This window comes from Eleutherodactylus coqui, chromosome 1 (genome assembly GCF_035609145.1).
Source record: "Eleutherodactylus coqui strain aEleCoq1 chromosome 1, aEleCoq1.hap1, whole genome shotgun sequence".
Classification (NCBI taxonomy): Eukaryota; Metazoa; Chordata; class Amphibia; order Anura; family Eleutherodactylidae; genus Eleutherodactylus; species Eleutherodactylus coqui.
Genome location: NC_089837.1, coordinates 523,884,441 through 523,949,924, shown reverse-complemented (window position 1 = coordinate 523,949,924; position 65,484 = coordinate 523,884,441). Strand labels below are relative to the sequence as shown.

General features: G+C 45.9%; 1 protein-coding gene across 1 annotated transcript; it reads left to right on the top strand.

The window, feature by feature from the left end:
* The first annotated feature begins 5,471 nt into the window (after window positions 1-5,471).
* On the top strand, window positions 5,472-34,328 carry MOGAT2 (monoacylglycerol O-acyltransferase 2). Its single transcript, XM_066594145.1, has 6 exons — window positions 5,472-5,594; window positions 13,149-13,327; window positions 26,672-26,876; window positions 27,055-27,229; window positions 27,758-27,957; window positions 34,043-34,328. The coding sequence occupies exons 1-6, from the start codon at window positions 5,501-5,503 to the stop codon at window positions 34,195-34,197; spliced, it is 1,008 nt and encodes a 335-aa protein (XP_066450242.1). The 5' UTR covers window positions 5,472-5,500; the 3' UTR covers window positions 34,198-34,328.
* Window positions 34,329-65,484: the final 31,156 nt, after the last annotated feature.

The following is a 65,484-nucleotide window of genomic DNA, read 5'->3' as shown; positions in this document are numbered from 1 at the left end:
AGGGGCAGTATTATAGTAGTTATATTCTTGTACATAGGGGCAGTATTATAGTAGTTATATTCTTGTACATAGGGATCAGTATTATAGTAGTTATATTCTTGTACATAGGGGGCAGTATTATAGTAGTTATATTCTTGTACATAGGGGGCAGTATTATAGTAGTTATATTCTTGTACATAGGGGGCAGTATTATAGTAGTTCTGTTCTTGTACATAGGGGGCAGTATTATAGTAGTTATATTCTTGTACATAGGAGGCAGTGTTATAGTAGTTATATTCTTGCACATAGGGGGCAGTATTATAGTAGTTATATTCTTGTACATAGGGACCAGTATTATAGTAGTTATATTCTTGCACATAGGGGGCAGTATTATAGTAGTTATATTCTTGCACATAGGGGGCAGTATTATAGTAGTTATATTCTTGTACATAGGAGCAGTATTATAGTAGTTATATTCTTGTACATATGAGGTAGTATTATAGTAGTTATATTCTTGTACATAGGGGCAGCATTATAGTAGTTATATTCTTTTACATAGGGGCAGTATTATAGTAGTTATATTCTTGTACATAGGATCAGTATTATAGTAGGTATATTCTTGTATATATGGGGCAGTATTATAGTAGGTATATTCTTGTATATATGGGGCAGTATTATAGTAGTTATATTCTTGTACATAGGGGGCAGTATTATAGTAGTTATATTCTTGTACATAGGGAGCAGTATTATAGTAGTTATATTCTTGTACATAGGAGCAGTATTATAGTAGTTATATTCTTGCACATAGGGGGCAGTATTATAGTAGTTATATTCTTGTACATAGGAGCAGTATTATAGTAGTTATATTCTTGTACATAGGAGCAGTATTATAGTAGTTATATTCTTGTACATAGGGGCAGTATTATAGTAGTTATATTCTTGTACATAGGGGCAGTATTATAGTAGTTATATTCTTTTACATAGGGGGCAGTATTATAGTAGTTATATTCTTGTACGTAGGGAGCAGTATTATAGTAGTTATGTTCTTGCACATAGGGGGTAGTATTATAGTAGTTATATTCTTGTACATAGGGGCAGTATTATAGTAGGTATATTCTTGTACATAGGGGGCAGTATTACAGTAGTTATAGTCTTGTACATAGGGAGCAGTATTATAGTAGTTATATACTTGTACATAGGGGGCAGTATTATAGTAGTTATATTCTTGTACATAGGGGCAGTATTATAGTAGTTATATTCTTGTACATAGGGGGCAGTATTATAGTAGTTATATACTTGTACATAGGGGGCAGTATTATAGTAGTTATATTCTTGTACATAGGGGCAGTATTATAGTAGTTATATTCTTGTACATAGGAGGCAGTATTATAGTAGTTATATACTTGTACATAGGGGGCAGTATTATAGTAGTTATATACTTGTACATAGGGGGCAGTGTTATAGTAGTTATATTCTTGTACATAGGAGCAGTATTATAGTAGTTATATTCTTGTATATAGGGGGGCAGTATTATAGTAGTTATATTCTTGTACATAGGACAGTATTATTGTAGTTATATTCTTGTACATAGGGGGCAGTATTATAGTAGTTATATTCTTGTACATAGGGGACAGTATTATTGTAGTTATATTCTTGTACACAGGAGGCAGTATTATAGTAGCTATATTCTTGTACATAGGAGGCAGTATTATAGTAGTTATATTCTTGTACATAGGGGGCAGTATTATAGTAGTTATATTCTTGTACATAGGGGGCAGTATTATAGTAGTTATATTCCTGTACATAGGAGGCAGTATTATAGTAGTTATATTCTTGTACATAGGGGGCAGTATTCTAGTAGTTATATTCTTGTACATAGGGGGCAGTATTATAGTAGTTATATTCTTGTACATAGGGGGCAGTATTATAGTAGTTATATTCCTGTACATAGGAGGCAGTATTATAGTAGTTATATTCTTGTACATAGGGGGCTGTATTATAGTAGTTATATTCTTGTACATAGGGGGTAGTATTATAGTAGTTATATTCTTGTACGTAGGGAGCAGTATTATAGTAGCTATATTCTTGGACATAGGGGGCAGTATTATAGTAGTTATATTCTTGTACATAGGGGGCAGTATTATAGTAGTTATATTCTTGTACATAGGGGGCAGTATTATAGTAGTTATATTCTTGTACATAGGGGGCAGTATTATAGTAGTTATATTCTTGTACATAGGAGCAGTATTATAGTAGTTATATTCTTGTATATAGGGGGCAGTATTATAGTAGTTATATTCTTGTACATAGGGGGCAGTATTATAGTAGTTATATTCTTGTACATAGGGGGCAGTATTATAGTAGTTATATTCTTGTACATAGGGGGCAGTATTATAGTAGTTATATTCTTGTACATAGGGGGCAATATTATAGTAGTTATACTCTTGTACATAGGGGGCAGTATTATAGTAGTTATATTCTTGTACATAGGGGGCAGTATTATAGTAGTTATATTCTTGTACATAGGAGCAGTATTATAGTAGTTATATTCCTGTACATAGGGAGCAGTATTATAGTAGTTATATTATTGTACCTGATAGCTATTCACATTTGTGAATTAGAAATGTTGTTATTTTCCTTCAACCATTTCTCGTTGCAGCTTCTATAGGGCCCAATTTCTTAGCGTACGGTTGCACTGCTCAATGGAAAAAGCTACTGGGTAAGAAACTCCTGAGACATATGAAGGATATTCAGAATTTAGTTAGTACAATAATATGATGTGCAGGATTTATGCATATGTAAGCACAGGGTAATATAGCTAGCTGTGTCACTAATGCTATGCTGGTTCATAGTCATTCTTCGCATGGAGCTTCCCCCTCCTTATAGAGAGGGGTCTTGTGGTCAGGACTAGTAAATAATGAATGGCTCTTGTTATGCATGAATGGTCATTTCTGGGAAAGTGCTGATCTGGGGGAGCAGAGTCTTTGTTACAGGAGGCCTTTGCGGGGGTGGGCAGGGTTGTAGCTCAGCAGGTACTTGGCAAGAGAGCTGACACTCAGGGCGAACTGTTGGTTATTATTCCTGCCGCATACATGTGTCTGCAGTGCTATATAATAGATGCCCCAGCAGTGACTGTATACAGTCAGATCTATATACGGCCCAGCAGTGTTATATACTGAGCATGACATGGTACAACAAGGCTGAACATATCTGGGACTATAGCACCTAGACCTGGTGCATGCAGAATGAGGGCGCTTCTGTGCAATGTGGCACTGCTATGGCGGCATTAACCTGCATTTAGTCTTGTTATAAGGTAAGATGGGTTAATTAATAGAGATGAGCGAACATACTCGTTTCGAGTAATTACTCGATCGAGCATCGCTATTTTCGAGTACCTGGCTACTCGGGTGGAAAGATTCGGGGGGCGCCGGGGAGCGGGGAATGGCGTGCTGGAGTGGGGGGTAGCAGTGGGGAACAGGGGGGAGCTCTCTCTCTCTAACTCTCCCCCCACTCCCCTCTGCAACCCCCCGCTCACCCACGGCGCCCCCGAATCTTTTCACCCGAGTACGGAAGTACTCGAAAATCACGGTGCTCGAGTGAAAAAGGGGCGTGGCCGAGTACGTTCGCTCATTTCTATTAATTAATTTAACTGAGCATCCCTATATTTCATTGTTCTGGACAACTGACCAGTTTGCACCCCGTTAATGAAAAACTAGTTTACACTATTATATGTAATTCAAGTTCAGACTGAACCCGGCTGCATCAGGCGGTATTTGCAGCGCTTGATGCATAAAACCAGCGCTAGCTATTAGAGAAAAGGATTCTTCACATGACTGCCATCTAGTGGACAAGGTGGTGAATTGCAAAATAGTAAATTCAAAAACTAGCACAAGCACCTTGAAATTAGGTCATAACGGTGTGTTCCCACTTGGATTTGCAGCACATTCGCACAATTTGGTGAGGTTTTGACCCCTGAGGTTTCTGTTTGGGGGATTTGCTGCAGATTTTCCTTACTATTTCACGTGGATCAATGGCAGATTTCACGCCTTCAGCCATGTTCCCAGTTGAAAAATCTACATTAAATCCACAGACGGGCGCGGATTTGGTGTGAATCTGCAGCAGATTGCAGTTCAGTTCAGGGCTCCTGCACACGAGCGTGTACGTATATATACGGTTGCGAGAGCGTGACATGATTGCGTTGTGAATGGAGAACATGTATCCGAACATTCTACTGCACTGAAGCGACCGTTCACATAGGCGCGGGATACACCTGCGACATTATTGAATGGGCTGAGCAGCCTAATTAGTCCCCGGTTTTATCAATTAAGACCGCACGCTTCCGTGCACGATTTTGTGCGGATTGGGTGCGCTGCAGGATGTTATGTAATTTTTTCACCGGACAAAAATGCATATGCAAATGAGGCAACCGTTGAAATCGATGGGCTCTATTGTCGTAGCGCCGTCGCGTGTGAAGTTCCTCCTCGCGGGCTCACGTGCCTGCACGTCTGTTGGATCAACTTGCGACATAAGGGCGTTTTCACACTAAACAGAATATTTCGCAGGACGCTGTGTAATATTTTGCCATGCGGATGAATCTGCGCCAAAATCCACAAGCTTAATGTACAGATTTTGGCAGCGGAATATTCCATCCCGTGTGAGGGCGCCCGAACTGTCCGCGCCGCTGATCCCTCACAGAACTGCTGGAATAAATGCAACTTCATCGCTGCAGAATGAAAAGTTCTGCCACTTTTTAAATAAACTTCGTGATTCGATTCCTCACCATTTTCTAGATTTCTGCTTGCTGTCAGTGAATAGAAACATCCCTATTGATATCTAGAGGCTGAAAGCTCCAACCTAAGGGCGCCTACCCACTGGCGATTTTTTTTCCTTTGCGTTTTTTCTGAAGAGCAATTAGTATAGAATGTGTTCTTGTCCACTGGCGTTTTTTTTTTCCGGTCCGTTGCAATTTTTCACATAGGAACTGTCAGTTGCATATGTCTCCTTATTTTTCTCTTAATGCACCCATGAATGTAAATGGAAATTAACGGAAAAACGCACAAAAAAACCGCGAAAACCGCGCAAAAAACGCCGCGGAAAATGCGGCAAAAACGCAGCATTTTTCACGCATGAAAATCGGCAACGCCACTGGGTAGGCGCCCTTATACTTCTGAAGACTTGATACAGCTGTAGTAATCATGGGACTCCAGACTGATGCATGTTACCTGCACTGATACACTGTAACAAACTGTCAGGAGAGAGACTTGTGCCGGGCGTTAATGGGTTAATTCCACAGGTTGTATCAGTGGTGATAAGGCTACATGGATCTGTATAATCTCCGGCTGATAACAGAGCAGCTGACATCACACTCATCAGTCCCATGTGCAAACAGGCCGGCTTACTACATGGAACTTCGCCTGCTAGATCGGGGCCGACGTTCACATTGCAACACGTCGCCCCGCGCCAGCAGACTTTGATCCCCAATATCCTGCAGGAGATCCTTCTCCGGACGCTGCGCTCCAGCATGGCGATTGAATTCGCTTCACGGGATATTCCATTAACCCGCAGGCTGCAGACGGCGGCCGTGCTCCAGTGGGTGTACTCCTTCCTGGCTCTGGGTGAGAGCGGGGCACAGCTATAGGGGGGCAAAGGTGCCAGTCACACCTGCGGGGGGCCAAAGCCCATCTACTATATAAGGGCTCCCACCCACTAGCGTTTTTTTACTGCGAAATTCGCAGCGTTTTTTTTTTTCTGCAGGGGTCTTTGGGCTATGGGAGTTGTAAAGCTAAAATCGCGATTTTGCGCGATCGCGATTTTAGCTTTACAAGTCCCATAGACCCCCTGTAGAAAAAAAAAACGTGCGAATTTCGCAGTGAAAAAAAACGCTAGTGGGTGGGAGCCCTAACAGGGCTCTAGTATTATAAGGGACACATGGGAGGTGGGCCTGGGTGATACTGCCTGCTGAGCTGTGTATCTAATCCTATCCTGTGTGATACTGTCTGCTGAGCCGTGTATCTAATCCTATCCTGTGTGATACTGTCTGCTGAGCCGTGTATCTAATCCTATCCTGTGTGATACTGCCTGCTGAGCTGTGTATCTAATCCTATCCTGTGTGATACTGCCTGCTGAGCTGTGTATCTAATCCTATCCTGTGTGATACTGTCTGCTGAGCTGTGTATCTAATCCTATCCTGTGTGATACTGTCTGCTGAGCTGTGTATCTAATCCTATCCTGTGTGATACTGTCTGCTGAGCTGTGTATCTAATCCTATCCTGTGTGATACTGTCTGCTGAGCTGTGTATCTAATCCTATCCTGTGTGATACTGCCTGCTGAGCTGTGTATCTAATCCTATCCTGTGTGATGCTGTATGCTGAGCTGTGTATCTAATCCTATCCTGTGTGATACTGTCTGCTGAGCTGTGTATCTAATCCTATCCAGTGTGATACTGTCTGCTGAGCCGTGTATCTAATCCTATCCAGTGTGATACTGTCTGCTGAGCAGTGTATCTAATCCCATCCAGTGTGATACTGTCTTCTGAGCCGTGTATCTAACCCTATCCTGTGTGATACTGTCTGCTGAGCTGTGTATCTAATCCTATCCTGTGTGATACTGCCTGCTGAGCTGTGTATCTAACCCTATCCTGTGTGATACTGTCTGCTGAGCCGTGTATCTAATCCTATGATGTGTGATACTGTCTGCTGAGCCGTGTATCTAATCCTATCATGTGTGATACTGCCTGCTGAGCCGTGTATCTAATCCTATCCTGTGTGATACTGCCTGCTGAGCCGCTGTATCTAATCCCATCATGTGTGATACTGTCTTCTGAGCTGTGTATCTAAACCTGGCACGTATTTTTAGCCTTTTGGATAGTTGGGCATCTACCAATATGGTGCCCACAGAGGGTTCGGTTGGCGTTGTCACCCAGCTTTCTTACAATCCTGCAGGTTAGGGCTCATTCACACAGGTGTGACTATCCCGCAGCGTTGTACACATCACAGCCCACACGCTCTGCCGGCAGAGGCCGCGTACGGACTGCGATTGGCACTGCGCACCCCTGCGATTCTGATGCCACGGACACGCGCAGTGTCATTTTTAATTTTTTTCAAGTTCCTTGACTGATTAGAGCGCGGCTGCGTATCGAGCCGCTGCCAATACGAAATCCCTGCGTACGGACAGCGTTTTATACGTATCCCATACAAGGACTGCGTATGATACGATTGCGTACCAATACGTGCATGGAAGCCGCCACGCTGCCATCATTAAGCATCTTTCAGGGATCGGGGAAAGCTGGGTGTTGTATAAGACCCAGCGATCAGAGCGGACAAGATGGCGGCCTGGACCCAGATGCTGCTGTGGGGGATGGGCAGCGGGCGTCGCAGTGTCTCACCACCGTAGTCCGTGCTTCATTCACCATATTGGATTATGACTTAGTCAATCATACGGGGTCATCGCCTCAGCGACCCCCACGGCTCCGGCGCGGGGCGGACATTAATAATACATGTGATAATGCGTCTGAGGCTCTGTGGCTGCAGCTGAGCCCCCGGCTGGGGACCGCCGCCCGCAGGACTCTCTGGTGTGTTATTGTACGCAGATGTCAGCCGCTGCTCCCAGGTTTAGGGGGCTGTATAGGATTCCTGGCAGTCCGGTCCGCTCGTCTAACAAATCCCGAAAAGTCCCAATAAGTCAGAGAGACCCATCGTTTATAATAGATTGTAAGCTCTTGTGGACAGGGCCCTCAGCCCTACTGTTCTACAGGATGGGGCCACAGAAAAGTAGGCCGGCACTGAACTGTTATGGAAGCAGCCAGGAAGGAAATCTTGGTTGCCCCTAGCAACCAATCACAGCGCAGCTTTCATTTTACCTCAGCAGTGTAAGGAATGAAAGCTGCTCTGTGATTGGTTGCTAGGGGCAACAGACAGATTTTCTTGTACTTCTCTATGGCCGCCTGTGGCTATTGGTGCTGTGGGTAATGACTCCATGTACCCTCTGATTTGTAAGGCGTTGCAGATCATGTTGGCATTACAGACATAAAGAGCGTTATAATGTCTCCTCTGTCTGAGGGTAACGTCACACGGGCGAGTGCAATAACGCCATTTCCCCGCTGAGGTGAGGTGTTTTTATATAAAAACCGCCTGGCATCAATTCAGGGAAGTAGTTGGATTGCTAGGATAATACACTGCATTACTTATGTACTGCGTTCTACTAAGCCCATAGCAGCAGACTCTGCGGGAGGCGGGGCCTATTAGGCTGCGTTACATGGCAGGTATGGAGGTCTTTGTTGGACTTCTGGCTGCCATGGGAACCTATTGGTAGCTTGCACGGTGCTGGTGCCTGACAGGAGGAGCTGCCATTGCTATTGATTGTGGCATGAAAGGGGTTAAACTGCCAGGATGTGAAGTTACAACAGGACCTGACTGTATTAAGGGGTTAATACAGCGTTCGCATCTTCGCCTGTGCGCCAAATATGAAGTCTTGTGTAGATCTTATAATTCACACTAAAGTTACAGTAAATGTCGGGAGCCATTGATGCCACGCCCCTAACTCTAAGCCCCACCCACTTAAAATACGATGATATGGCCGCCGCTACATAATGCCAAAAAGTCACACATTTTGTGCCAGAAAACTGGTATAAAGACTTAAAGGTGTTTTGTGGTTCTAACGATTGTTTAGGGGGTGGGCAGGTGATAGAGCCTGCATACTGACCCGTCTTCAGACCCCCTTCTGTTGACTTATCAGGTGACCTCTGTGGCCAATCAGAGGCTATGGCGAACTCCTGGCATCATGGCGCTCAGGATGAAAGTGCTGATGCCAGGAGTCCGGATGGTGACTGGGGCCTCTATTTGGTCGCAGGGGTCAACTGCCTTCTGGTGGCCATTCGTTGATGGCGATAGTGCAGTGGCTCAGCTGGGTCCAGGGGCGCTGAAGGCGGGTGAGTAAGCGGTATCTTTATTTTATCACCTGCCCACCCTTTAGGGTATGTTTACACGTGGCAGAAATGCTGCAGAATGTCCAGAACAGAGTCAAAATCCACAACATTGGTGGCGTGGTCAGGTGATAGCGGGTGACCAGCAGTGCTGCGCGCAGTACGGGCCGCTGAGGGCCGGGTGAAGGAAGCGCTAACAGATGAAGACTTCGGGCTGAGCGCAGCTGCGGGCGCGCCAATGGTTGTTTTGGATGCAGAATCTGCCACGGAACTTCCACCGCGGACGTTCCGCAGCATTCCTGCCACGTGTAGACAAAAAAAGAACCTTCTTATACCCACACGACCCTTCGAGTAGATCTGAGCCCTGGAATCTTTTTCTGGAGTTTTTTGGACAATGTCTGCATGTTTTTTGGTTGGGTTTTTGAATTTGGCGTTTTTCCTGTAGAGAAGCGGAAGGAACTCCCCAAACCTGTCCACACAGAGTGGATGGACAAACGTAAAACCGCCACATACCCAAAACACGCAGCGAGAGTATGAAGAAAATACACTACAGAAGCACAGGCCTGTTTACGGATGCGGCGCACATCGCACCAAGTCTTTTTAGAACTCAACAATTTTAAATTGCGACAAATTTATAAAAGCGGCGCAGAACTTGTACATATGGCCCCATTAATGCGGCGCCAAAAGTATTAAAGATGGGCCAAAAATGCGCCAGTTTTCGCATAGCAGCGCTTCGTGTGCCACATATACGCCGACCCGCATTGTGAAACGTGTTCCACCAAAACGTAACTCTGCTTTTTGTACTAATATTAATAATACTGATTTTAGCACATAAAATGGGGCAGAAACCTAAAAAACCCAGCGCTCCGTGTAGTTAATTTTGCGCCACAAAATCTGCCACTTCCCCATAACGCTGCTTCGGGCCCCAAAATTGCACCAGTTTCAATTTGGAAATAAGTTTTGCTCCAAAAAAGTAATTCTGCGTCATCGACCAATATAGACATTAGTGAGCAGTCCGACTGATGAGAAGAACACAGCAGTGGGGGAAAAGCGAGGAAAACAGTAGCTGGACTTACGCCAAAAATGACCACAATTGCCTTCTCATTTACACCAACTTTCATTGGGTTTTATTAGCGGCAATGTCTAGTAGTCGCGCCTCGTAAATGTGTTGGAGACACAGAAGCGGCCGCGCTCACTTTTTTTTTGGGGGGGGGGGGAGCTTGTCATATCTTTCTTCTTTTTGATGCAAACTATCGGTAAATGTATCTAAGACGCTGTGCGCCTTCGTTCTGGCGCAGCATAGACTCAAATCTATGGGAAACACATTCAGAAATAAGGCCCAAAGTGTTTGTGATAAGGGCACGTGATTCCCTCGCTGGCAATGAAGGACCTTTGATGATGTCACTATCGTGTGATTAGGGGTGGAGCATGTAAGTGATTCACTCGGGATGAACGTCACCATCATGTGATCAGGGGCGGAGAATGACAGTGATGTCATCGCAGGTCCTTCATCTCCGCTGCTTCTGATCCCAGTTGGATGGGATGAACACTGTATGTAGCAGTGCTGTGTGTGTGGGACATGCATGTAGCAAAGCTGTGTTTGTGATGTGTATGTAACAGTGCTGTGTGTGTGATGCATGTAACAGTGCTGTGTGTGTGATGCATGTAGCAGTGCTGTGTGTGTGTGATGCATGTAGCAGTGCTGTGTGTGTGTGTGATGCATGTAGCAGTGCTGTGTGTGTGTGATGCATGTAGCAGTGCTGTGTGTGTGGCATGCATGTAGCAGTGCTGTGTGTGTGGCATGCATGTAGCAGTGCTGTGTGTGTGGCATGCATGTAGCAGTGCTGTGTGTGTGTGATGCATGTAGCAGTGCTGTGTGTGTGTGATGCATGTAGCAGTGCTGTGTGTGTGGCATGCATGTAGCAGTGCTGTGTGTGTGGCATGCATGTAGCAGTGCTGTGTGTGTGACATGCATGTAGCAGTGCTGTGTGTGTGACATGCATGTAACAGTGCTGTGTGTGTGACATGCATGTAGCAGTGCTGTGTGTGTGACATGCATGTAACAGTGCTGTGTGTGTGACATGCATGTAACAGTGCTGTGTGTGTGTGTGGCATGCATGTAACAGTGCTGTGTGTGTGTGTGGCATGCATGTAACAGTGCTGTGTGTGTGTGTGTGGCATGCATGTAACAATGCTGTGTGTGTGTGGCATGCATGTAGCAGTGCTGTGTGTGTGTGGCATGCATGTAGCAGTGCTGTGTGTGTGTGTGGCATGCATGTAGCAGTGCTGTGTGTGTGGCATGCATGTAGCAGTGCTGTGTGTGTGTGTGTGGCATGCATGTAACAGTGCTGTGTGTGTGTGTGGCATGCATGTAACAATGCTGTGTGTGTGGCATGCATGTAACAGTGCTGTGTGTGTGATGCATGTAGCAGTGCTGTGTGTGTGATGCATGTAACAGTGCTGTGTGTGTGGCATGCATGTAACAGTGCTGTGTGTGTGACATGCATGTAACAGTGCTGTGTGTGTGACATGCATGTAACAGTGCTGTGTGTGTGACATGCATGTAACAGTGCTGTGTGTGTGGCATGCATGTAGCAGTGCTGTGTGTGTGTGTGGCATGCATGTAGCAGTGCTGTGTGTGTGTGTGTGGCATGCATGTAGCAGTGCTGTGTGTGTGGCATGCATGTAGCAGTGCAGTGTGTGTGGCATGCATGTAGCAGTGCAGTGTGTGTGGCATGCATGTAGCAGTGCTGTGTGTGTGGCGTGCATGTAGCAGTGCTGTGTGTGTAGTGTGCATGTAGCAGTGCTGTGTGTGTGACGTGCATGTAGCAGTGCTGTGTGTGTGACGTGCATGTAGCAGTGCTGTGTGTGTGACGTGCATGTAACAGGGCTGTGTGTGTGACATGCATGTAACAGGGCTGTGTGTGTGGCGTGCATGTAGCAGGGCTGTGTGTGTGTGGCGTGCATGTAGCAGTGCTGTGTGTGTGTGTGGCGTGCATGTAGCAGTGCTGTGTGTGTGTGGCGTGCATGTAGCAGTGCTGTGTGTGTGGCGTGCATGTAGCAGTGCTGTGTGTGTGTGGCGTGCATGTAGCAGTGCTGTGTGTGTGGCGTGCATGTAGCAGTGCTGTGTGTGTGGCGTGCATGTAGCAGTGCTGTGTGGCCACCAGAAACACTGGTACTATAGGTTTCTAATAATTACTATTTTTTTCCTATTGACCAGCAGCATCTGGACGCATTTGTATTTTGCTAGAAAAATCACCACTGCGCCAAAACACCAAAAAGTTGATATTTTTGTGTGAAAAACATCTAAATTTACATTTCACTTTAACCCTTTAAGGACTAAGCATGGTAAATTAAAGGCACCTGCAATCTAGCAGGAGCAGGTTGGGTCTTCGGCTGTAACTATCAGTCGAGGACGCAGAGGAGAAGGCAGAAGCGTTTTTTTTAAGCTACATAGCGCTATAATCCAATACTATACGAATTATATATCAAAACGAGGAGCCCGATCCCATACTTCAGTTTAGGGTAGATAAACTAATTTTAAAAATCAACAACTATATAAATTTAACAAAATCATTTTTTTTAACCCTAATTAAACTAAAAAATGGCAAAAAGTCAGTGAAAAAAAGATTTAAAAAAAAGAGCCCCAGAAAAAAAACACAGCAAAAATAATTTTGGTAGCTGAAGAAAAAAAATAAGGCAGTATAACCACAACATGGGTAAAATCCCTAAAAAGTGTCCGGTCCTTAAGGGGTTAAAGGGGTCATCCAGAATTACACATAGTGCCTTCTGCCAGAAACAGCACCACTCCTGTGCACAGGTTGTGTCTGGTATTGCTGCTAAGCTGCATTGAAGTGAATGGGGGCTGAACTGTAATACCAGGCACAACCTGTGGACAGGAGTGGTGCTGTTTCTGGAAGTAATTTTGGGCAACCCCTTTAACTCTTTGCTTTCCATATTGCCCAGTTCAGAGGGGATGCTGCGTGCCAGGGTCCGGCTAGTTGGGATTGGAACAGGATTTCAGAAAGCTGTGCGAGCAGGACCGGATCAGGATGAGCTTCAGACGGTGGTGCATGTAAATGCAGGCTATTGTATGCTGCTATCAGCCAGTCCAGACTGGGGAGAGCCTGACTAGTGTTTTGCAATTATTAATCAATAGGTTGTGCCCCATATATCCAGTGCTGTTGTTCTCTGCTATCAGCCATTCCAGGCTGTGACTGTAATGATTGGTGTCTCTCCTCCCTACAGCGCAGACCTGCATCTTCCTCTTCTTCATCCTTCTCTTCACCCGCTTATGGATAGTCAGCGTCCTGTATGCAGTCTGGTGGTTTATAGACTGGGACACCCCTAGCCACGGGGGCCGGAGGAGCCGCTGGCTACAGGAGGGGGTGGTATGGAGATACCTCAGGGACTACTTCCCTATAAAGGTAAGTGTTCAGCAATATTAGGAGAAACGTGGAGGAATATGGAAAAAAAAGCTCCCCGGCCGCATCAGCCTTAGGGCTCCTTCACGGAGGCGATCGCCGTTTTGCGCTCAAAAGTTGCTGCAAGATCACAACTTAGTTCCCGCGATGTTTGAGCGACAGCCATGCTTTTCCTGATAATCTCGTATCGCTTCACTGCCGCCCGTGATAAAAGTGCATGATTTCATTAGCGTGAAAGTCAATAGGACTTTCTAATGCGATGCGCTAAAAAAGAGGCTCCAAACGGAAACACGGGCCATAAAAAAAACATTAAAAAAAGCAAAACGCAGAAAGATGGGACCTGCGGGAAGGAAACCGCTGGAAATCATTGGAAATCATCTGTTTCATGATTCTGCTTTTTCGCTCACTTTTGCATCACGCGATGTCATCGTAAGTGTGAAGGCGCCCAATGGTTGCCGTCAAAGTGCTGATGGTAATTGTATAGTAGCGGCTCATTCACATGAGCAGATACGCGCAGCGTATTACACAATGGACAGATCCTTTAGATTTCCTTGGGTTTGTTCACATGAGCGGATTTTTTCACACATTCTGCAATTGTGGGAAAACATACCCGGCATGACTTACTTTAGTGTGTATTATGCATCACAATAGGCCACTGAAGTGAATGGGCGGGCGCAAATATCCAGTGAAGGCACAGGAAACCCAACAGGGTACTAGAGCCTCCATGTCCATCCGTATCACATCATGTATCCAAGCTAGAGGCGGTACAACAGGATACTAGAGCCTCCATGCCCGCCCGTATCACATCTTGTTTCCGAACTAGAGGTGGTACAACAGGATACTAGAGCCTCCATGCCTGCCCGTATCACATCTTGTATCTAAGCTAGAGGTGGTACAACAGGGTACTAGAGCCTCCATGCCTACCCGTATCACATCTTGTATCCAAGCTAGAGGCGGTACAACAGGGTACTAGAGCCTCCATGCCAGCCGTATCACATCTTGTATCCAAGCTAGAGGCGGTACAACAGGGTACTAGAGCCTCCATGCCCACCTGTATCACATCTTGTATCCAAGCTAGAGGCGGTACAACAGGGTACTAGAGCCTCCATGCCCGCCTGTATCACATCTTGTATCCAAGCTAGAGGCGGTACAACAGGGTACTAGAGCCTCTATGCCCGCCTGTATCACACCTTGTATCCATGCTAGAGGCAGTACAACAGGGTACTAGAGCCTCCATGCCCACCTGTATCACATCTTGTATCCAAGCTAGAGGCGGTACAACAGGGTACTAGAGCCTCCATGCCCCCCGTATCACATCTTGTATCCATGCTAGAGGCAGTACAACGGGGTACTAGAGCCTCCATGCCCGCCCGTATCACATCTTGTATCCAAGCTAGAGGCAGTACAACGGGGTACTAGAGCCTCCATGCCTGCCCGTATCACATCTTGTATCCAAGCTAGAGGTGGTACAACTGGGTACTAGAGCCCTCCTGCAAGGGGTCGGTTCTCCACACTATGGCCGCCTGCAGACGGGCGGAAATTCCGCGGCGGGATTTCCCGCGGAATTTCCACCCATGGAAGCTGCCATAGGATTGCGTTAGCAAACGCAATCCTAGGCAGACAGCTGCGGTTTGTCTGCGCGAAATCTTGCACGGCAAACAAACCGCAGCACGTTCTAGTTCTGTGCGGCTGCTGGCTCTGGTCTGCGCATGCGCTGGCTGCCCGGCAGCTGGCGCAAGAAAGATCCAGAGCTGCGGGGCGCGGGTGAGTACGCGCTGCTCTCTGCAGGCGCTCGGGTCGGGTCCTGCGGCAAGAATTCTCGCTGCCGGATCCGGCCCGGACGTCTGCAGGCGGCCTAAATCATGCTTTTGCTCCGATATTGTAACCACTTATAACAATGTTACAATCACAGAGAAAGTTTCCTCCATCCGACAACTTCTAGGGGAGGGAGGGTACTGACTCTATGTGTGTGTGTGTGTGTGTGTGTGTCTGTGTGTCTGTGTGTGTGTGTGTGTGTGTGTGTATATATATACTCCTTCCAGGGGAGGGTTGGTTTTGACAATGAGGGTATATCGGCGCCCTCTAGTGGTCTGATACATTATATGTAGATGTTCTCCAGAGGTCTGATTTGTATTATCATAAACTCACAGGGAGATCGGCGGGATCTGTTAGACTGACAGAATGCCTTTAGTTTTCAGCTGTAACCGCCTCTAAAGGTCAGATGAAGGTAATGAAACGCGTAGCCAAATAATGGGGTTCTGTCACTCCTTGGCCGCCTGTCAAGTTCACCTGCATTCCTTTTTTCTCCCAGTGAGTAGTTGATTTCTGCTCCGGAGGCGTCTCCTGGTCCGTTGGGTAGCTGCTGCTGTTACTAGCAGGTCGTTCAGTGTGTTGTGGCGCTGCACCAGCGCAGCGAGTACCGTGACCCCTATTGTTTGGCTTCCTTTTCGTCACCACTGTGCGGCACTACGGAGCGCTGCTTTCTCTGCTTTTGCAGTTGATTTGTATTATATCAGTTGCCCTCTAGTGGTCTGGCACAATATGTAGTGTGCCTTCTTGTGGTCTGATTCATAATTTTAAGTGTGCCTTCTAGTGGCCCAATTCATTATATGTAGCATGCCCTCTAAGGGTCTCAATCATGATATGTAGGGTGCCCTCTAGTGGTCTGTTTAATAATGCATAGGGTGCATTTTAGTGGCCTGATCCATAATATGTATGGTTCACTCTAGGGGTCTGATTCACATTATTTAGGGTGTCCTCTAGGGGTCTGATCCATAAAATGTAGGGCGCCTCTAGTGGTCTGATTCATATTACATTGGGTGCCTTTAGCAGTCTGATTTATAATATTTAGGGTGCTCTCCAGTGATTGGATTCATAGTGTAATGGGTGCCCTCTAGTGGTCTACCTGACTGGTGCATTTTTAGGGCTGCTCTTTTAATGCTAAAAGAGCCCCATCACTGCCCTCATATAGCCAACCCATCTGCTACCATCTTATGCCAGCTCATTCTCCACCTGCCATGCTCCCTATTTCATGTTCAAGGACCCAGTTGACAACAGAAGTGGCTGCAGGAGGCCGGTGTTTGTGCAGATATAAAAAACTGAAGCAACTTTGGAGATAATTATAACTAAATTTCTCCTTCCGTTTTGTGTATACAGCTCCTATCTAGACATATACGCCATCATGGTTAACAGACTGGCATCAATCATGGACACCTTTAAAGGCATAGACCTAACTGATACCACATTATACACAGAATAAGCCAGCAGTGTGTGTAATATTATTTATGGCCACTAGGTGTCATCAGTGTCCCTTCAGTAATGTGACCATTTGTATCTCCAGCAGGTGAAGCCAGAAAGCTTTAATGTTATTACCGACAGCTCAGAAACGCTGTTTTTTTTTCCTTAGGGAGATTACCTCCCTTATAAGCATCCCCCTTATTTGCATATTGGCCCCAACCAAGTTGCCATATTGGCAACTGGCCCCAACCCTGAGTCACAGGCTCCGCATGCAGCATCCTGAGGGCTCGGTGACAGCGGCTGGCAGGAAACAAGGCCGTTGTCCGCCAGCAGACGCTTCTGCACTGCATTGGCTCTGCTGCTGCTGGCGCGGCATGATGAAGGCATATGACAGGAGCAACCGGACACAGGTACCCCCTTGCTGCTGGCGTCAGCATGACGAAGGCCAATGACAGGAGCAGCTGGGTACAAGTACTCCCTTGCTGCTTGCGGCGGGATAATGAACGTTGATGACTGCAGCTTCTGGCCCCTAGTACACCCTCACTGCGGGAGACATGTGCTCCTCACAGCGGTAAGCCAGCGTTCAGCATGCTACGGACTGTTGAAGCTGTCCATCCAGCCAGTCAGTAGCTGTGGGCGTTCCCTGTACCTCAGGTCGGCCAACCCATGTCTCCACCCATTATTCTGGTGGAGACATATTACATTGTGGAGGTATTCTTCCATCTCCCTTATTTGCATATTACCCAGAAGAGCATGCATGGCCCAGGTGCTCTCCCTAAGGAAAAAGGATAGCATTTCTGACCCACATCACAGGCCTCTCTCTAGTAAAGCCAGAATCTTGCTGCATACTGATGAGGGACAAAACCCTGAAACAGCTGTGTATGGGTTCTGGCTTTGCTTTCAGTTCCCAGTCATTGTTACAAGGCTTGTATGAAGAGTCTAACATTGATGTTAGGGATTGCTGCCTTCCAATAGGTGGTGCTGTGGAGGTTCCATCTCCCTTATTTGCATACTGTCAGCTCAGATACATTACATCTCATGACCGCGCACAATGATGTTAGTAGGCTTCTTTCACGTGAGCTACAAACTCATCACTACAAAACGCCTTTATGTGAAGCTCCTGGCTTCTAACGGGTTCTTTCAGGCTGCAAATCATCTCGTGGAAGAGCCCGTTGGAACCCAGGAGCCTCACACACATGTGTTTTGTAGTCCGTGTGAAAGAGGCCTTAAAGGGAAACTTCGCCGTCCATCAGCTCCAGATGAGGCAGATCAGTTATAATCTAATTCTTCCACCAGGTGGCAGCATCACAGGGGATATCAAGCTGCTGTGCAGAATGCACTAGTGATGCGAGAGCGAGTGAAAACGCACGATGCTGCATGGAAAAAAATGGCAGCATCTCCTTTCTATTTGTGCGTTGAAGACAATGGGAGATCAATGCGATCTCCTGCGCGGCTGTGTCATCGGGGATGAAGGGAGCCCCTGCAGTGATTGGAGGACGTTTCCACGTGAAATCTCCAGGGGTTTTCAGAAGGATTGCGGGACGATATCGGGCAGTTCAGACAGCTGTATGCGTAACTACACTCGCCGGTACGCCGCAATGGTGTGCATGAACGAATCTTTTTTTTTTCCTCACCGGACATTCAAACTCAGCACTATAGCGCAGGAGTTTGAAAAAAACTGTGGGAAGTTAGGTCCTAATACTATATATAGGTGCCGCCTGGTCCTAATACTATATATAGGTGCCGCCTGAACCTAATACTATATATAGGTGCTGCCGGATGCTTATACTATATATAGGTGTCGCCCGATCCTGATACTATATATAGGTGCCGCCCGATCCTGATACTATATATAGGTGCCGCCCGACCCTAATACTATATATAGGTGCTGCCGGATGCTTATACTATATATAGGTGTCGCCCGATCCTGATACTATATATAGGTGCCGCCTGATTCTAATACTTCATATAGGGCCGCCCTATCCTAATACTATATATAGGGGCAGCTCGATCCTAATACTATATAGGTGCTGCACTATATATGGGTGCCTCCCGATCCCAATACTATATATAGGCGCTGCCCGATCCTAATACTATATATAGGTGCCGCCCGCTCCTAATACTATGTGTAAGGGTCGCCCGACCCTAATACTATATAGGTGCCGCCTGTTCCTAATACTATATATAGGTGCCGCCCGATCCTAATACTATATACAGTTGCTGCTCGATCCTAATACTATATATAGGGGCTGCTCGATCCTAATACCATATATATGGGTGCCGCCCGATCCCAATACTATATATAGCTGCCACCTGATCCTAATAATATATATAAGCGCCGCCCGATCCTAATACTATATATAGGGGCAACTTGATCCTAATACTTTATAGGCACTGCCCGATCCTAATACTATATATAGTGGCCGCCCAATCCTAATACTATATAGGGGCTGCCTGATCCTAATACTATATATAGGGGCTGCCTGATCCCAATACTATATATGGGTGCCGCCCGATCCCAATACTATATATGGGTGCCGCCCGATCCCAATACTATATATGGGTGCCGCCCGATCCCAATACTGTATATGGGTGCCGCCCGATCCCAATACTGTATATGGGTGCCGCCCGATCCCAATACTGTATATGGGTGCCGCCCGATCCCAATACTGTATATGGGTGCCGCCCGATCCCAATACTGTATATGGGCGCCGCCCGATCCCAATACTGTATATAGGGGCCGCTCGATCCTAATACTGTATATAGGGGCCGCTCGATCCTAATACTGTATATAGGGGCCGCCCGATCCTAATACTGTATATAGGGGCCGCCCGATCCTAAAACTGTATATAGGGGCCGCCCGATCCTAATACTGTATATAGGGGCCGCCCGATCCTAATACTGTATATAGGGGCCGCCCGATCCTAATACTGTATATAGGGGCCGCCCGATCCTAATACTGTATATAGGGGCCGCCCGATCCTAATACTATATATAGGGGCCGCCCGATCCTAATACTATATATAGAGGCCGCCCGATCCTAATACTATATAGAGAAAATTGCGCGAGATTTGTGCAATGCGAGACACACAAATCTCGCACGAATATGAACCCCTTTCTTTTTTTTTTTTTTATTCTTATTTTTTTTCCCGCATCGCAGTGTGGGAAAAATTACGGCATGTCCTATCTTTGGGTGTTCCCTCGGAACGCCTCGCATTGGCCATTGTTGTCAGTGGGACCGGCGCAGCATTGGACGGTGTGCGAGGTGCACCTGAATGCGATGCGAGGTTTCCCATTGAGGTTTCCCGTGATCCTGAAGTGATACGACTATTACTACTCTCCTGTGGGACTACAAGCCCCAGCATCCCATAGACCCCTGAGGGAGGGGGTGCTGGCTGCTTCCTGTACACAGGATGTTATTACCCAGCAGTAATAACAATACACGTAAAGGTAAAACATTAATCCGCCGCGGAACCCAGCGCAGCGACCGGAGGAAAACATGTTTATGCTGCGCTTTCCTGGAGGTGAAGGTCGTCGCAGCCGTAATCGGGGCAATCATTAACTGATCAAAGGAGCTTCTTCACTCAATAAATGATGGCGGCCGTGATCGCCAGGACCTCCGCTGCGCCCCCATTATCTCGAGGACACCCTGTGCTGACCTGCCGTTTATGACTCCCCCTGCTTGGGCGACACCTTCCTAGAAGCCGAGGACGCGATAAACACCACTGCTGCCTTATGTAATGAGAAGGTCGGCAGCTTTCTAATAAACGTTGTCTCCATTTTCACAACTTCTGCTTGCTGTCAGTGAATGGGAATATGCTTGTGTACATCCAGAGGCTGAAAGCCTGTACAGACCTGATACTTCTCACAGCTGAGGGTTTGTTGCTATTGCATCCAGCCTAGAGGAACATATATCACTGGCATAAATTCCTCTCCTGTCCTGATAGTTTGTTGCAATGTATCAGCGCAGGAAAAATGAACAGATCAGATCTGAATCCAGACTCAGACGATGGTGAATGGATACAATTGTGACTAATACCGGACTTCATGGCACAGTTCCAAATTTTGGGGGCTTTGCTGCTCTCCCAAGAGGCAGAAGACGTCCCACAGGGGTGAAATAAAATAAAACAAGTTATACTCTCCCCTTTCACTAGTGTCAGTTGCGCCAACACTGAGATCAGGGATTGCCCTCCGTGATCCCTATTACTGTGAGAGGGGTCACTGAGGGATATTACTCTGCAGGGGTCACTAAGGAGCACTATTATTGTGAGGAGGTCACTTGGGGACACTATTACTATAAGGGGGGCACTATTACTGTGAGGACGTTGCTAAGGGCCACTATTTTGGTTTCTATTCACTGACAGCAAGCAGAAAACTTGAAAATCGTGAAGAATCAAATCTCAAATGATGACAGACAGTGTCACCCCGACATGTTCCCTTTAGACTAGAACATCTAAAAACGTAAAACTATTTTTGGACGAAAGTCGCCCATGAAGGTCTACAGCTGCATGATTTGAGAGCGATTTTAATGCAAAAAAACATGGAAACCAGTTTATTGTTTTGTTTATTTTTTTTTTAAAGAAAGTGAACTGGGCTGTGGCGCTCCGGCAAGATTCCGTGCGGTCCTCAACAGTGACTGAGCGTCTCTTGCTGGTAATGGGGGTTGAATCCAGCAAGTGATTGGTTCACGAGCGCCACCACAGCCAATCAAAGTCGGCGCACGATAAACCAATCACAGCCATTCAATGATCAATGATATCATTCAATGAATGGCTGTGATTGGTTCACGAGCGCTGCTTCAGCCAATCAAAGCCGACGCTCGATGAACCAATGATATCATTGATCATTGAATGGCTGTGATTGGTTCATTGAGTGCCGGCTTTGATTGGCTGAGGTGGCGCTCGTGAACCAATCAGACTAATCGCTTGCTGGAGGCGGGGTATTCAAGCCCTGTCACTAGCAAGAGATGCTCCGTTGGCATTAAGGACTACATGGAAGCCTGCTGGAGCGCCACAGCCCAGCGGGAGAGACCTGGACAGCGCCTGCTAAGGGAATATAAGTCACCCCCCGAAAATAAGACCCTGTGCCTCTTTTTTTTTTTCTCTTTTTTTGGGGGGGGGGGGGAATTAATATAGCACCAGGTCTTCTTTTCTAGGAAGCAAGGTAGCTTCCTGTGGCTTTTTTCAAACTCCTGCGTTCTGGCCCCGTCAGCAAGGCAGAAGAAGGCACAGCTCCGCTCCGTACTGCCAAGCTTCGTTGCACGTACGACAATGTGTTTACGCCCAAAGGGCTCTTTCACACAGGGGAATTCACGCAGTTAACTTACATGTGCAAAAAAACCAGCGACTATTACAAGCAATGGTTTCCTATAGAAACATTCGGGTGAAAGAATTTTAGCCGTGCCAAAAAAATAAAAGAAAAAAATGTTAAAAAAAAAAAAATCGCACCTAAAAAGATGAGACCCGAGCCAATGAGATCCAGCAGCTAAAATGTCCTGCTGCGTGAAAAGATAGGACCTGAAAAAAACCAAGAAGCCTCCATAGACTCCTGTGGGAGACTACGCAAGGCGGCCAGCAAAGGGAGGATAAGTGATTTCCCGGTAGCAGTGAGAGATTGAGGAAGGCCCGGGGGGAACCGTTTTCTCAAGGGGCTGGAGGGATATCCCTGCAGGGGAACCCCGGTCTCGCCGCTGCTGGGGGATTCCTTCTTCTCCCTTCCAAGGGAACATCTCTCTCCCCACAGCAGGGATATCCCTCCAGCTCTGCTGAGATGAAGGGAAGCCCTGCAGAAAAGGGGGTTCCCTGGGGTTTTCCTTCAATCTGTCTCTCTCCTCCCGATGCAGCTCCCAATCGTGTGAATGGCCAGTTTCTCTGCTAATTAAGCTCAGGACTTGCTAACGGTAAATCATCCATTCACACGATTTTTTTGCTCGGCTAACTTCTGCGCGGTTTTGATGTCCATGTGAATGAGCCCTAAATATGCCGGTTTCCTGCGTGTTCACAGAGTATTTCCATTGGCTCGTTCACTTCAATGGCTGATTTTAGAGCATAATAGGCATCAAAATAGGACAAAATGGGACAGAATAGGACATGCTGCATTTTTTTTCAAGAGACCGAACTTTGCGTGAAAAAACACACACATGAAATCAGTGGGTTCTATTCACTGCGTATAATACCCTGCCCATGTAAACGAGCCCGAACTGAAGGACTTTACATCTTCGAAGACGGATACAACTTGCAGCGGCCCTGAACTTGTACTATGAACTGTAACGGAGTCGCCGGAGCGTTCTAAGCCGTGACGCTGAGTAATAAAGTGTGTGAAACGTCCAAGTGTTCTACCGCTGATCTATGCAAGGAAACTAAGTGACGTTCCAACACCCCCGTAAGGATATTTATCCACCTTTCGGATCAGTGCTCCATCCTTTATCTGTTCCTGCACCCTCCTACCCCCCCAGACATTGTAAGACCTGTCGGGGTGTCTGGTATTGGTATGGAGACACTCTGTACAAACATGATTTATCAAAAAACTCAAATCCCGTAGACGTAGCTGTCATTCTGCTGCAGACCCCGTCCTGCGGTTCCATCTCCGGCAGATCTGTAATGATGAGTTGTGGTGATTAGATGGAAGGTCTTGTCACCGGAAGCCCTAAAAGTGGTTCCCCCCTTGGCCTATAAGAGGCTCTCGGAGGCTTTCACCCCGTTGAGCTGGATGGTTGTATTGATGAATTGCCCCCCAGCGGTTGTTCTGACCAGACTGTTAGGGGGTGTTGGGACCAGTGGATGGGAACACACAAGGTGACCTGGCTCAGGACCCCCCGACAGACCACCAGTAGAGAGGAGCATCTGACCAGACTGTTAGGAGGTGTTGGGACCAGTTGATAGGAACTCACAAGGTGACCGGGCTCAGGACGCCCCCTACAGACCACCAGTAGAGAGAAGTGTCTGACCAGACTGTTAGGAGGTGTTGGGACCAGTTGATGGGAACTCACAAGGTGACCTGGCTCAGGACCCCCCGACAGACCACCAGTAGAGAGGAGCATCTGACCAGACTGTTAGAAGGTCTTGGGACCAGTGGATGGGGGCACACAAGGTGACCGGGCTCGAGATGCCCCCGACAGACCACCAGTAGAGAGGAGCGTCTGACCAGACTGTTAGAAGGTGTTGGGACCAGTGGATGTGTTAGGACACACAAGGTGATCGGGCTCAAGACGCCCCCTACAGACCACCAGTAGAGAGGAGTGTCTGACCAGACTGTTAGGAGGTGTTGGGACCAGTGGATGTGTGAGGGCACACAAGGCAACTGGGCTCAGGACCCCCTACAGACCACCAGTAGAGAGGAGCATCTGACCAGACTGTTAGAAGGTCTTGGGACCAGTGGATGGGGGCACACAAGGTGACCGGGCTCGGGACGCCCCCGACAGACCACCAGTAGAGAGGAGCGTCTGACCAGACTGTTAGCAGGTGTTGGGAGCAGTGGATGTGTGAGGTCACACAAGGTGACCGGGCTCAGGACGCCCCCTAAAGACCACCAGTAGAGAGGAGCGTCTGATCGCCCGACAAGCACCAGCAGCTCCAACTGTTCTGTTGTCCCCCATCCAGAGACAGGGGGCGCCATCGTTACACCCCTGTGTCTGTCAGAAACCATTTCCAGGCGCTTGGCTGAAGGACATTTGGTCTCACAGCCCCCATTACATGTACGGCGTCTGACCCCCACTGTCGCCCCCATTTGCAGTGATAGGGTGGGTCACAGGAAGCCCCCAAAACATTCTCACACTACAGTGGCTGCCTGGTGCCAGATTTATCACTAGTAGAACATGTATGGGACCATCTCGGACACCAACTTCCACAGCCTACTATTCTGCACAATCTGGAGGCAAATGTGGAACAATGTGCAGCAGGATACAATACAGAACCTGTATGTCTCCATGCCTGCCAACAGGGTACTAGAGCCTCTATGCCCAAGTATCACATCTTGTATCCAAGCTAGAGGAGATACAACAGGGTACTAGAGCCTCTATGCCCAAGTATCACATCTTGTATCCAAGCTAGAGGCGGCCCAAGAGTGTACTAGAGCTTCCATGCCTGCCCGTATCACATCTTGTATCCAAGCTAGAGGAGATACAACAGGGTACTAGAGCCTCCATGCCCGGCTGTATCACATCTTGTATCCAAGCTAGAGGTGGTACATCAGGATACTAGAGCCTACATGCCTGCCCGTATCACATCTTGTATCCAAGCTAGAGGAGATACAACAGGGTACTAGAGCCTCCATGCCTGCCCGTATCACATCTTGTATCCAAGCTAGAGGCGGTACAACAGGGTACTAGAGCCTCCATGCCAGTTTTTATTAGGGTACTGGAGTTATGGGGGCACTACAATTATCAAGGAGGCACTATAGATATGGGAACACTGTAGTTATTATGGGGGCGCTGTACCTGTGATTGGGAGCTGTTATCGTTATGAGGACAATGTGGCTGTGATAAGGACCCGGTGGCTACAACTAGTGGCAGATATGGCCGCTATGGAGATAGTACGGCTACTATGGGGCTGTAGTTGTGCAGGACTCTGTGTGACTGTTATGGGGGCCCTGTGGCTGTTGTGATGCGCTCTTTGTTTATGAGGCCGGGCAGCAGACTTTGTTTTGGATATGTCACTTATTGGTGACCGCGGACGGACGCCAGGGGAGGCCGATTTTCATGCTTTCAGTTCAACTGGTTTAGGACATTAAAACAAAACTTCTGGCCCTGAGAGCAGCCGCGTCCATGGCGAAACTAGCGATGTGACGAGTTTAACCGTGTCTGTTCTAAGGAGGAATCCACAATATATCACACTGCGGCGAGACGGACGGCGACCATTATATTTGTGGAGATGTTTCCCATCAGAATATACATCAATTTATGACATCAGTTAGGCCCAATGCACACGGGCATCGTTACACTGCGGATCAGGGGCGAGCCTATGCCGGTGGAGGCTGCAGCAAGTACAGTCCATAGGGTGGCTAAGCAAAACACTTCCATGCCCACGAGCGGAAATCAGCTGGGGAATCCGCGTCATCGCCAGCGCGACAGCTTTGCAATGCGCATGTGCAGTGGCATGCCAGCTGGCACATCCGCAGCGCAGAGAGAAGACGCTGGACAGGAAAGCTGGGGGTCACCTAGGCACAGGATCTGAATCCGACCCGGCCGCGTGCATTTTGCCTTAGAGAATGTATGTACACAGTGACTCCACCAGCAGAATAGTGAGTGCAGCTCTGGAGTATAATACAGGATGTAACTCAGGATCAGTACAGGATAAGTAATGTATGTACACAGTGACTCCACCAGCAGAATAGTGAGTGCAGCTCTGGAGTATAATACAGGATGTAACTCAGGATCAGTACAGGATAAGTAATGTATGTACACAGTGACTCCACCAGCAGAATAGTGAGTGCAGCTCTGGAGTATAATACAGGATGGATCTTGGGATCAGTACAGGATAAGTAATGATTGTACACAGTGACTCCACCAGCAGAATAGCGAGTGCAGCTCTGGAGTATAATACAAGATGTAACTCAGGATCAGTACAGGATAAGTAATGTATGTACACAGTGACTCCACCAGCAGAATAGTGAGTGCAGCTCTGGGGTATAATACATGATGTAACTCAGGATCAGTACAGGATAAGTAATGTATGTACACAGTAACTCCACCAGCAGAATAGTGAGTGCAGCTCTGGAGTATAATACAGGGTGTAACTCAGGATCAGTACAGGATAAGTAGTGTATGTACACAGTGACTCCACCAGCAGAATAGTGAGTGCAGCTCTGGAGTATAATACAGGATGTAACTCAGGATCAGTACAGGATAAGTAATGTATGTACACAGTGACTCCACCAGCAGAATAGTGAGTGCAGCTCTGGAGTATAATACAGGATATAACTCAGGATCAGTACAGGATAAGTAATATATGTACACAGTGACTCCACCAGCAGAATAGTGAGTGCAGCTCTGGAGTATAACACAGGATGGATTTTGGGATCAGTGTAGGATAAGTCATATAATATGTAATACCGTGTCTCCATGTAACATCTAGATTTATTTCTCTTGTTGGTGAAATTTTACATCTTTTGCAGTTGATTAAAACAACAGATTTGGATCCAAGTAAGAACTATGTTTTTGGCTTCCATCCACATGGGGTCCTTATAGCTGGAGGATTCACAAATTTCTGCACTGAGGCCACTGGATTTTCTGACCTGTTCCCGGGAATTACACCGTACCTCCTGATGTTACCACTTTGGTTCCGGGCACCATTTTTCAGGGACTACATTATGACCGGCGGTAAGTACTACACAGGGGGGTGTGGGGGGGAATCCTCGCTAGAACTATTTCAGTCCTGTCCCACCATATTACTCCTGGCTGCAGCAGCGAGCGGGTTGGATGTATCTGATCCTTTCTTACAATGTGGAATAAACCATTGTTTGCTTGCAGATTTTCTAAGTACATTGATGTCTTCCAGGACTGATCCCATCTAACAAGGAAAGTGCTGCCTACGTGCTGAGACAAAAAAAAGGGGGAACCGCCGTAGTGATCGCTGTGGGCGGAGCCGCTGAATCCTTGGATGCTCGACCTGGTGCTTGTAGCCTACTGCTGAAGAACAAGAAGGGATTCATTAAACTTGCCATTGAACATGGGTAATTTATGTATCAACTTTTTAATGTAAATATAAAGCTGCGTCCAATATTATGCACCTTCAGAGCTGAAATCTCTCTTGTTCAGTGTCTGCACACAGCTTCTTCTGGCTATTTGCAAAGTGTCTTTACAATAGGCATTGTCTGAAATTGGTCCCACTGTAATATAGTAGCTTAGCAAGGTTGTTAGCAGTGCGTCTGCTGATGGTTTCCACTAACAACCAGCAGAACGGTGAATGCAGTCATGGAGTATTATACAGTTTGTTACACAAGGTGTATCAGGCAGTATGTACCAAACAATACCTTTCTTCTATGCATTATAGAAGCTTAGCTAAACTTTTAGGGCAAGTTTCTCAGCAAGCTTGCTGACTGTTTCCCATAATAACTAACAGAACTGTGCAATGCATGATATGTGATGGAATGTATATCTGTATATGCGCTGCCAAACAATGCACATAGACCCTTTATGAGGACTCCAGAACTATAAGTAACGCTTCAGTGGGATCGTCCTCTTTTATCCGTGTATTTTAGGGCTTCTTTGGTCCCAATATTTTCATTCGGCGAAAATGAGCTCTACGACCAAGTGGAGAACCCGAAAGGATCATGGCTGAGAACAGTCCAGGAGAAGCTGCAGAAGCTCATGGGAGTGGCGCTGCCTCTCTTCCATGCCCGGGGGGTCTTCCAATACAGCTTTGGTCTAATACCATATAGAAGGCCCATAAACACGATTGGTAAGTTGGGGGGCTGAACGGTTTCAAGACGAGCCCATCTCATCTCTTAATTTCACCTATTATGACAGCATAGCAATCCTTTCTATATGCCCCATATATTACACCAGCAGTACATGTGTATATAATTATATACAGAAGATCCCCAGGTTATACCAGCTGTACATATATAATTATACACAGGAGATGCCCAGGTTATACCAGCATGCTCATATCACTATATACAGGATGTATACCTTATACCAGCTATATATATATATAATTATTAGCTGATATACCCGGCCTCGCCCAAGTTAATTTGTAACAGGTGTTTACGTGTTGTTTGCACGGAAAATTTTATGAAGTCAAGGTTACTTTAGAGTAACAATGGAATAAAATATGTGTACACATAGAGGAGCATTAGATTCTCCTCAGACTGCATGTACCGATGTCCCTCTGCAGAATGTGCCACCACTCTCCTTATTTAGACCTATAGAATGCTCGTGCCAAATTTCACACTTGCGCAACACCGAGAAGTTACATTACATAGGGGTGCACTTACTGTTGTAATTAGCATTGAATAATCGAGTTGTGACCCCATTGCTTTTGCTATTTAGGACCTAAAGAATGGTCATGCCAAATTTCATGCATGACACCGGGAAGTTAGAGAATTAGATTAGGTACATTACATAGGGGTGCCAATACTTTTGCACTTAGCAGTGAATTGTGCCCCCTTTACACTTTTTATTTAGGACCTAAAGAATGGTTGTGCCAAATTTCATGTTTGTACGACATCCGGAAGTTAGAGAGTTAGTGGCAAGTCAGTCAGTGAGTCAGTTAGTGTGTCAGTCAGTGAGGGCTTTCCCCTTTTTATATATAAATATACAGGAGATACCCAGGTTATACCAGCATGCTCCATATCACTATATACAGGATGTATAACTTATACCAGCTGCACATATAATTATATACAGGAGATGCCCAGGTTATACCAGTATGCTCCATCAAAGTGCTAATGACCACTTGTCAGTCTTTCCCTGTGTGACGTGTGAGTTGATTGCAGAGCCTGACAGCACCTGTGAATGTCAGTTACTGGCTTAGCTCTGCCCCCTGATCACATGACAGTTACATCATCACATGTCATTTATCCTTTGTGTACTGAATGAGCGATTTAGGGGCGGACTACATCCCACACAAACCCCTATGGCCTCAGTTGCTATGGATACACCAGTATTCAGTCTGGCAGTTTGTATGTTGTGAGACAGCTGCACACCTGTGTGGAGACTCCAATAAATGACACCTCCCAAATGTCCACATACATAGCTGGCGGTGCATACTGACCAACAACATAGCAGCAAAATCCTTCACCGCTATCTTCACATCTCTTGACTGATATCATGTCATCTCCAGTGCTAATGCCGCCAAAACGAGTCCAACCTTCATCTAATCGTCAACCATTGTCCAGTATTGGAACTCACTGTCATGCAAACATGTCACCACAGAGGGTTCAACGCCGCTGTGAAGCTAATGCAGCTTACATGTACAGCAACAAGCCACGATGTCACCTCAGCTACCAGCTGAAGTTTGTAAATCTCGTGCAGCTGATATGAGAAAGCTATGAGTGAACATGTCTCCTCAGCGAGCAGCTGAAGTTCATAAATCATGTGCAGCTCATGCGAAAGCAATAAAACAGAAGTGTGTGTGACGTGCATGTAGCAGAGTTGTGTGTGTGACGTGCATGTAGCAGAGTTGTGTGTGTGACGTGCATGTAGCAGAGTTGTGTGTGTGTGATGTGCATGTAGCACAGCTGTGTGTGTGTGATGTGCATGTAGCACAGCTGTGTGTGTGTGTGATGTGCATGTAGCACAGCTGTGTGTGTGTGTGATGTGCATGTAGCACAGCTGTGTGTTTGTGTGTGTGATGTGCATGTAGCACAGCTGTGTGTTTGTGTGTGTGATGTGCATGTAGCACAGCTGTGTGATGTGCATGTAGCACAGCTGTGTGATGTGCATGTAGCACAGCTGTGTGATGTGCATGTAGCACAGCTATCTATTATCTATCAAACACCATAGAGACACATGTATGGGATGAACACTGTGTCCAACCTTTATCTAATCGTCAACCATTGTCCAGTATTGGAACTCACTGTCATGCAAACATGTCACCACAGAGGGTTCAACGCCGCTGTGAAGCTAATGCAGCTTACATGTACAGCAACAAGCCACGATGTCACCTCAGCTACCAGCTGAAGTTTGTAAATCTCGTGCAGCTGATATGAGAAAGCTATGAGTGAACATGTCTCCTCAGCGAGCAGCTGAAGTTCATAAATCATGTGCAGCTCATGCGAAAGCAATAAAACAGAAGTGTGTGTGTGATATGCATGTAGCAGAGTTGTGTGTGTGTGTGTGTGTGTGTGTGTGTGATGTGCATGTAGCAGGGCTGTGTGTTTGTGTGATGTGCATGTAGCAGGGCTGTGTGTTTGTGTGATGTGCATGTAGCACGGCTGTGTGTGTGTTTGATGTGCATGTAGCACGGCTGTGTGTGTGTGATGTGCATGTAGCAGAGCTGTGTGTGTGTGTGTGTGTGTGTGTGATGTGCATGTAGCAGAGCTGTGTGTGTGTGTGTGATGTGCATGTAGCAGAGCTGTGTGTGTGTGTGTGTGTGATGTGCATGTAGCAGAGCTGTGTGTGTGTGATGTGCATGTAGCAGAGCTGTGTGTGTGATGTGCATGTAGCAGAGCTTTGTGTGTGATGTGCATGTAGCAGGGCTGTGTGTGCGTGATGTGCATGTAGCAGGGCTGTGTGTGTGTGATGTGCATGTAGCAGGGCTGTGTGTGTGTGATGTGCATGTAGCAGGGCTGTGTGTGTGATGTGCATGTAGCAGGGCTGTGTGTGTGTGATGTGCATGTAGCAGGGCTGTGTGTGTGTGATGTGCATGTAGCAGGGCTGTGTGTGTGTGATGTGCATGTAGCAGGGCTGTGTGTGTGTGATGTGCATGTAGCAGGGCTGTGTGTGTGTGATGTGCATGTAGCAGGGCTGTGTGTGTGATGTGCATGTAGCAGGGCTGTGTGTGTTTGTGTGATGTGCATGTAGCAGGGCTGTGTGTGTTTGTGTGATGTGCATGTAGCAGGGCTGTGTGTGTTTGTGTGATGTGCATGTAGCAGAGCTGTGTGTGTTTGTGTGATGTGCATGTAGCAGAGCTGTGTGTTTTTCTGTGATGTGCATGTAGCAGGGCTGTGTGTGTGTGATGTGCATGTAGCAGGGCTGTGTGTGTGTGATGTGCATGTAGCAGGGCTGTGTGTGTGTGATGTGCATGTAGCAGGGCTGTGTGTGTGTGTGATGTGCATGTAGCAGGGCTGTGTGTGTGTGATGTGCATGTAGCAGGGCTGTGTGTGTGTGATGTGCATGTAGCAGGGCTGTGTGTGTGTGTGTGATGTGCATGTAGCAGGGCTGTGTGTGTGCGTGATGTGCATGTAGCAGAGCTGTGTGTGTGTGTGATGTGCATGTAGCAGAGCTGTGTGTGTGTGATGTGCATGTAGCAGAGCTGTGTGTGTCTGTGTGTGTGTGATGTGCAGGTAGCAGAGCTGTGTGCGTGTTACATGCATGTAGCAGAGCTGTGTGTGACGTGCGTGTAGCAAAGTTGTGTTTGTGTGATGTGCATGTAGCAGAGCTGTATGTGTGTGATCTGCATGTAGCAGAGCTGTGTATGTGATGTGCATGTAGCAGAGCTGTGTATGTGATGTGCATGTAGCACAGCTGTGTGTGTGATGTGCATGCAGCTGTGTGTGTGTGTGTGATGTGCATGCAGCAGAGCTGTGTGCGTGATGTGCATGTAGCAGAGCTGTGTGTGTGATGTGCAGGTAGCAGAGCTCTGTGTGCGTGTTACATGCATGTAGCAGAGCTGTGTGTGATGTGCGTGTAGTAAAGTTGTGTTTGTGTGACGTGCATGTAGCAGAGCTGTATGTGTGACGTACATGTAGCATTGCTGTGTGTGATGTGCATATAGCAGAGCTATCTATTATCTATCGAACACCATAGAGACACATGTATGGGATGAACAATGTATGTGGCACAGCTGTGTGTGATGTGTGTGTAGCAGAGCTGTGTGTGATGTGCGTGTAGCACAGCTGTGTGTGTGTGACGTGCGTGTAGCACAGCTGTGTGTGTGTGACGTGCGTGTAGCACAGCTGTGTGTGTGTGACGTGTGTGTGTAGCACAGCTGTGTGTGTGTGTGACGTGCGTGTTGCACAGCTGTGTGCGTGTGACGTGCGTGTCGCACAGCTGTGTGTGCGTGTGACGTGCGTGTCGCACAGCTGCGCGTGACGTGCGTGTCGCACAGCTGCGCGTGATGTGCGTGTCGCACAGCTGCGCGTGACGTGCGTGTCGCACAGCTGCGCGTGTAGCACAGCTGTGTGTGTGATGTGCGTGTAGCAGAGCTATCTATTATCTATCAAACACCCTAGAGGCGCAATGAAGGTGACATCATTACAGGTCCTAAACCAGCAGCCGTGTGCTTACAACTCCAATTCGTTCACTATATTATATTACTAAGTGGCCCATTGTGCCACCAGAAACACTGGTTCTATAATTTTCTAATAATTACTAGTATCATTATATGCAGGGAGATGTATAACATATGCCAGCTGTACATATATCATTATATACAGGAGATACCCAGGTTATACAAGCATGGTCCACATCACTATATATAGGAGATGTATAACTTATATACAGGAGATACCCAGGTTATACCAGCATGGTCTATATCACTATATACAGGATGTATACGTTATACCAGCTATACATATATAATTATACACAGAAGACGCCCAGGTTATACCGGCATGCTCCATATCACTATATACAGGATGTATAACTTATACCAGCTGTACATATATAATTATACACAGGAGACGCCCGCCCAGGTTATACCAGCACTGTCCATATTAGTATAATAGATCAGCAGGCTGGCTCTTGTGATCTTCGTTTAGCCCGTCCTCTCTATGGAGACTGTGGAGTGTGAGTGGACATTAGGACAATTATGTGCTGCTATTAATACCGCCTTCTGGTCAGACAACCTGTGTAATAGTATCTGCTAGTACATGGTGTACAATGATGTATTTGTATGTCACATTAGTCCTGGTCACCAGAGGAGTTATACATCGATCAGTCATGGACGAGCCCGGCGGCCGGTCAGCACTGATAGCCGGAATCATTGTCAGGAGGCGTATCGTCTGTCATGTGACCGGCGTCTCATTACTTAAAATGTCCCAATGTTGGCATAGGGGCCGCTCTGTCATCCTTTCCACCTCATTGGGATTCCATGTCCCCCTCCAGTCCCCGCATCTCTAAGGCATAATCAATTATTCAAATGTTTTCCTAGAGTTCAGCACAATTACACCAAGATACCTCCGTAATACATCATCCTCCAGCTCACTGACAGCTACACATATGCAGGATGACTAATCCATCTCCTGTATAGAATTATATATGTACAGCTGGTATAAGTTATACATCCCCTGTATATTGTGATATGGAGCATGCTGGTATAACGTGGGTATCTCCTGTGTATATAATGATATACGTACAGCTGGTATAGGTTATAAATCCTGTATATAGTGATATGGACAAGTTGGTATAACCCAGGTATCTTCTGTATATATTGATATGGAGCATGCTGGTATAACCTGGGTATCATCTGTATATAATTATATATATATACAGCTGGTATACGTTATACATCCTGTATATAGTGATATGGAGCATGCTGGTATAACCTAGGTATCTCCTGTATACAATTATATATGTACAGCTGGTATAAGTTATACATCTCCTGTATATAGTGATATGGAGCTTGCCGGTATAACCTGGGTATGTTCTGTATATAATTATATATGTACAGTTGGTATAAGTTATACATCTCCTGAATATAGTGATATGGACCATGCTGGTATAACCTGGGTATCTCCTGTATATAATTATATATGTACAGCTGGTATAAGTTATGTATCCCCTGTATATAGTGATATGGACCATGCTGGTATAACCTGGGTATCTTCTAGTATGTATGTATAAGTATATACCAACTGTATATCTCTTTACCTTTACAGTTGGGAAGCCTATCCCAGTGGTGGAGAATCCCAACCCTTCCGTGGAGGAGGTGGACCGCATGCACAAGCTCTACATGCAGAAACTCTCTGAACTCTTTGAGGAACACAAGACCCTTTATAATGTCCCGGCTGACAGACATCTGACCTTCATCTAAGAGCGTCTCATTGGTGGACATTGTGCTTCCCGCTGATACACTGAAGCTGCTGCTTAATCTAATTCTAATCACCACATTAATAATAGTATCGTAGGACATCTGCTAATTAACACCGAATCAGCCAAACGTTTGGGACAAAAAAATTCTATAATTTTCTTAAAACAATTTTGAATTTTGTTATGAAGCTTTTTTTCCATCCGATGAGGTTTTTTAAGAAATAAAATTATTTTTAAGTATTTTTTCAGCTCATTGTTTTTTTTTGGTTTTTTTTTATATCAGCTTCTTAAACATAAACATTAAATAACTCCCAGTAGCTGCATTTATATCCATAGGTTATACCATAGTGTCTGGCAGATACACGGCCCACGTCTGATGAGGAGGAGTGCTCCACTGTTCCCATGACTCCAAAGGAGTGAATGGACGTGTGACCAAGGGCATACATAGAAATGATCGTGCCCCATTGCCAGTGCCAGTCCCAGCTTAGATGGCACAGTGTGTGGATTTTTTTTTTTTGCTGCCCCTCCATCATAAATAAAATAAAATGTTATAAAAAAAGATGATAGATATATATATGGCACTGATAGGCAGTCTAGAAGACAGCTGCATATCCACTCCAAAACAGCTCAGTCAATACAGCCCCAGAACCAAGCTCACCACATAAATACAGCCCCAGAACTTAGCACATAAATAAGGGAAAGCCCGACCTCACTACATAGACACAATGATGCTGATGGGCTGACAGCGGTGCCACAAAACATCAGAGGGGCAGATGCAGAGACCAGGGGATGATTATTGCCCCAACCTACACCTGCCTGGTGCCCTCCTACATGCTTGTAGCCGGCGTCCTATGTGACTGTGCAAGTCGCATGTAGCTAAGGTTGGCCATCCCTATAACAAGTCAAAGTTGCGCTCCCCTCAAAGAGATAAGATTTGGCCAATGTAGAAAGCTCAGCCTCCTTACACAGCGGTGGCAGCAACAGCCATCGGCAGGCCCCTTTTATTGTACTATGGTGCCACTTGTGCAGGAAGCAGGGGTCAGTCTAAGCCTGCGGTCTGCAGTAGTCCAGGGCTTCCCAGCACCATTGGAGGCACACCACTATCTCTATTTATGTTCTGTCTGGATGTGGCGGCCCGCAGCAGCCTGACCAAGTGGGAACAGAAATACCCTTGCTTTGGAGATCTCTGTGATCCCCACACCTGATTTCCTGCAGGTCTCTGTGTGTTGCAGCCACTTCCATGTAGTGCAGCCTCTTGTCTGATACTTATCGGGTACCATCTTGATAGTGAAAGATTTTGGTTTTACTTTCACAGCTGTCACATGATGTATCAGCTTAACATTAGCTGGAGGCTGCACTATTTCTGCCTGCTGGGAGGAACAGTTGAACTATAACCTTCAATATTCATCTAAATAAGCTGTAGCCCATGAGTGTAGAGTCCAGATGATGAGCTGTGATCTCCTCTGTTATAACTGTGTGACAGGAACTCTGTGATCATCATTAGTAACTGTGACAGGAGTGTCTGTGTCCCCCTTTCTGTGGTAGGTGCCTGCAATGGCATCACATAAACTGAGAAAACGACTATTTGAGAACACTTAAACCTAAGAAAATCAGAGCTGGCCAGAACTGAGATCACATGACCATCTGAGGAAAAGAGGCCGAGAGTCTCAGACAGAAAGGAATAACTAATCAAGTTAACACTGTCCCACTTATATATATTGGGGGGATAGCTACATAATAAATGGGGGGGGGGGGGATCACTAGTGTGGCCCTATAAGTGTCCTTAGCTGACAGTGGCGTTGGTTTCGTTACTATAGCTTCTCATATTTTCTTCGCTGACCAATTAACTGCAGTCTAATCCTCGAACAATTCTCTGTTCTATTCTTTGCTGGAAGTTGAAATATAAGTGACGTTGCCATGGTAATTAAGCCTTTTTAACCCCTTAAAGGGGTTGTCCCGCGGCAGCAAGTGGGTCTATACACTTCTGTATGGCCATATTAATGCACTTTGTAATGTACATTGTGCATTAATTATGAGCCATACAGAAGTTATAAAAAGTTTTATACTTACCTGCTCCGTTGCTGGCGTCCTCGTCTCCATGGTGCCGACTAATTTTCGCCCTCCGATGGCCAAATTAGCCGCGCTTGCGCAGTCCGGGTCTTCTGCAGTCTTCTATGGAGCCGCTCGTGCAGAATGCAGGCTCCGTGTAGCTCCGCCCCGTCATGTGCCGATTCCAGCCAATCAGGAGGCTGGAATCGGCAATGGACCGCACAGAAGAGCTGCGGTCCACGGAGACAGAGGATCCCGGCGGCCATCTTCAGCGGTAAGTATTGAAGTCACCGGAGCGCGGGGATTAAGGTAAGCGCTCCGGTAAGCTTTCTTTACCTCCCTGCATCGGGGTTGTCTCGCGCCGACCGGGGGGGGGGGGTTGAAAAAAAAAAAAACCCGTTTCGGCGCGGGACAACCCCTTTAATGACACGGCCTATTTTGGGCTTAAGGACGTAACGATTTTTGGCGGATTTCCATCTCCATTTTTCAAAAGCCATAACTTTTTATTTTTCCGTCGACGCGGCCGTAATAAGGGCTTGTTTTTTTGCGCGGCGAACTGTAGTTTTTATCGGTGCCACTTTTGGGTACATTGACTACATTGTAAAACGTATTATTTTTTTAATGATAACAGGAAGAGAAAACGCATCAATTCTGCCATAGATTTTTTTTTACAGCGTTAATCATGCAGCATAAATGACAATACATTCTCTCTGCGGGTCGGTGCGGTTACAACGATACCAAAATTCTTATATTTTTTTAAGCTTTTCTACCTTTCTGCAATAAAAACCCTTTTTTGGAAATCTTTTTTTTTCCCCTAAATCACTGCTTTCAAAGTCCTATAACTTTTTTATTTTTCCATGGACGGAGCTCTGGGAGGGCTTATTTTTTGGAGATGTGTGGTAGATTTTATTGGTACCATTTTGGGGTACATGCGGCTTTTTTGATCACTTTTATTGCATTTTTTGGGAGGCAAAATGCTAAAAATTAGCATTTTACTCCAGTTTTTTAGCAGTTTTTGTTTTACGCTTTTTGCCGTGTAGGATAAAAAGCATGTGCAACTTATTGTACGTGTCGTTACAGAACATGTTGAGGTGTTTTTTTACGCTAATATGAGAAAAAGCACAAAAACTTTTTTTACATTTTTAGTTTTTGTACATTATTTTAATCTTTTTTTTTACACCATTTGTGTCCCTCTGGGGGACTTACATCATAGCACCATGATTAGGCATTGCAGGACTTCTCTCCTGCAATGCCTTATTGCTTTTTACAGCGATCATAGGCAGTGGTAATACATTGCAAGAGCAGATGACGTCACAAAAGGGAGCGCGCTCCCTCTGTGAACCCTTCCCAAGCTGTGATCTACATCGATCGCAGCAGGAAAGGGTGAACAGTGGGGGTCGCATCTCCGATGCACTCCCGCTGTTGCAGCAGAGGCAGGCTATCAGTGAAAGGCGGCTCCAGCTGCCAGATGGCGTGAAATTTCTTCTGATCTCACGCTATCCACATGACGTAACAGTACGTCCAGGTGTGCGAAGTACAACGCTGCCATGACGTACCCTTACGTCATGTGGAGGGAAGGGGTTAATACAGCTACAGATGGTTTCTACTGGCCGTCATAGATTACTGCAGTTTGTGTATTTCTCTATGGAGTGTTGTATAAAACTTCCCATTGGCTGAAGAGGTCAGGTGGGAGATCTGGTGGACTCGAGATCACAGAGAGCTGCAAGCTGGGGAGCAATTCCAGTGGTACTTAAGAAAGACTGCATTGCCGGGGCGAGTGTGAAGTCAGCTTAGGGAGCCATGGAGGACGTGACTTGGAGAATCTGTGCCTGTTAGAGAGTGATCATGACACAAGAAAAGAGGTAACTAGTGTTTGATAAGCGCAGTTCCATAATGCGGCAGAACCGATGTCGCTGAGATAAAAAGAGCTGCAGTAACTACATCTAGAGAGACTGCTACAAAGGATTCACATCTTCCTGAAGCTCTACGAATCGGACATGTCACCTACATTACAGGACCGAACACGCTGGAAATACGTAAGTGAGGTGGGCCCTCAGGAAAAGGCTCAACATCTGACCACAGGTAGTGACTTAAACACAGTCCTGCCAGTTAAAATATGCAAGCTCAAGCCGACACTAGAGCATCGTCTGAGATGGAGTCAGTTAGGGTGTCTAACGTTTCTGAGTATCCACATATTGCTTATCTATTAACAGAAGCTTCTGCGCCAACGTCATCTCCAAGTGTATTTATATATATTTTTGTGAGCCTGGTTCATGCATCGCACTTCGATTCCTGTGTCTCCTGTCAACTACAACACAACTGGTGGTTCTATAAGAGGTTCGAAGCTTCGCGCTGAGTGATGCCATTTACATGGGGACATGTAAGTCTACAACAGGAGGTGATGCCAGGAGGCCATAAATCTGCTTCTAGACTCATAATGAATAAACCCAGCCCAGACGATCCCTGATGGCCGATGAGAGAGCCCGGTTATTTTCCCTGCAGGAGGGGTGCCCCTCCTCACCATCGGTGCCACTTTACCAATGCCATGTCCAAATCACCAAAACCATTAGCCACAATACCTTTAAATTAACTCCGCCCAGAAACAATGCAAACCCCTCCCACAGTCACCAAAACTCCTCTTACTCCACTGACTGTGATCCGCCTAATGTAGAGATCCCAGAATACAGTCTCTGTCCCGATGTGCACTATGCGGTCAGGTAGGTCAGGTAATTACGGCCGGTGAGGCCGGACCCAGATAAGGTTTACATGTCCCAGCACATTCTTCTATCATGACGGTGACTATCATACACGACGCCACAAACTGACAAACACAATGTGCCCGGATTCCAGGAAGCAAAAACAACAGCAAACGACAGCGAATGGACCGAAATGAAACTGTATCAGTGCTACACTTACTACACACAGAATTCTGAGGCTCTTAACCCCTTAGTGGCGTCTATTCTGCGCCTTACGGACCGAGCGAGCATCACATTATAAGAGGCAGAATCTGCTGACAGCCGGATTACAGACCAGTTGTATATTTTATGCCTTCACTCTGGGGAATAACTCATGTGTTGTAGAACTTATTACATTCTCTTTTTGGGGTAGATGGAAAAAATGTCCAGAAGCTCCGCCATTGTTTTTGGGTTTTGTTTTCACAGCGTTCACCGTTTGGCAAAAATAACAGACCTTTCGTATCTGATCGGCACGATTACTGCGATGGCAGGTTTATAGAAAATGTATTGGATTTATTACTACTTTTGCACAATAAAATCAAGTTAAAAACAACAAACCATTGCCCCTGCATCATCGCGTGTGAAGACCCAGAACATTTTTATTCTCCCGGCATCGGGGCGCTGTGAGGGCTGTACGTTTTTAAGAGTTGTAATTTTTGTTGGTACCATTTTTTGGTGACTTCAGATGGCTTTTCATTGCGTTTTTTGGAGCTGAACAAGAGAAAAATAGCAATTCTGGCGTTAGTTTTTAAAATGATTTTTGTGGTGTTCAACATATGAGAGAAATAAATGAGGGGTTTCAAACCTGGATTTTTTTTCTTTCAATGATCGTTTGATCGCTAGGATAGTACACTGCAATACTTATGTAATGCATTCTACTAACCTATCAGAGTCCGCAGGAGGCTCACTAGTGAAGTCAGTAAAAAGGCGTATAGGCTGTTACTAAGTGGTTAAAATCCCTCTACACGGGATGATTGTCAGGCCCTGACAACCGTTCACGGACTGCGCCTGACTATCGCTCCTGTGCTTATATAGGAGCAACAGTTCTGCAAGCGAATGGAGGAGCGGCCGGGGATCGTTCCAGCCGCCCGCGTCCATTCACAGCAAACAGGAGTCGCTCAGACATTGAGTGTCTCCTCCTCCCACGGCCCGACGGCCGCTTGGCTTCTATTCTGATAAAAACAGTTGGCTCCGAGTGGTGAGCGGCTTCTCACTCAGTGCCGTGTTGGCGGCCGCGTGGACACAGGACGATTATTGCCCAAATTCACAGTTTTCAGCAAGATTTCAAATGATTGCTCTATGTAAAGTACCCTTTAGTCAGTGCCAGCCTTAGGCTAGATGGCACCTTGTATGGAATGTTTTTTGCCCCACCCTGTCATAAGAAAAAACTATAATATAGCACTGAGAGGCAGCCTGCCTGTAGGAGCATACCCAAACCAGAACAGCTCCGTGTATAAATACTGTACCAGAGGCAAGCTCATAACATAAATACAGCACCAGATCCAAGTTCAGCACATAAATTTGGCCCCAGAATCAAGCTCATAAGATAATTAAAGCACCAGAACGAAGCCCATAACATGAATACAGCACCAGAACGAAGCCCATAACATGAATACGGCCCCGGAACAAAACTTACAACTTAAATAAAGCACCAGAACCAAGCTGGTAACATAAATCCAGCACCAGAACCAATATTAGTACATAAATATAGCCACAGAACCAAGCTCATAACATAAATACAGTAGCAGAACTAAGCGATTGTGTTGTGAAAGCGGAGGAGACAGCCAGAATGATGATGATTCATGTAGCTGCATGACAAGTTGCACTGAAGAAGAAGATCATCTGCTCCGACAGACCTAAGGGGGGTGATCTCCCCCAGTGTACATCTACCTGATGACCCCTTACAAACTGGTGGCGTCTTTAAGACGGGGATTGTCCGGATGTTTTAGGGTAGAGCGTTCCAGAGGACCGCTGCTGCTCTAGAGAAGTCTAAGAAGCGAGATCATTTTGTATCTTGCAAAAATTCTTCTGTTAGGGCAATGAAGAGTAAAATGATACGGGCGTGATACGGCAATGTGATTCAGGCAATGAATGGCAATGTTATTTGAGGAACATGCGGTGGCCTTACTGTGGTGCGGTAGTATTTAATCACCGTACAACAGGATGTGAAGTATAATAGTGCCGTATAGCAAGAAATAGCAGCATGCGGCAATATTAGTTGAGTACCGTATACAATCGTACTCTTTACATACAGCACTATATGAGCAATGAATTATAATACCATTTGGGGATGGAAGGACAGTATGGCGCTATTATTTTTAATATATATATATAATTTTGCCATGATGTAACTGTATTATTTGGCGGTGGTACGATGGTGCTATTTGAGCAAGGTAGAGCAGCATTATGTGAGCCCCATGCGGTGGTCTAACTTTGCTGTGATATTATTTGATCAGCATTACAATGTAGTAATTAGCCGAGGTATGACAGCGCTGTTTAGCAAGGAATAGCACCATCTATCACCTAAAGGCCATATACAACCGTACAATTTGCATACACTACTGTTCAAGCAATATATAGTGATACCATCTGGGTATGGTAGGGCGCTATTATTTATGATCTGACAATAATATTTTGCCATGATGCAAATAACATTATTTGGTTGTGGTGTGACGGTGTTATTTGAGCAATGTAGAGCAGTATTACTTAGGCAGGATATGACAGTATTATTTAGGCAATGAAGGACAATATTATCTTACCATTTGATGACTATCTTATTTGCACAATACGGGCGGTCTTAATTCAGCATAATATTATTTGATCAACCTAACACTGTATTAATTAGGTGAAGTATGATAATACTATTTAGTAAGGAATAGCACCATATGGCGATATTACTACATACCATTTGCATACAGCACCATTTAAGAAAATATATCACAATACCATTTAGGACACTATTATTTATTCTATTTTTGGCGCTATTATTTGGAAATGATACGAGAATGATGTGAATGTGTTATCGGGTCATAGTGTGACGGTGTTATTTGAGCGATGTAGAGCAGTATTATTCAGGCATGATATAGGACAGTATTATTTAAGCAATGAAGGGGAATGTTATTTGACCATTTTCTAATTCTCTTATAGAAGCAGTGTGGAGTGGCGTTTCATTGGCATGGTATTATTTCAGCGATACAACACAGTATTATGTGAGTGTAGTACGGTAGGATTTAATATGGAATAGCACCATATGGCGGTGTTAGTTGAACATCAAATGCAATAGGACAATTTGGACAGTGTATTTTGTTATTACGGTAGTGGAGCCGGGGTTGGCAGTATTATTTCAGTCTTGCATTATGTCCCAATGAATGCTATATTATTGGGCACTATAGGGCGGATATTTTATGACACGGCTGTTCTTTTCCTGCACTATATTAGGTTGGCAAAGCTCAGTAAATGGAGATTTGTTGTTTTTCCATATATTTTCAACACATTTTCCACTCCAGATTAGATATGTGTCCATTATTCATCATTTATAGGATAACACGATAAGATGTGGCAGCAGTCATCATGCTGTGTATGTAAACACGTCCGACCTTTGTAGTGCGGATCAGGAGGTCAGTAGTATTGTTTAGTCAGGGATTAGTAGGGTTATGGCGCTCAGCGCTGATAGAGATTACACTGTGGTGTATATAGACAACACTTAAGGTTTCTGTGGCCCCTAGGAGCTCCGGGCCCTCGGGCGGAGTAGTCAGTGCACCATTATGAAGCGGTATGTGATGGCTGTGCGCTCTGGCGGCGCTTCAATGTTTGGGTTTGCCTGTAACCTTCCTTCTTCGGTGCCCAAACAATAATTAATCCGGGGCCGGCATATCCGGTGCCAACTTGGCCTCAAGTCCGTTTATCCTTATTTGTCCCCAAATAACCAGATTTGCACATATTTACCCAAAATGCTGTTTCTCAGCTGTGTTTTTATTTCTTTGTGATTGATGTGACTTTTCTTAACCCCTTAGTGACTATTTTTGATATAAACTCCTTCTTATTTAAAACATTACTTTTATTAATAATCTTATATAAAAATAATAGTAATAAAGAAGGCCTCATAAGAAAAAAGCATAACTAGTTCTGATATGCAGCGTGGTACACTCAATCCCCTTGCCCACAGGTAGCTGTTAAAGCTTAGGCCAGGGTGTACCATATCATCCAAGGCCAACCCAAGTGACCAAGATGTTCATTCGGCCAGGGTGTACCATATCATCCAAGGCCAACCCAAGTGACCAAGATGTTCGTTCGGCCAGGGTGTACCGTTGTTAAGGACCGTTACACATGACCGGTCACATTAACCTTTCAAGCCTTGGATTCCAAATTAGTTCATACCTGGATTTTGCCTGCTCTACATGACACCAAGTGGACAGGATCCAAGAGACCATCATCTACAGTCTTCTTCATAACAATTTAAACATCGTATATTACGACGGCCTAATTATAAGTATATATAACTGCCTGAGACCCTTTTCTCACTGGTATGCCTGTAGCCTTATGCTCAATCATGTAATGTAAGAACTCTAACGTCTGACGCCCTTTCACATAACTTCTTAACTTTTTGCCTGCTCTACATGACACCAAGTGGACAGGATCCAGGAGACCCTGATCAGTAGTCTTCTTCTTAAAGAACTTCAACATGTTATTACGTACGATACAACAAGACGTAGTGTTCAAAGACTTCCACGCCAAATGCCCTGTCCTCGATGACGTAGTGTTCACAGACTTCTACGTTCGATACAGTTAAACAGCCAAAACGCCCTGCACCGTTAAACAGCCAGTCCTAATGGACCCACAAAATGCCATGTACAGTTAAACAGCCAAAACGCCCTGTACATTTAAACAGCCAGTCCTACTGGACCCACAATGAAAACACATATATATGCATATAGTCAAATTACAGATTCTGTCCCTCGGTGTCACTTAAGAGTACCCAAGACCTGAGGTAAACTTCTTTACCGATGACAACTATGATGTCAAACATCAAACATCCGACTGACCTAGGAGTCTGTCAATCAACTGAGCCAAAACAGACCAACGGCAGACATCATATAATAAATATGACACTTACCGGGCTGTGTGTGAGGTTGATCAGTCCTCTGGTTTGGCACAGTGGATATATGTCCTCCCAGTCCGATGTCGTCGTCCGATGAGTGACACAAGAGTCAATCAGTAAATCCTGCCGACTACGCCAGTTGTCAAGGACCGTTACACATGACCGGTCACATTAACCTTTCAAGCCTTGGGTTCCAAATTAGTTCATACCTGGATGCATCAGGGAGGCCAAAAAACTATATGATTTATAGTAATTAGTTCCCACAGATACGTAGAGATGAGCCGCGGCAAGTATACAGCCCACTCTGCTTAAGGCGCGTACACTGAGCGTTTATTGACTGAGTATAGTTCTAATACAGGAAAGGAATACGTCATTAGTCATGGGGTTAATCTTATTGGGTTAGAAAAACATCAAGAATTGTGCTTTGTTCAACAATCAGCGCAGTGAGAACAAATATGTGAAATGTCCTTCAAATGATTATTCCTCCCTTGTGAGTTTGGATGGTCGCAGCATCTTATTAGCACGATTCGTTCTTTTCCCAGAGCTCAGGGCGTGGGAGGGTTTCTTCTGATAACGATTTTTTTTTCAGGCTTGGCTCTCGGAAGAATAAAAACAAATCATTAGACATTGCACCGAATACCCTGCTGTAAAGTTATTTCTGCTTGAATTATTGTTTCACTACGCACAAGCTTATTTACATCTTGTAATGCTCCATTTTGTATCTAGCGGCCATTTTGAGACAGATTCTTCCATTTTATGGACCTGTACCTTCTCACCATATCATCCAAGGCCAACCCAAGTGACCAAGATGTTCGTTCTGTGATCAGGAATTACCTTATCAGAGCGATAGTACTGATTATTTTATCCTGTTCCAAAACTCACCGCTGCATATCTCAGTCCATACTTTTAACTGAATACATATAAGGTCCCTGGTTCAGTCTGTGAAGGCACTTCATATATTACTGATTCCCCTGTGACTGTGATACCATTTTTGACATAAACACACAATTTTTTGTAGAATTTTATCTCCACTTTTCAAAAGCCATAACTTTTTTATTTTTCCATCGCCCCGGCCGTCCGAGGGCTTGTGTATTGTGGGTTTTATGGGTACCATTTGGGTACATATAATGTATTACATGACATGTTTTTATGAATCGCTGCATTCAAAGTCCCATAACTCTTATTTTTCCATGGACGGAGCTCACCGAGGGCTTGTTTTTTGCATGACAATCTGTAGTTTTTATTGGTACAATGAATGAAAAAACCAATTCAGTTCCTTTTTTTACCATTTATTATACAGGTCGTTACGGATATAACAATACCAAATGTGGGTTTTTAAATGTTTTTTTGCATTTTTTTTTAAGCAAAAGAGGGTAAAATGTGCCAAAAAGTTTTTTTTTTTACTATTTTTATTTTCTACTTTTTTTTAATGTCCCTATAGGGTATTTGAACCTGTGATTCTATGATCGCTGTGATAATACACTGCAGTACTTCTGTACAGCAATGCATTATTGATTACCATAGCGATCACATTGACAGGTGTTCAGTTGCCATGGCAACCCATCGGCCCTCCATGATTACATAGTGGAGGGCCGGTGACATCACAGAGAGAAAACATCCTCCATCTGTTAACTTTTTTATGCCTTAATCAACATTAATCGCAATATGTAAGGGTTTAACAGCGGGGATCGTGTGGTGTCTCTGACCCTTGCAGTTGCAGCTGTCAGTCCCAGCTTGCTCCTGCTGCGGATGTCATGGGTTCAGATTCGGAGTACGCTTCATCTATAGAACGTAACTGTATGTTTATTCATGGAAATCCCTTCAAACCCAGAGGGTAAATATGTGCCCTGAGGCGGTAGGGGGTTAAGTAAGATCTAGGAAATGTAAAAAAACATAGCTTTGATAGCTAATTCTGTCTGAGCTCACATCTTCCAGCATCTCCCTGCTTGTTCAGTGTCTGAAAAGTAACATTATTCTTCTCACCCTGTAAGTGTATGGCACAGGCATCAGTGAATGGGGGGTTCTGCAGCAAGTGCATGGACTCCTGCAAGCCTTATGCAGATGAACGGGACAGTACCAGAAACTTCTACAACAAATCTACCCCATGTGAATATACTGTACTTACTTATCTAGTGCTGGTCTTTCATTGGATGGATGGATGAATGCAGAGGCGTAACTTGAAGCTCCTGGGCCCCGATACAAAATCTGTAACAGGGTCCCCAACTATAATGCTTTATTCATAGTACTGGGCTCCCTATATGGAGAGGGAAAGTTTATGGGCCCCCTAAAGCTCCTGGGCCCGGGTGCAACCGCATCCCCTGCACCTCTATAGTTAACCCCCTGGATGGATGGATAGATAGATAGATAGATAGATAGATAGATAGATAGATAGATAGATAGATAGATAGATAGATAGATAGATAGATAGATAGATAGATATGCAAGAAAAAAGTAAGTGAACCCTTTGGAACTAATAACAGACCGTTGTACTGTTCATATCTCTTACTGAGCACATAGAGTAATCACCACAGTGCAGAGGGGTGGGGGAGTAAGTGAATCCTTGAATGTATTAGCCTGTAGATCCCCCTTTAGCAGCAATTACTTCCACCAAAGATTTCCTGCAGCTGCAAATAAGATGTACACAACAATGAGGAGGAATTTTGGACACGTCCTCCCTGCAAATGTGTTTAAGTTCATCAATATTTCTGGGATGCCTTATGTACACAGCCCTCTACAAGTTATGCCACAGCATCTTCATAAGGTTAATGTCAGGAATCTCAGTTGGCCATTCCAAAACACAAGTCTTTCCACCATTCTTTAGGTGATTACTTATGTGCTTTTAGTCATTGTCTTGTTGCCTCGCCCAATGTCTCTTTAGCTTGAAGTCCTGGATGGCTGCCCTTATATCCTGCAGCAAGATGTTATGATCCAGCTTAGAATTCACTGTTCCCTTAGTGATCATAAGGTGCCCATACCCTGAAGAGCAAAGCAGCCCAAACCATGATGCCCCCTCAATAGTAGCCCCAAATCTTGTTGCCCCTCCCAAGCTCCACAGGTGGATGAGGTTTCAGTGTTGGTTGCAGTGTTCTTCTACCTCCACATATAGTGTTGTGCATTTGTCATAAAAACTTCCTCGTTTGTCTCATCCTTCATGGTGTCAATGCATGATCACCATTCTTGGTCAGTGTTCCTCTGACAGAGGACATATGAACAGAAGTCTCTGCAGTCTGTAGACTCTTCTGTAGGCCCTCTGCTGTTCTTCTTGGGTTCTTTCTCACCTTTTTCAGGATTGCCTGCTGTGGAGGGATATAGTAGGATTCTCATGGGGAGAGTAGAACAGTCCTGAATGTTCTCCAACTGTAGATGACTGAATTTGTACTTATGGGTCTTTTGTAGCCTTTTTCAGCTTCATGCATCTTATAACACGTCTTCTGGAAGTTGCTTGCCTCAGAGCATGGCTCACACTAACCACATTTTCCTTAGATAAACACATCTGTCAGTAACCAGGCTTTGTGTACCTTTATTTAATGGGCAAAGCACCTGCAACACCCACATTTTACTCGTAGAGAAGTTAGGGACTCAAGGGTTCACTTACTTTTCCTCCCTGCACTAGGGATGTTACAACTCAATTAAATACATTAGGTTGTGCTTGTCTATAATTGTGAGATACAATCAGACCACAGTGTATTAGCTATCAATGCCGAAACTTCAAAGGGTTCATTTACTTTTTATTGCAACTGTAATAAGATAGATAGAATGACCCGTTTTCTTTATCCGGCCCCTCCCCCCAGTAGCGAGATTACAGATCGTACAATCCACAGTGCCGCTCTCAGTCTTAACGTGAGGTTCTCATGGCCTTGGCACTCTGAGGTTACAGTCCCATACCACTCTCATTTCTTTCCCTACATTGTACCAATGGAAAGTAATCACTGCCAAGCATTGCTTCTGCCCTATGCCCAGTGCCAGCCTGCACAGAGGGCACTCTATATGGGCATTTTCTGCAATGCAGCACAAAAGCTCTTAAATGGGGCCGGAACAGACGATACAAGGATCCCTTACATAGAGATTAAATTCTATTTGCAGGATGATGAGGGGGGGGGGGGGGGGCATAATTAGAAAAATTGGGGCAGCACTTTGGTGTTAAAAAAGAAATATATCACACGCTTGCTGTCAGTGAAAGGGAACAGTTTTGTTAATATCTAGAGACTAAAAACCTAAACAGACCTCTTCATTGTCTAAGCTCAGCAGCCTGGAGACCCTGCTGATACATTGTTTGCTGTACTACCTGCAGAGCACCTTGTGCCACGGCTGCACAATGACTTTGACTACAACAGGAGCTGAGCAACCAAAGATCGCTGTGTAGCACTGCTACATCACACTCAGTGGAGTCTGAGTGGGAGTTGAAGATTGCCTCGGATTGCCAGAACCGCAGTGTTGCCAAAAAAACCCTCCAATCCAAGAAAACCCAACATGACCCGTGGAAACCTGTGGCACCATTGTGGGACGTGGCAGTGCTACACAGCAATCGCATGACCCCAGCCGCCAAATTTGCTATGTAGCACTAACCTTAGTGAGATACATTATGCTCCACTGGTGAATGACCCCCAAAATGGACCAGCAGCCGTGGATATCAGCTAAGAGATCCTTCTACATTACGAGAGTGGCGCTTCTATGCTTTCCAGTTTACATCAAGATCCTGATAATCCAGAAAGGTTTATAATCCGGCATTGGTTTCAACCAGAACCAGAACGATCTGGAAACTGTTCTGCAACACAGATACTTCCAGATCTTGTGTTAAAGGGGCGTTCTCATCCAGGCCAAAGACCTCTCCATATAAAGTGGCTGAACGGATGGAAACTCCCGAGTGCGGCTCTGCTACACGGTTCCCATAATTCTCATGGAAGTCAATGCGGGTTACACAAGCAGCGTGGCACAGTCAGCTGTGCTGCCTCCATAACCCCCAAGTTACAGGAACAGTGCAGCTCACTGTGCTATGCTGTTTGCGAAAATGACATTGACTTCTATGGGAGTAAAAGAATTGGCACAGCCCAGCCAGACTGGAGGTACTCACTCTGTTTCCCAACCCGATCCCCTTCTTAGTCTAAACAAAAAAACTCCACCCGTATTGGCATTTTAGGTGGGGTAGGCCGCAGCTTTATTAAATTCCAAATAAACCTTAAATTCCATATAACCTTTAACACTTTCCATGCTTAAAAAAAGTCCGAAAGGCGTACGCAAGCCCCAATCTAACAATCCTTCTCTTACTACAACTGCTGGCATGGAAAGAACTTTCCGCCTATAGCACAGCTGTGACAACTTCCAAGAACTCTGCATCCGCATACTCCGTAGCTCCGACATGAACCTTCCTGCACTCCTCTTGCAGGAGGGTGGGCGAGTGTCTTCCACTTAACTCCAACTCTGAAGCTGCTTCATTCTTCATCCTTCTGCTTCCTCTTCTTCTTTCCCTCCTAATACTTCTCTCCGCCTCTTCCTACTGCAGGTCGCCACCCCTCCTATCCTAACCGCGCCCTCCAGTCCCTGGCAGCTGCATTAAGCATTTTGCTGCCTTCCGAGCTCGGCTGTTTACATCCTTCTGGCCACGTTATACAGATAGTGTTCCCATTGTGGCCATTAAGGTTGCGGCCTTGTTTTTTTTTCATTTTAGTTTTTTGCTCTTCACTTTCAAAGAAATCCTAACTTTTTTGCTTTTCCTTCTACATAGCTACATGGGGGCTTGTATTTTCCAGGCCGAGTTGTATTTCCAATAGCATCATATAGCGTACAACATAGTCTACTGGAAAATGTAAAAAAAAATTCTAAGTGGGTTAAGTGGAAAATAAACACTCAATTCCGCCATCTTTGGGGGATGGGTCTCGTTTCTATGGCGCACACATGATAATTTTATTCTGCAGATCAGTACGGCTACGATTATGTCAAATTTATATATATATATATATATATATATATATATATTTATTTTTTTTCGCACTACTTTTAAAAAATTAAATATCTTTGGGGGAACAAATTTATTTTCTGCCGTCGTCATCTGTCCACCAGAACGTCTTTTATATTTCCATTGACAAAGTTGTCTGCGGGCTCATAAATTAAAATAAAAAAAAAAACACGTATTTTTACTTTTTTTTTTAAAGTTCCCCATAGGGGACTTGAACTTGCGATTGTTTGATTGCTTATACAGTATAATGTTATGCCACAGTATTCTGACAGGCAGTCATAGGTATTTATTCATGGCAATCCTTGAAGGCCCCTGGTTGCCATGGCACCCAAATGGCATCCTGAACAACAATCAAGGCATTTAAATGCTGCTGTCAGAATTTACAGCAGCATTTAGAGGGTTAACAGCCATGATTGTTGCAGGCAGGTGTTTGCCTTGTATGGAGTGCACACCCAGGGTTTCAGTGTAGGGGGTGGTGACATACAGTACTGTACGCCCGATGCACTAAGACCCTGACACTGCATTGGGTCTGGCAGGGAATGGACACTGTGAGGGAGAGAAGCTATCTGCAGCACAGAACGGCTTCTCCTTACACAACGCCGGGGACAGATCTTCAGTACACAGGAAAAGCAAGTAGGGTGGAAAATATAAAGCAGATATTTATTAATCCCCTCTTATATTGAATCAGCTGTACCAGCAGTAGAGAGAATTGCAGGTAGCAGAATGCCTAATGCAGGTGCAGGGACTGGGGGGCAGGGGAACAGAAGGGTTAAGTGGGAGCGAACGTAGTAGGGTGGAGTTAGAGGAAGTGGGCGGAGAGTCAGACAAGAGAGAAGAGAACAGCAGTAGATGGAGCACCGCATCACAGCTGTGTTAGAGGCAAAGAACTTTCCATGCTAGCCGCGATAGGACAAGGAAAGTTGGCAAGCCCGATGAGATCAGGACTTACAAAAAAGAGTTAAAATGTTTAAAAAGTTTGTTACTAAGGGTGGATCCAGATGACCGTATATCGACTCGGTTTTCACGCTGAGCCGATATAGGTTGTCCTCATCTGCAGGGGGGGGGGATGGAAGAACCAGGAGCAGGAACTGAGCTCCCACCCCCTCTCTGTCTCCTCTCCGCCCCTCTGCACTATTTGCAATGAAAGGAGGCGTGATGGGGGCGGGGCTAAGTTCACCAAATTAGCCCTGCCCCATCCCACCTCTCCCCATTGCAAATAGTGCAGAGGGGCGGAGAGGAGGCAGAGAGGGGGCGGGAGCTCAGAGCACTGCTCCTGGCTCTTCCAGGCTCCTCCCCTGCAGAGAGAGACGACGTATATTGGCCGGCGTGAAAACCGAGCCGATATACGTTCGTCTGAATCCAGCCTAAAGCTGTGGCCTACCCCACGTTTAGCAGTCAGAAGTATTGCAAGTCTTTCTTCTAATTAAGTAAGGGAGTGAGACGGTTAGGTGATGCACCTCCAGTCCTGATTTCTAAGCCCCGCCTCCTCCTAGCTGCATAGCTGGAGGGGTTTTCTATGAAAAATCTACAGAATTGGCTGATAAAACCTATTGCAAAAATGCTTAGAAACGCCTATTCTGTACATTAAAGCATTTGTAGAGGGGTGTTGAGCCTCTCACTTCAAGCATCCAACTGCACTCCCACAACCATATTGTGGGCATATGTTACCATCCATACGACGGATGAGCGTGCCGACCCAAGTACAGGTATACTGGACCAAAGTCATGGCATTATAGGGATCCACAGTCGGGCCAGGACACTCAGCAGTAATGTGCCCACTATAGGGTTGTGTGAATGAAGCCTTAATCTGACTTTGGTGGAATAGAAATATACAGTACACTAAATGGCAAAAAAGTATGTGAACCCCTGATGGTCACACTTCTATGAGCACGTTCTCACTGAGCTCTTCAGGATGCCTCATGCTCTTACCATCCATGTCTGACTGTGGAGATTACACGGCTGCCTGCTGGGTGCGGCGGGGATCCCTGACCTCTATAATCAGGAGGAAGGGGGGGGGGGGGCACATACTTTTGCCCTGTATAGTGCATATATAGAGACCGCAGCCTTTGTCCTCACAGCTGGTCTTATACAGTCGGTCGTTCCCGCAGACAGAGGATTACACTAATGTTGCTGCTTCTTGCATAATTAGACATTCGTCAGTATCTGACTTGTATTTGGCGAGAAGCCAAATGATATCAATTTGCTGAGCGGTCAGAATCCTCGGAATGAACTTTTACCTCCGAGAATAAATTTAGATTTTGATGCAGTTCAACAGAAGGTCTTTAGTGCAACGGAGATAAGCGTGGCAGCAACTCAAGGGTTAATGGGCCAAACTTGGTGCATTACCAAATCTGGACCCAGTGTCTTAACTATAGCCTGTGCATAGATAGCAGTGTTGCAGGGCGGGCCCTGATGGCCATGGGGACCTTAAGCCCATCTACCACAAAAGAACCCAGTGTTATAAATGGCACATGGGAGGTGGGGGCCCTGGAACAGATTTTGCATTAGGGGCCAGGAGTTTCAAGTTACTTAAACCTTTCTTTGCTACACAACTGTATATACCACTGACCACCAGGGATGCATAACTGACCACCAAGGATTCACCACTGACCGCTAGGAATTCACCCCTGACCACCAGGGATGCATAAATGACCACTAGGGATTCACCACTGACCACTAGGGATGCATAACTGACCACCAGGGATTTACCACTGACCACCAGGGATGCATAACTGACCACCAGGGATTCACCACTGACCACCAGGGATGCATAAATGCATCAATGCATCAAGGAATTTACCACTGACCACCAGGGATTCATAACTGACCACTAGGAATTCACCACTGACCACCAGGGATGCATAACTGACCACTAGGAATTCACCACTGACCACCAGGGATGCATAACTGATCACTAGGAATTCACCACTGACCACCAGGGATGCATAACTTACCACTAGGGATTCACCACTGACCACCAGGGATGCATAACTTACCACTAGGGATTAACCACTGACCACCAGGGATGAACCAACGAACACCAGTGATGCTCCACTGACCATTGACTTGCAGGAAAGCACTACTGACCACCAGGGAGGCATTATCAACCACCAAGAAACACTTATGAGTGGGCAAAAGGTGGAAACAAAAGGTGCAAAGGGATATGAAAACACAACAATCCCCCCCAAAAAATAAGAATTACATCCACCAGTGTTTGTGTCTGTGATTGTCAATAAAGATGATTAGATTTTATTTTGGGTCTGCGTATTTACTCGTGGATGTAATTCTTATTTTTTTTCACCAAGAAACACCGACCACCAGGGATGCAATATTGACCACCAGGGATTTACCAATAACCAACAAGAATGTCCCATTGACTCTCAGAGATGTACTCTTGACTGCTAGGGATGCAACACTGACCACCAGGGGATGCACCACTAATCGTTAGGGATCAACCACTAACTTCCAGGGATGCACAACTGACCACTGGGAGTGCACTGCTGATTACCAGAGATGCACCACTGAAAAACAGGAATGTACTGATGACTTTCAGGAATACACTACTGGTTACCAAGGAAGCAACACTGACCACCAGGGATGAACCACTGACCACCAGGGATCAAGCATTGAGTACTATGGATGTAACATTGACCAACAGAGATGAACCGCCTGAACACCAGTGATGCTCCACTGACTACTAGGGATGCAATACTCACCACCAGGAATACATCATTGACCACCAAGGCTGCACCACTAACCGCCAGGGGTGCACCACTGACAACTTGCCCATTTTCTATGTGACTAGATGCTGTTCATACCACTGTTAGCACTCTATATACTTGCCCCTTTCATAGTATATACCATCAGATGTTGTATAGGCCACTATCATGAATGGCTGTTTACACGACTGGCATTCTATATACTACAGATCTCTGTATATACCATTGGTTCACCACATTGTTTATTTGTTATAGTCCTAAGTAATACATATACCATTATCTAATGGTTATCTACCCCAGGTGAAAAGTATATATACCCCACCGGCTGCCATTATGTATGCCACTGATACACAGCACTCTGGCCAATATGGATTCTTCATCGGCTACTATAAGTATAAAGCAGCAGGGACCGGAACCCCCGTGCCTGCTATCAGTGGGTGCAGAGATGGCATTTGACTGGGGATTCCTGTCAGAGACCCTTAGACAAATCGGCTTGGACCCCAAGTTCTTAGTCTAAATACTCGTCCTTTATACATGCCCCACAGCTAGGATTGGAGTAAATGGTAGATCGTCCCCTTCCATGCCTATAAGACATGGCCCCAGGCAGGGCTGCCCCCTCTCTCCATTACCTTACATATTGGGGATGGAACACCTTGTGGTACCAATCAGGGACAATCCTAATATCCGGGGCCTGCAAATGAAGGGGGGAGCATTTTACGACAGCGCTCTATGCCGATGACCTACTATTACCCAGCTCTGCATTACACTTCCTTCCTTAAAACAGGAGGAGTTTGAGAAGTTTAGACATTTATCTAATTTAAAGATAAACTATTCAAAAACAGAAGTCCTGAATAGAGATGAGCGAGTATACTCACTAAGGCACATTACTCGAGCGAGTAGTGCCTTAGCCGAGTATCTCCCCGCTCGTCTCTAAAGATTTGGGGGCCGGCGGAGGGCGGGGAGCGGCGGGGAGAAACGGAGGGGAGATCACTCTCTCCCTCTCTCCCCCTGCTCACCGCCGCAACTGACCTGTCACCCGCGCCGGCCCCCGAATCTTTAGAGACGAGCGGGGAGATACTCGGCTAAGGCACTACTCGCTCGAGTAATGTGCCTTAGCGAGTATACTTGCTCAACTCTATCCCTGAACCTTTTACTCCCATTAGCAGAGCAAGAACACATCTTAGAACATTTCCCCTTTAGACGGCAACAGTAGACTATGCAGTATATAGGGGTGCAAATCCCAGCAGATCCAAATGGTTTCCTTTAAATTACCAAGCCCTTCTAGAGGGTACATTGTAGGACCTCTCCTCATACGCTTCCTGGGATCGCTCTTGGTTTGGGCGGATAAATACCCTTAACATGGATGTGCTACCCAGAGTTACATAAATCTTTCCAGTGGTCCCTATTATACCACCTGTATCATTTCTCAATAAACTTTGTTCGGCTCTGTTCAAGTTTGTGTGGGGACGCCGGAGACCTCGGCTGGGAATTAGTACACTATCCCATCCTAAAGGCTGGTTTAGACACAACGATTGTCTTTCAGCATGCTGAAAGAGAACGATCAGCCTTATCAGGAGTTCACAGCGGGATACCGCTGATACTATTATTTCAGCTGTATCCCGCTCCGTGAACACAGCTGGGGTATGAAGAACACAGTGGTTCAGCTGCGTTTTGCATACTTGGCTCGGAGCGCTCGGCTGTATACCTGCTGAGTGCTCCAAGAAGAGAACAGCTGGAAGTAGAAGACAAGCGGCCGCACTTGTTTTCTGCAAACCCCGCTCGGAGCGCTCAGCTGTAGAGGGGATCGCTCAAAACTGTCAATCAGACTACCGTTTAAGCGATCACCTTGCCCTGTAAATGAACACAACGATAATCGCTCTTTTGAGGGAGAATCGTTGTGTCTAAACCAGGCATTACACTGGCATTAGACTGGCATTAGACTGGCACTACCATGCAGCCAACAAACAATGGGTGACCCTAGAACAAATAGACTGTCTGATTCCTCTAAAACTCCTACCTTGGATCGTACCCCAAGATAGGGCGCAGACTCTCTCCCCAAACTATCTTATGAACGGAACACTGGGGCTGTGGGACCAAGGCTTACGCAAACAAATCCTGTTCAGAGAGGATAGCCCCCTCACACCTCTTTTTCCCACCAGGTGATACTAGTGAACTTTTTGGGATGGAAGTTACGAGAGGTCCACCATATCCTTGAATATAGATTCAAGGAACTCAACATCTCATGGCTAGAATATGACCAATCACGCTCCTTCCTTGCTTCTTGGTTGAACATTGACACCTTTTGAGAAGCCGTTCTCACTACAGTCTCCTCGGAGGAGCACAGTGTCTCTGATTTACACCTTACTGATCCAACAGTCCTGCACCGCGGGCCCTAAGTTATAAACGGGTGAGAGAAGGACCTAGGAGCTGAAATTACACAGAATGACTGGCAAAAGGCGTTTGTCTTCACTCACAAACTACCCATGGCCTGAGCTGCTCCGTGTCAAGGTGATAAGCCGGAAGTCTATAAACAACACCCCAAAAGTTGTTCTTCTTTCCATGCTTACTGGCTCAATTGGTTCACAGAAAAAGGGCTTCCTCTGGCTTTTCCTGGCAGCCACTCAGGCAGTTATTCTACACCATTGGCGGTCCGCACAGGTTCCTTCCATGTACAAATGGCAGCAAGACATGTCCCACCTATGCTAGCCTTGGATAAACTTTGAGTTTTCTGCGGAGTTTCAGAACTTGTTCTCTTAGAGTCCTAGGGGGTTTATGTTTAGACTCCAAAATGATTTTGAACCCTCCCCAGGGTGGCTGGTGCTCCTAGCCCGGCATTGATGTTCTTTAATCTGGTCCTGCGAGACTCACTTCATAATGAATATTTTATGGGAAAAATTCAATAAAAATGGATTAAACATAAATATATATTGCAGCAGAAACCCGACGTTGGCACTGTATATATGGGCGGGTGGATGTATATACCAGTGTAAAGCAGAGACCAAGCACTGTACATACCCCCACCATTTACCAGATAATGACTATTTAAGGGGTAGTGGCCCTTTAAGCCCTTTAGGCTTTGGGGTACTTTTGCCCTTTTTGTCCCTTCTCCTGCAGCTGCACTAAAAATATAAAACCATCATAAAAATACTATTCGTATGTGAAGGAATAATGTGTAAATGTCGTTATCTGGGGCAGAATCTGCTCGCACCTGGAGCCAACCACGTAAAAATAAATCGTGCCGCGCGGTTTCTATTCTCGGATTCTCTATCTGTCAGGGATTTTATGAGCGCAGATAAAATGAAGAGATACAAATATAACATAAAATGTAGGTCTTTGTCTTCTATCCGCATTACCAGAGACATGCAGGAGGTTATGGGGTCAAATCAATTCCCCCCCCCAATCCTGAAAACTGAAAGCGCTGGTAGTTGGCTGAACTTTCAAATAAATCCCATCTCCCAACAATCCAGGATTCGGTGGGACAGTCCCAGATTCTGTGGGCTGTCCCGGCCATCCTGAGGGGCTAGAGAGGGGCGATGTCCTGCAGGAGAAGCCGGGAATGGAGAAAAAGCAAAAAGCAGCCTATGCTCACCTCTTTTGATCGCCCGGCGCTCTGATCTCTGCCCAGTTCTGTATAGCGCAATCACCTGCCTTCCTGCTTATGATTGCTGCCACCAATCACATGCATCAGTTGTACCAACGCGAAGGCCAGGAATTGGCTGCAGCGATCACATGATCGTGCTACCCAAAAGTAAGTGGGGACTGAAACGGCACGGACCAGTGCAGTGGACAGAGCAAGAGAGGTCAAAAAAGGGGTATTATTACTGTGAGGGGATCACAGAGGGACACTTTTACTGTTAGGAGGTTACTGAGAGGCACTACTGTTGTGAGGAGATCACTGAGGAGCATTACTACTGTGAGGAGATCACTGAAGGGCAGTATTAATGTAAGGGGATCACTGGGGGGCATTACTACTGTTAGGTCACTGAGGGGCACTATTATTGTGAGAAGATCACTAAGGAGCACAATTACTGTGAGGAGATCACGGAGGGGTACTATTGTTGTAATTGGATTACTGAGGGGCACTACTATTGTTAGGAGGTCAGTGAGGGGCATTACTACTACCGTATTAGGAGATCATTGAGTGGCACTATTACTGGGAGGAGATCTCTGATGGGCACTATTAGTGTGAGCAGATCAGTGAGGGCACTATTATTTGAAAAGGTTCACTGAGGGGCACTATTATTGTGAGGAGATCACTAAGGGGGACAATTACTGTGAGGCAGCCACACTGAGGGGCACTATTGCTGTGAGGGGATCATGGAGGGGCACTGTTAGTGTATTGGGATCACTGAAAGGCACTACTACTGTGAGGATGTCACTGAGAGGCACCATTACTGTGAGGATGTCACTGAGGTGCACTACTACTTTTATTAAGGGAGGGACACTACCTTGTGAAGATCACTAATAGCACTAATACTGTGAGTGGGTTATTGAGGGGCACTATTACTGTGAGGGGATCACTAAGGGGCACTATTACCTTGAGAAGATCACTAATGAAATTAATACTGTGAGTGGGTCATTGAGGGGCACTATTACTGTGAGGAGATCACTAACGGACACTATTACTTTGAGGGGATCCCTGAGAGGCACTTTTACCTTGAGAAGATCACTAAAAGCAAAATAGTGTGAGTGGGTTACTGAGGGGCACTATTACTGTGAGGGGATTACTGAGGGGCACAATTATTGTGAGAGGGTCATTGAGGGGCACTGTTACTGAGAGGGGATCACTGAGGGGGCACTATTACTGTGAGGAGGTCACTGAGGGGCACTATTACTGTGAGGGGGTTACTGAGGGGCACTATTACTGTGAGGGGATTACTGAGGGACACTATTACTGTGAGGAGATCACTAAGGGGCACAATTATTGTGAGAGGGTCATTGAGGGGCACTGTTACTGAGAGGGGATCACTGAGGGGGCACTATTACTGTGAGAAGGTCACTGAGGGGCACTATTACTGTGAGGAGGTCACTGAGGAGCACTATTACTGTGAGGGGGTTACTGAGGGGCACTATTACTGTAAGCGGACCACTAAGGTGCACTACTACTTTTATGAAGTCCCTGAGGAGCACTATTACTGTGAGGAGGTCACTGAGGGGCACTATTACTGTGAGTAGATCACTAAGGAGCACAATTATTGTGAGGGAATCACTGAGTGGCACTATTACTGTAAGCGGACCACTAAGGTGCACTACTACTTTTATGAAGTCCCTGAGGAGCACTATTACTGTGAGTAGATCACTAAGGGGCACAATTATTGTGAGGGAATCACTGAGTGGCGCTATTACCTTGAGAGAAGATTACTAATGGCATTAAATTGAATCGTGCACTGGCATTGAATCCTGCACTGAGCAGGGGGTTTGACCAGATGACCCTGTAGGTCCCTTCGAACTCTACCATTCTAGGATTCTATGACCTTGAGAAGATCACTAATAGCACTAACACTGTAGGTGGGTTATTGAGGGGCACTATTACTGTGAGGGGATCACTAAGGGGCACAATTATTGTAAGAGGGTCATTGAGGGGCTCTGTTACTGCGAGAGGATTACTAAGTGGCACTATTACCTTGAGAAGATCACTAATAGCATTAATACTGTGAGTGGGTCATTGAGGGGCACTATTACTGTTAGGAGATCACTAACGGGCACTATTACTGTGAGGGGATCACTGTGGGGCACTATTACTGTGAGGATGGCACTGAGTTGCATTAATACTGAGTGGGTCATTGAGGGGCACTATTACTGTGAGGATGGCACCAACAGGCACTATTACTGTGAGGAGATCACTGAGGGGCACTATTACTGTGAGGATGGCACTAACGGGCACTATTACCTTGAGAAGATCACTAATTGCACTAATACTGTTAGTGGATCACTGAGGGGACACACATTGTGTGGCTTAGTGTAAAAGCGGCATGGCTTAAAGAGGTATTTTGGCACAGACTAATACTTTAAAATCTAATGCCCATCATCACAATGGACAGGCGGGGAGGCACTGCATCGCATCGCTCACGAGGTCGGAGCGCCGGAAGCTCTTGTCTGTCGGCTTCAGCAGGCTTTTTCTGATACTCTTGGCTCTCAGTAAGAGAGAGAGGTTGGTGTTGGTAAGTTGTAGGACCTGTGAGCTGTGGGCGGAGCTACAGCGCTGGCATGTAAACGAGCTCTATGCATGCTGGGAGTTGTAGGTAACAGTCTATCTTTATGTTTACTGCAGAAGTGATGCATATAAACAGCGTCAGATCAGCGGCTGCACAAGGTGAAGAAGAGGCGGATAAACGTCCACGTTGCCGCTACTTCGCTCTACATCCTAGATTTCAGCATTTTCAGAATTTCCATTCTGTGCCCTGAAAACCCTTTTCAGGATAGATTTACATGTAGCGGAAATGCTCCAGCGCCTCCGCAGTGTACCACTCTGTGGCAAATTCGGCAACATCTCGGTTTCCAAAACAGAGTCAAAATCCGCACCATCAATGAGCTTCTGATTTCAGAAGATTCCGCTCTCCCCCTCACCTCTGAAGTCGTTGTCCTCTCACCGCTTCCTTCACCGGGCGCTGGTAAAGTGAGGCACTAAATGGCACTATATTGGCAAAGTATTGCATATTCTGGGCATAGTTTGGCACAACATGGCACTATGAGGGCAGTGTGTAGACATAGTATAGCAGTTTGATCATGGTTTACCTATATCTGCGAAAACCACAGTATTACGGGAGTACAACTGGGCAGTATGTGGCGATACCAGGGGACCAAAGTATGGGACAATGGGCAATGCAGAAAACATAATGTATTTTGCAATTGACTAGTGCTGAGTTGCAATGCCAGGGCCCGCCATGAACAAGGGTGGAGCTGCTTTGAGTGAAACAAAATAAGCAGATCCTTCCATATAATCTCATACAACCGCTATCTGTCATCCATCTGACTGTTGCATCAGCAGGTCCCTGTCCAGGGTAAAGGGGACTGAGTTCATCTGCAAACAGCAAGGAATTAATAATCTCATGATGAGCAATAATGTACACAGGAGTGACCGTCCACATACACTACCAGCGGGCACAGGGCACAAAAGCAGAGCCAGCCTGCGATTATGGCACTTGTGTGGAATTTTGTTTTTATGCCACCCTCCTACCCATCATAAGAAAAAAAAAATATGGCACTAATAGGCCCCCTGCAGACTGTCGGAAATTCCGCGGCGGAATTTCCCGCAGAATTTCCGCCCGTGCCCGCTGCCACAGGATTGCATTAGAAAACGCAATCTTAGGCAGACGGCCGTGATTTGTCCGAAAACACACATGGAAAACAAATCACGTCGTGTTCTATTTCTGTGCGGGCCTCACAGAGACCCGCACAGAAATGCCAGTGGTGATAGGCCGGCTTCTCTCTGCTCATGCGGCGGCTGGCCGGCACACAGCGCAGAGAGGAGACGCCGGAAGCGGGTAAGCCACAGGGCTGTGCAGGGGCACGGGTCCGCATCCCGCTGCAAGAATACTCACAGCAGGATCCGACCCGGCCGTCTGCAGGCGGCCATAGGTGGTCGTCTGTATTCCGCTTGTTCAGAAAGCATCAAGACACTGTAGCAGCAAACCCACAGCAGAACAGCTCAGTGCATAAATAAGGTACCAGAACTAGGCTCATAACAAATACAGCACCAGAACCAAGCTCATATATAAATGCAATACCAGAATCAAGTTCTTAGCATAAATACAATAGCAGAACTAAGCGATTGTGTTGCGGGGCGCCCGTGGGTTGATAGCGGCACCTCAGGCCATCAGAGAGGAGACAGAACTAGGAAGATGAGAATTCATGGAGCTCCACAAGACACTGCCACACGGAGGAAGAAGATCATCTGGCCGAGCTGACCTAAGGGAGACAATTGCCCCCAGTCTACATATGCCTGGCGCCTTCTCTACAAGCTGGTGGCCAGCACCCTGTTCCACCACATGGATGGCATGTAGCCAAGGCCGGTTGTGCACAGAAGTGAGCGTCCACTTACAGCAAGCTGACCTGCTCCATTAGGGCCTCCTGTCCACAGGCGATATATAATTGCGTTATCCGCAACGATAATCCGCACGCCGGTAACGCAATGAGCACTTTCCATAGGATAACTATGAAGAGCGCAGCACAATGCACACGAGTGGAAAATCGCCGCGATTTTCCGCTTATGTCTAAAAATCGCGGCATGCCATGATTTGGCTGCGATTAACCTATGATGAATGATAGGTTCATCATGAAAAATTGCGGTGACTTTAGCGTTCCCCTGCGGCGGAAATCTGCTGGTGTAAACCGCTACACCCGTGGACAGGCGGCCTCAGAGGCATCCAGTCTTATATGAATGACATGTATACTCTGCTTCAATGTCTATTTTCAAGATCTTCTGCTTGCTGTCAATCATGCCTGCACACACAGCTGAGGGTTTGTTACAATGTATCAGTACAGACCATCGGTTTTGAGAAGATGCACAAATCTATTCCTTGTCCTGGACCCGTCTGTTTAGGCCCAACGTCCACGGGCGGATTTTATTTGCGCGGATTTGCCGCCCGTAGAGATGAATGGAGCTTCCCGATTGATTTTAGGTCCGCGGATTTGATTTTATGGTATTTATTTACTATCCATGTGGATTTAAAACCGCAGCACGCTCCATTTTCATCACAGATTCCGCGCTGATCTTGCTCCATTGAAGTCTACGGGAGTCGCGGATCCGCAGCGATCCGCAAATACATTTAAATATATTTGCGGATTTGCTGCGGATTCGAAGGTTAGAAGTAGTTAGGGAGGTGGGAAAAGGCTTGGAAGGGGTTGGTTTCTTGACCCATTTTTTTTTCATTTAATTTCCACGCGGAATCCGCAATTTAAGTCCGCGTACACCAGTGCAGAAAAAAACACAGAATCCGCGACCACTGGCAATTATTAAAAAATCATTTTTAACACGATCCGCAGTGCGCTGAAGCTTAGATCCGCAGCGGGTGAACTGCGTGCCGTGGACATGCTTTGATACATTGTAACCAAATGTAGCTGTGTGAGCCATATCAGGTTAGAGGGGTCTCCGAGTGCACCAGTCAGCGGTACTCGTACACTTCAATAGGGAAAACCAATATTTGGACAAACCCATCAAACTTTGTAGTAGAAAGGGAAACTTTGGAGTGACGGTGGCAGAAGGAGGTGAGGGGGCAGAGAGGAGCAGACGGTTACCAAACCTCATTGTGTAAGGCAGAAGTACTCGCAATGTGCAGTGAGGTTACATCATAGAGATGAGAAGTCACTCCACGATGCACGTCGTCCACCCGGAGTACTGTGCTACGATCGCCGGACTGTGTCAGAAGGCACGAGGGCGAGGTAGTGCCCCGCGAGGGTCCTGGTTTTGGTCCCATGTCCACGGCACACAGTGCACCCGCTGCGGATCTCAGCTTCAGATTTTTTAATAATCGCGGGTGGTTGCGGATTCTGTGTTTTTTCCGCACTCGTGTACGCAAATTTGAATTGCGGATTCCACGCAGAAATTAATGAAAAACAAAATGGCCGACAGGTGTTTCTGAGAAATCCCCTTTTACCCACCTACCAGGCTTCAAATCCGCGCGTGTGATCCGCAAATACATTTAAATGCATTTGCGGATCGCTGCGGATTCGCTAACTCCCATGGACTTCAATGGAGCAAGATCCGCGCAGAATCCGCAATGAAAATGGAGCAGGCTGCGATTTTAGATCCGCGCGGATTGTAAATAAATACCATAAAATCAAATCCGCGGACCTAAAATCAATTGCGGAAGCTTCATTCATTTCTATGGGTGGCGAATCCACGCGGATTCCGCAAATAAAATCCGCCCGTGGACATTGGGCCTTAGGAAACCTATTTCAGAGACTAAAAGGAGAGTCTCCTGCCTGGAGGAACTGGTGCGATCATACAGTGAAAAAGTGTAATACTTCATTTCTCCTGTGGGGGCGCTGCAGGAAACTTTAACACTTGCTGTCAGGTACCCCCACAGATCACAGGTGATTGCTGAGGGATTTTGCAACATGGCATGATGTGATCGGCTCATCATAGGAGAACCCTGTAATGCCAAGGGATCGTTCTCAGTGAAGAGATCTTTTAATCACGGTTAACCCCTTCAGCGGGCTCAGGAGATGAGTTTGCTGCATAACTGGCGGCTATCATCTGTTTCTGGTGATTGTATCAGTTAACTGTTTAAATGCCATGGTCAAAACAGTAAGCAGGAGGGTGTCCCCTTACCGTGCCAAATCTGCACAGTCCTTCATGTGATACCGATGAGTCCACACAGCAGCCAGGAGTCTTCTGAAGGCACCCAGGGCTGCCCTGCATAGATGCATATCACGCCCTGCTTGACAGGCAACATGAAAAATTGCTGTATATACTGCAATACTGAAGTATTGCAATACATAGTAGAAGCGATCAATGATACCAAGTTCAAATCCCCGATGTGGACTGAATAAAAGTATAAAAAAACATTTAATAAAAAATCTAAACAATTAAAAAAAAACACATCCTGGCATCGCCGCGTACGTAAAAGTCTGACTTATTAAAATATCACAATATTCAATCTGCGTGGTGAAGACCAAAATAAATAAAAAAGAACGGGATGCCAGAGTTGTAAATGAAGAGAGATGAAAAATGCACGTTTCCCAAAAGGGTAGTAATAAAAACTGCATCCCACCCCCAAAAACATGTAGCCACTCATTACAAATAGAGAATATTTTAAAAATTACATACATTTGGCCTCACTGTAATCATACTGACCCACAGAACAAAGCTCAAATGTCGCTTTTACTGCAACTTGGAGCACCAGCATTACATTTGGCTACGATTTCCATGACTTTGTCAGAACGATTCCTGACATCCTCCTCTGACCCCTTACAGTGATGAGTTGTTTTGTAAGAAGGCCAGGGGCTCTAAATTGGAAATGGTGCTCAAATAAAGGGGCGTGGGTCCTAATAAGGGGGAGGGGGATCTAATAAAGTATACAGTACTATGGAATCTCGTGATTTGCCATGACTAGTGTCAGTTTCAGCTCTGCTACATCCTTTTCAGACTTGCAGACTGGGGTGAAGCCACAGACTGAGGATGAGACAATGTCACCGGGGTCAGACAGTGTGATAGACGTCCGAGTCCGATGGCCAGGTGTCCTTGGTTGGTCTGTGCTGTCACCACACTGGCACTGGACCCACCTTGGAAGGGATCCCTGTCTGGCATAACTTTGGGCTGAACTGCTCTTTCAATACAAAAACGGAGTAAGACAGACCAGGAAATTGGGAAATTGGGACACAAGTGATGACCGGGGCTGCAATATTCTCCATTGTCTCCCACAAAAGGGACAAGAGGTCACATCTAAATATAGAAATTGTGACACATCGAAACGGCGTCTTTAAGACAAAGTAAAGATCACGTAAAGTGCTGCTCACCCTGCTTGGTAGTCAGACGCTATCTATCTATCTATCTATCTATCTATCTATCTATCTATCTATCTCCTATCTATCTATCTATCTCATATCTCTCTCTCTCCTCTTCTATCTATCTATCTATCTATCTATCTATCTATCTATCTATCTATCTATCTCATATCTATCTATCTCATATCTATCTATCTCATATCTATCTATCTCATATCTATCTATCTATCTATCTATCTATCTCATATCTATCTATCTCATATCTATCTATCTCATATCTATTATCTAT

What these genes read in the sequence shown, in the direction of transcription:
- MOGAT2 (XM_066594145.1), top strand. Translation starts at nt 5,501, where the DNA reads ATGGCGATTGAATTCGCTTCACGGGATATTCCATTAACCCGCAGGCTG. An exon ending in GGGACTACTTCCCTATAAAG is followed by an intron (nt 13,328 to 26,671) that starts GTAAGTGTTCAG and finishes CATCTTTTGCAG; the next exon opens with TTGATTAAAACAACAGATTT. An exon ending in AAGGCCCATAAACACGATTG is followed by an intron (nt 27,958 to 34,042) that starts GTAAGTTGGGGG and finishes TTACCTTTACAG; the next exon opens with TTGGGAAGCCTATCCCAGTG.